We start from the raw sequence: 72,089 nt of genomic DNA on the forward strand, positions 1-72,089 counted from the left end.
GGCGATCTGCTGTGTTTTCATTCCTGTTCGCTGTGTGCCAAGTGCTTCTCCCAGAAGCAAAAGTGATGAAGTAACTGCTTCTAGCAGGAAGGCCTGGTAAGCGGAGACTTGAGTTTTTGAAATGAAGCACAATTTTTAATTTCATAACCTTTAATGATTATAAACCCCAGTGCTTCCCATTAAGTTTTAATGGGGAAAGGACAGAATTCAGAAGGGGACTCTCCATCACTACGTGCCCCTCCCCCCCCCCCATAGCCAGTATCTGGAATGGAACAGGGCTGGGAGGGGTGTGGTTTTGTTTTGTTTTGTTTGTTTGTTTGTTTTTCATTTGCTGCTTCCTCAAGGAGGACTTGCTGTCTTTTTCATACCCAAATTTATATAAATACGCCTGTTATTTTCCAAATTATTAATAATGTTAAAAGTGAGAGTCCATGGAAAAATACGACTGTCCTCAATTTTGCTTCCATAGACTCACATTTCCCACAGGCGATTTGCAGTTGGCTCTTTGTGATGACATGTGGAGACTGGCTAGGCAGTGTAGGGGCAGGAACTCCAAAAGCAACTCCTCCAGGAGCATGCTTCTCTGGTCATGGAGCCAGGCAGGAGCACTGCTCTTTGACTGGCCTTGCCTGTAGGCAACACGTGCACATGGCACTGAAACCCCAGCCATACACAATCCCCCCGGAAAGCAGCTTCAGAACTGGACCCTAGATTTTAGAGTTAAAAATGGGTTCTATCTACTCCCCGATTTCAACCCATCTCCTAAGTGAAATGGAGGGATGACATCATTGTAGCCTTGATCAGGGCTCCGTGGCCACTCATCAAGGGAAAGCTGCTTCTCCGGCCTGGGTAGGGACCAAACATTCCAAGCTCTACAAAACAGAAGGGTTTAAACAGGGCATGCTGACACACACCTTTAACAGGCAGGCAGACCACTGAGAGTTCGAGGCCAGCCTGGTCTACAAAGTGCATCTTAGACAGCCAAAGCTACACAGAAAAAAAAAACCCTGTTTCAAAAAGCAAAAACAAAAACAAACAAAAAACCAACAAACCAAATAAACAAAAACCATAAAGGTTAATCCAGTTGATTCTGGCTAAGACACCATACCTCAAAAAGGACAGTTCACTTTAAGCCATGCAAAAGAGATGGGGAAAGTAATTATTCATTTAAGGAACTAATTTGCATTTCATATCCAGAATCCCAGTCCCTGCCACTTTAAAATTTTTTTCTTTGATTTTTTTTTTTTTGTAATTCATTCAGATTACATCTCAATTGTTATCAACTCATTTGTATCTTCCCATCATTCCCCCCTCCCTCCCTCTTCCACCCTATTCCCCTCCCCTAGGCCTGTGACAGAAGGGGACCTCCTCCCCCACCATATGCCCACAGCCTATCCGTTCTCATCTGGATAGCCTGCTTCCCCTTCCTCTGTGTGCTGCCTGGCCTCCCCACCAAGGGGAAGTGATCAAATTGGGGGTACCAGAGTTCATGTCAGATACAGTTACAGAGACCCAGCTGTGTGCTTGTCAAGCCTGCCTGCTCTTCTGAATTATACAGAAAGGCTAATTTTTCCTTTTTCTTCTTTTTGTCTCTTCCTTTCTTCTCCTTCTCCTTCTCCTTCTCCTTCTCCTTCTCCTTCTCCTTCTTCTTCTTCTTCTTCTCTCCCTCTCTCCCTCTCTTCTCTTCTCTCTCTCTCTCTCTCCCTCTCTCCCTCTCTCCCTCTCTCTCCTTCTCTCTCTCTCTCTCTCTCTCTCTCTCTCTCTCTCTCTCTCTCTCCCCCCCCCTCCTTGGCAGAGTGTGGGCATGCTTTCCTGGACACTCTGGGCTTTCCTTTTCTCTAAAGCTATTCCCTCAACCTTTCCCACACCTGTTACTGACACACGCTATGGTTTGCTCTCTTTTCATCCTCCTCCTCCAGGCACCTGCTGAAATTTACAGATTGCCCACTTCGTTTTTTCTTTTCTTCTTATTTAATTAATTTATTCAGATTACAACTCAATTGCTATCCCATCACTTGATCCTCCCGTTCCTCCCTCCCTCCCACTTTCACCCTATTCCCCTCTCATAGGCCTAAGACCAAGGGGGACCTCCTCCCCCCCTATGTGGTCATAGGCTATCAAGTCTCATCTTGGTAGTCTGCTTATTCTTTCTCTGAGTGCCACCAGGCCTCCCCACCAAGAGGAGATAGCCATATATGGAGCACCAGAGTTCATGTCTGAGTCAGTCCCTGCTCTCCACATCACTTACCAGGAGATTGGGATAGGTGTGAGGACATCCTACTGGGACTCTACATAAGAGAAATATAGGAGATGGGGAAGTAGAAGGACCCAGAGGGTCCTAGAAACCTACAAGAAGAACATCGTGATGAGTGCATCAGGGACCAGGGGTGTGCTCAAACTATTGCACTAACCAAGGACAATACAATAGCAAACATCAAACTCCTTCTCTGATGTAGCCAATGGACAGCACATTCTCCACAGTTATGTGGAAAGCAGGGACTGAATCCGACATGTTTTTTTCTTTTCTAATTTTAATGCTAATAAAATTGTCCTATAGCTTCATTCTGAGTCCATTTTTAAATTATTTTATTAATAAAACTCACAACCTTAAATGGAGACTCAAAAATTTCCCCAATAACATAGGATAGCCCAAATGAACATCTCCAAGTTTCCAGTAACATTTGTAGTTTGGGCCTTATTTAAAATAAAAAAATAGAATTACTTGTTTTAAAGACCAATCATAATTTTAGTGTTTTCCTCTTTTCAGAAGCACATTTAGTGTCTGTGCAAATGCTGAAGGTGACAGACTGCTCATGTCCGTGTTTCATTGAGATAGTGTTGGGACTACTTAAAGAATAATGACTTTATGATGATTAATTAGTAGTTATGATCTGGGTAAAGAAACAGATTATAGGCAGGAAATATATTAAGCAGCAGAGCCTGAATTGCTTTGCCGAGCTACCTCTAAAAAATGTTCATTTCAGGCTCTCAAAGCCTATTAATCACAAGGTGGTCTGTCTTCATTAACTGAGAGTTTAAAATGAATGCTTTTAAAATTTATAGTAGGCTTATGATGCAAATTAGCTTATTATTTCAGCTTAAATATTCTATACTTCCTGCCCATTTTTGAAATATCCAAATTTTAAAATAATACATTTATCTTACTTACAGAAATAACAATACCATTCAGGTTTGTTCTGTAGTCTTTAATAAATCTACATTCATTTTACTGTGTTATAGTTAGTTTTAAAAAAAAGTCTTTCTTCGCATTTCCCATGATTCTATTGCCCTATCCGCATAGATCATGATTTGCCGCATATATGAAAGATTTTCCACATACACATATGTGCATATATATGCATACGCACATACATATACAATGACAGTTAACATTTATTTAAAGAGGCTGTTACGGTTTAGATCTTAAATATCCCCTGATGTCTTAAAGGCCTCATTACGAGCCTGTGACATGATTAGGAGGTCATGCAACCTTCAGGAGGTGGGGGCCCAGAGGACAGAAGCTAGGTCCCTGGGTATGTACCCTTGAAAAGAAGGGTCTTTGCTTTGTGCCCAGTGTGAGGTGACTAGCTGTCCCCCCTTACCTCCTCCTCACGGTGCAGTTCGGCCTCAACTCAGCCAAGACAGTGGTGCCAAGCAACTACAGACAATCACAAGCCAAAATGACCTTTCTGTCCTTTTCCATTGTTTACTCTGGTATTTTGTCACAGAAATGGGGAAACTTAACCCTTGGTTGTATTTATCTTAGTAGCATAACTGATGCATTCATCTCTGTAGTTTGGTCACTATAAAATTGTATTTCTCTGTAATACAGTTTCATGTAATACTATTGTTCTCCAAAACATCCCTTCCTCTGGTGCTAAGTACATGAACTCCTGGGGTGTTTCATGGTTTAAAAGCTCAGTCCATGCCGGATGTGGTGGCATATGCCTTTAATTCCAGCACTCGGGAGGCAGAGGCAGGAGGATTGCTGTGAGTCTGAGGCCAGCCTGGTCTACAAAGCGAGTCAGGACATCTAAGACTACATAGAGAAACCCTGTTTCAAAAAAACAAAACAAAACAAAACAAAAAAGCTCAGACCAAATCAGGCCTAATGGAAAAACCTGAAATCCTGCTTAATCATGAAGCTGAGGCAGAGGAGTCAAGGGCTACTTGAGTGAAAGAGAGTTCAAAGCCAGCCTGGGCAGGTTAGTAAGTAAAAAGAGAACTGGAGCATACTTCAGTGGTAGAAACCTCACATGGCATACACAAGGCCATCAGTTCAATCCCCAGGAGTGAAAAATAAAATTAAAAATGAAAGCGTATAAACCAAATAAGAATATACAAAAAGCCCAGCCTAGCATCCCCTTTAGGAGAACTCTGTGAGTCACCCTTTCAGGTTCTTTGGTCCCAACTGCCTTTGCTCTCAGTACCTTGCAATGCTCCCTCACCCCTGATGCCCAACATATGGGCTCTGCATGAAGCAGCAGTTAGGGAGAGGGAAGGTTTCACCTGACCTTACTATAACATAGATGAAGTCATGGTGAGAATTCTGATGTAGTGTGAGCGAAAATTTGTTCCCAGGTGACTTATCATCTTGCCCACTTAGGCATAGAATGACTGGCCTCAAAATGTTCAAGTTCTGGCTTTAAAATTATTATTCCATGGTCCTACATAATAAGATATGTGGAAAACGGGAGTCTGTTGAAGTCATTAAAGTAACTCTCTTTTCCCTTCTTGCTTGTTAAGGGCTTGCTTAATCTCTTCAGCCTTCTTAAATTCCTTTAATGGGACTCTGAGCCAGGCTATGTAAATGACACTTGCTACCACAAGCCACCATTAATAGAATAGCTCTGTTGTTTTCCCATGAATAGCAAAGAAATTTCCTACTTCCTTCTTCTCTGTGTGGTTTGCCAGCTTTGCTTCGCAATGTAAGACATTCTCTCTCCCTCCCTCCCTCTCTCTCTCTCTCTCTCTCTCTCTCTCTCTCTCTCTCTCTCTCTCTCGTGTGTGTGTGTGTGTGTGTGTGTGTGTGTGTGTCTGTCTGTCTGTCTGTGTGTCTGTCTCTCCCTCCTTCCCTCCCTCCCTCCCCCATCTCTCTTACTAGTCTTGTAAAGTTAGACTCACTCCTTTTATTTTATGAGTGCCTTGCCTATATATCTGCATGTACACCACCTGCATGCTTGATGCCCAGGAAGGTTAGAAGATGGCATTGGATCCCCAGAACTGGAGTTACAGACAGTTGTGAGCTGCCTTGTGGGTGCTGAGAATCAAGCATAGATCCTCAGCAGGAGCAGCCAGTGCCCTTAACTGCTGAGACATCTCTGCAGCCCAGTGAGAAATTCTTACAGTAACTTAGAATGCTATAGGGAAGCCCACAGAAAAATGCCTTGGTAACATTTCTACATGCAATCATCTTATATTTTAATCTTAACTCAAGCAATGTCTAAGCTTTGATATTAGACCTATTGTTTGAATAGATAAGGTTAGATGTGTCTTCTATTTTTCTAATATGGTTACAGAACCCCTAAAGCACAAATTTTACCCCAACTTGGGCTTCATTAGCAGAATAAAACTGTTTGCTAAAGGGGAAGTTTTTCAGTGAAAACATGTTGATCCACTTACAGATCTCTCAGTCTAGGACCCAGTGTCCAGAGTTTCAGATGGACGGTTCACAAAGTTTGGGGGCCAAGGATGCAGCTCATGGTAGAGGCTTACCTAGCATGGACAAGGATGCAGCTCAGGATGATACAGGCTTACCTAGCATCAACAAGGATGCAGCTCATGATACAGGCTTACCTAGTGTGGACAAGACTCTGGGTTTAGTCCCCAGCACCACAAATAAAAAAGAAAAGAAAAGGAAGGAAGGACAGGGTCAGGGCAGGAAAAAAGGAAGGGAAGGAGGGAGGGAGGAATTCATCCATATCTAATAAAAAAAAAAGTCCATTGTGACAGTCAGAAGGGGTTACTAACAAGGTTGCTGGTGATTTTTTAAACACACACACACACACACACACACACACACACACACACACACAATCAAATGATTACATAAAACAAAGCCCCTTTGTATTAATTACTTGTCTGCTGCTGTGATAAAACTCCATGACCAGGGCAATTTATACAAGAAAGGACTTATTTTGGCTTTTGGTCCCAAAGGGTTACAGCCCACAACAGCGGCAGGAGAAGGAAGCAGAGAGCTAACATCTTGAACTGCAAGCTGGAAGCAGAAAGCCAGCTGGACACAAGGCAAAGCTTTCTGCTCTGAGCACCCACTCCAGCAGCACACCTTCCTCCATCAAGGCCACACCTCCGAAGCCCCCCCAGACAGTGCTCCCAACTAGAGGCCAAGCGTTCCCAGGCCTCAGACTGTGAGAAACATATTTCTTATTCAAACCACCACACTCTTGAAACTCAAATTAAATCACAAATGTTATCAGTCATCTGAGGATATTTTTCTTATATCTTAGCTTGGTTTTAATCCTATCCAGCATGCTCAAAACTATTTTTATCCTGAGTTTTGTTGCTTTAAAAAAAAATTTTTTTTCTAGCTGGGTTTGTCGCTCAGTTGCTAACTGCTTGCCCACTATGTGATCCTCAACATCATAAATTGGTAGTGGTACGAGTGCCCATAAACTGTACAGGTAGGGGATCAAAAGTTCAAAGTTGTCAGTTGGACGTGGTGGCGCACCCCTTTAATCCCAGCACTCGGGAGGCAGAGGCAGGCGGATCGCTGTGAGTTCGAGGCCAGCCTGGTCTACAAAGCGAGTCCAGGACAGCTAAGACTACACAGAGAAACCCTGTCTCAAAAAAGAAAAAAAAAAAAGTTCAAGGTTGTCCTTGATACATAGTAGGTTTGATGTAGCCCAGCCTGAGCTACATGGGACCTCATCTCAAATATATATATGAAAAACCAACAACAGAAATTCTTTTCTAATAAGCTCAAACTGATAGAGAAGGAACAAAATTGAAATAAAGATTTTTCCCCCCTGAATCAATGAAGGCAATAAGTAGCCAATATGACTCATCATCCCTAAATAATTAACTATGTATTTTCTATAAATAAGCGTATTACCCTACACAGCACAATGTAACTATAACTATCAAGGCTAGACAGTAGCACTGACAAGCTGTTACTATCTATTCTTCAGGACTCATTGGAATTTTATCAAATGTCCTGCTAACGTCTGCTAAAGGGAAGAGCCCGCTCCATACTTAGTGGTCCTGTCGCTTTTTAACCCTTAGGCTAGAATATGACCTTGGCATTTTTTTTTTTAAGCCTCTCATGACCTTAGCACTTTTGAAAGAGTACAGAACAATTGTTTTTGTAGAACGCTTCAACTTGGGATATGTCTGTTGTTGGTTTTTTGTTTTTGTTTTTCAGAATTAGGCTTAAGATACATGTATTTGACAGGGATTCTGCAGAGACGATGCTGCCCTCTTCTTATAATGGGCTTTTGAGGCTCAACTTCAATTGGTCTCGTCACCAGATTTAAAGGGTACCCATCATGCAATTTCTCTGTAGTCAACAGAGGGTTGACTACTGCTGTGATCAAACGCCATGACGAAAAGCAAGTCTGGGTGGGAAGGGATTATTTCACTCACTGTTCCATATAACTGTCCATCTTCAAAGGCAGTGAGGGCAGGAACTAAGCAGAACAGGAACCTGGAGGTAGGAGCTGATGCAGAGGCCATGGAAGGGCACAGCTTTCTAGCTTATGGGTCTGCTTTCTTACAGAACCCAGGACCACCAGGCCAGGGATGGCTCCACCCACAATGGGCTGGGCCTTCCCCCATCATCACTAATTAAGAAAATGCTCTACAGCCAGATCTTATAGAGGCATTTTCTCAGTTGAGGTTCCCTCCTTTCGGATAACTCTAGCTTGTGTCAAGTTGACGTAAAACTAACCAGCACACCTGCTTTGTAGGAAGGCAAGCTGTAACTTACATAAATGTCTTATTCATCCTGCAACTTTCAATGCACTCATTCACCTTATCAGTTAGGCTCAGAGTGTCATGGCTCAAATAGAAAATGTCCACTACGGGGTTATTCTTTGAGGTGGTGGCCTGATTTGGGGAGGCTATGGAAACCTTAGGAGGTGTGGCCTAATTTGGGGAAGCAGGCCCGTGGGGAATGTTCTACCTAACCACCAGCTTCTGACTCATACTCTACTGATCCGCCAAGAAGTACAGACACCTGTGCTGCACCTTCCGCCCCATGATGATGCTCTGTCCAAACACAGGAGACCAAGGAGTCATAGATCGGGCATCTTCTCTCCCTTACATTATCTCTGCCAGGTTACTTTGTCACGGTGATGAGGGTCTCACATCTCTCTCCTGCTTCTGGTAGCAAGCCTCAGTTTTCACTGTAGCAAAAGAACTTCTTAGTACACACATATGTAGAAATAATTTTTTTTCTGTTACCCATTCTAGCTCCTAAATAATGACACAGAGGCCTATTAGATTTATTAATAAGCCTTAAAGCACTACAGCTGGGCAGATAATGATCTATTCTAACCTGTCTATACTAGCCTGGCTACTTCCCAGCCATGTGCCCCGTGTTACTTTATATCACGTCTCCCCCTGGCCACCCTTGCTCCATCTTTGTCCTCATGGCGACCCCCTATGTTATTTCTACTGAGTTCACAATATCAAGAAAATAGAATCACCCCAGATGTCTATCGACAGATGAATAGGTAATGAAGGTGTGCTACTTATACACAATGGAATTTTTATGCAGTCTTAATGAAAAATGGCATTATGCAATTTGCAGTAAAATAGATGAAACTTGAAAATATTATTTTTTTAAGTGAGTTAATCCCAGCTCGGAAGGACAAGCAGTACATGTTCTCTCTCCTGTGTAGCTCTTGGTTTGAAAATTGTATGGTTTACAGACAGATGCCCCTCCATCCTTACAAAACGCCTCTGGTGTAACTGCCAAACTTCTCGGGTTTGGTCCAACACTGTTTCTATCGTTCAGTGTCAAAACTGTCAATCATCTCTGGCTCGTCCTCCTTCTTCTGCTAGAGCTGAGCCTTACATTTTCAGAGCCAAGCCCGGTGCCCTTCTGCAGATAGGATCCGTATGCAGGGGCATCGCTGGCATGCGTCGTGGCTCCTGCTATCGGATATGGAGAGTGGAGCTGTCCTGTTTGACCAACAGCCCAAGGTTGAGGCGAGCATAGATAGGCCTGGCAGCGCAGTCGCAGTCCGGTTGAGTGAAGCCCTGCTCCCGCCAGCTCTCTGAGAAGATGCGTGTCAGGGTGCGCCCTCACAGCACGGTGCCTCGCAGGCCAAGCAGCCTGCCCAAAGGCACTGGTTTTCCTAAGAGCTGTGTTAGCCTGAGGAGACTGCAGCGTCCGAGGGACCTGGTAGACGCACAGTGCAGAACATCACTCAATAGGTGGACCCCTGAGGCCAGACCACACTGGGCTTCACAGAGGACCTGGCTCTATCGATGATGGTTTCCCACCGTGACCCAGATGTCCCTCTTAGTTTCTGTTTCTGAGATATGTGCTTTATATGGGTGTGGGTATAGGGAGATGGCAGGAAACTAGAGAGGGGCCCATGAGAAGGGAAAATCCTTCAGTGAAAGGGGTGGGGAGATAATAGGACACGTATGATATGACGGTGAAAGGGGGACGCCTGCGGATGACAGGGTTCAAGCAGGTGTGGTGGCATCTCGAGATGAGGAAAGAAGAATCAACAAGAGCCAATATGTGAGAAAATGTTGGTAGAGACCTGCTACTTTGCTTGCAAGCAAACCAGCAACAACAGCTTTGACCATCGTCAAGTTAACATTGCTCCTTTTTCTTCTTCTTCTTCTTCTTCTTCTTCTTCTTCTTCTTCTTCTTCTTCTTCTTCTTCCTCTTATTATCATCATCATCATCATCATCATCATCATCCTCTTCCTCCTCCACCTCCCCCTACTCTTTAATCATTCTATCACTTTTATTCCCTTTTGTTTCTGGCACTTGGGGATTCCTTTTCTGGAAAGATCAGCTAAAGCATTTGTTTGTATGTGTGTGTGTGTGTGTGTGTGTGTGTGTGTGTGTGTGTGTGTGTGTGTGTGTGTCCTTACAGGCTGGATTCAGAAGAAAAAGCAGACATATTTCCCCTTAAATAACTCACATCCCAGAAGACAGCTGGATACAAGCTAGAGTATCCGAGTCAAGGAAACAATGTGGAAATAAGGAAAAATGAGTAAGTAAGCATGGCCATCGGGTCTGAGAGAGTCTCAGTGGAGTCTTACTTAGCAGTTGATTTGGGCTTTGGGAAATGGGCAGGATTCCGACATGAAGAGGGAGAGAGACTGAGTTAGGAAGGTGCGAAGACACCACTTTGTGGAGTGTACGTATTATTGGAGGACGTTTTTGGGGCCTGTGGTTGGAAACACTGCACATCCACACGGATTCTTCAGTGTTTTGTGTGCTGTGCGTGCACATCTGGATGAACAGATGTATGAGACGGAGTATGCCATCTCACTGGCTCTCAATTCCCTCTCCCTAAAGACAAGGTGGTACAATGAATCCATTTTGATAGTGATGCACTGGGCAGCCTAATGAGTTCTGGTTTAGGTAGAGGAAATGTGGTTTTTTGTTGAGGGGCGGCCGGTGAGTTTGGTTGTCTATTTCTCGGGGAGAGCACTGAGCAATAGACTTGAGAATTCTGTTTAATGAATCAGGAGAACAAAGAGGATGAGAGGCTGACCCCATCCAGGGCGCCACTGTCATAACTTGCTCAAAGTAGTTGCTAATCTGGGCTAAAGAGATAGCACTTAGAAGTTCTCTTTGATAGTCCAGGTTTTCTGAGCTTTCTCTATAGTCTTCGGTTTCTAAAAACAGGCAAGTTAGGAAATTTTCTCCTCGGAGGAAGCATTTGTCAAACAAAAACCACAGGGGTTTGAAGGGGAAATTCTTTGTCCAAATAAAGGACTGAAATTTTTTGAGCTTCCTTCAGGGATTTTGTTTGCTTGTTTAATGTTTTTTACCTGTTGAGTTTTCTGAGCATTTCTTAAATTCAAAAAGGAATGAGGAGAGATGGTTCAGTAGTTAAGAGTAGTGTCTGCTCTTCTAGAAGTCTTGAGTTCAATTCCCAGAAACCACATGGTGGCTTGCAACCATCTATACTGGGATCTTATTCCTTCTCCTGGCATGCAGGTGTACATGCAGACAGAACAACTGCATACATAAAAAGTAAATAAATATTGAGAGAGAGAGAGAGAGAGAGAGAGAGAGAGAGAGAGAGAGAGAGAGAGAGAGAGAGAGACTGATTCAAGAATATAGGAGTTTGATTCCCCTGGAAACCACACTGGCCAGAGAAACAGGTAGACTAATTACAAATCTTTACCTCTTCTCTCCTCTTAATTTACCCCCCAAGTCTCACCCCAGCACTGTAGAAGACCACCTGCTGCAGCCTCCCCCTTCCTCCTTCCCCCAGCTCTAGTGGATCACTCAAATCTTCCCCTCCAACCCGCCCCGCTCCCACACACTCATCCCTTTATCCCAGTCCCCAATTCTAGCAGCTTCCCCTCCGCACCCACAGGTGGCGCTGTCCAGGAAACCGGGAGGCTAGCTGGAGATCTTTACCCCTCCCCCTTCTCCTCTGTATCCAGTCCCCCAGTCCCACCCCCAACCCCGTAGCAGACCACCTGCGTCAACCACCCTTCCTCTCTGCCCCCATTTCCTGCTGCTGATGCCAATCTTCTCCGCCAACCTTCCATCCCAACCATCCTGGTATCCCAGCCCCCAGCTCCAGCAGGCGTTCCCAGGGGAACCTGCCAGGCCAAGCCTCCCCGAGAAGCAAGTAGGCCAGCAAAGCAGGGAGTCAAGCCTCAGATCTTCACTCTCTCTCCTTTCCTTCATATCCACCCCCCCAGCTCACCCCAGTTTCATCCCCAGCTTTGTATCAGACTACACCCTGAGGCCTCTCCTCACACCCTGCCTCCATTCCCAGGGGACCAAGCAGACCCTGGTGGGACACAGGCCTTCCCTCCCTCCTGTGGGTCTCCCTCAGGTCCTCCTCCAAGCCCGTCCTCATTCCTGTCAGCTCCCAACACACAGAAACACATTTTATCCCAGTGGCCAAACCTAGCATGACCCCAGAAAAATTCCCTACCAGGAAGCACAGAGCCACCACACCCTCTTAGAAGCCAGAGAGGGCAGTAGAAACCAAGGAACAGAACACCCACCCAACAAAGACAATCAGCACCCAGATTTACAATCTTCCCAAACCTGGATGCTTGGATGCCAGGGAGAAAACACAGTCAATAACAGTCAGGACAATATTTCTCCACTAGAGCCCAGCAGCCCTACCACAGCAGGCCCTGGGAATTACATCATAGCTGAAGCATAGGAAAAAGGCTTTAAAATAACCTCTATGGATATAATAGAAGTCCTTAAAGGGGAAATGAATACGTTCCCTTGAAGAAATCTATGAAAACACAAACAAGAAGTAGAAGGAAATGAACAGAACAGTTCAAGACCTGAAAGTGGAAACAGAATCAATAAAGAAAACCTGACCTGAGGGAAATCTGGAATGCTTGCCAACAGAATACAAGAGATAGAAGAGAGAATCTCAGCCACTGAAGACAAGATAGAAGAAACGCATTAACCCTCCCTCCACCCACCCACCCACCCCCACTGCTCCCATCAAAAAAAAAAAAAAAAAGGTTAAATCTAAAAAAAAAAAAAAAAAAAAAATCATGGCACAAACATCCATAAAAATCTGGGACACTTGAAAAGACCAAATCTAAAGATAATAGGAACAGAGGAAGGAGAAGAAATCCGGGTCAAAGATACAGAAAATTGCTTCAACAAAACCACAGAAGAAAAATTTCCCTAGCCTAAAGAAGGAGATAGCTATTGAGGTACAAGAAGCATTTAGAATACCAAAGTGACTGGACCAGAAAAGAAACTCCCCTGGGCACATAATGATCAAGATACTAAATATGCTGAACAAAGAAACTATCTTAAAAGCTCCAAGGGAAAAAGACCAAGTAGCATATGAAAGCAGACCTATTAGAATAACTCTCAACTTCTCAGTTGAGACTCTAAAATCCAGAAGAGCATGGGTAAATGTTCTACAGACTGTAAGAGACCACAGAAAGCAGCCCGGACTACTCTACCCAGCAAAACTTTCGATCACCATAAATGGAGAAAACAAAAAATTACATGATAAAACCAAATTTAAACAATATTTATCTACAAATCCAGGCCAATAGGTGCTGGAAGGAAAACTTTAACCTAAAGAGATTAACCACACTCAAGAAAACAAAAGGAAAAAATAATTGCAGACCAGCAAATCAGAAGAGAGCACACACACACACACACACACACACACACACACACACACGCGCACACACACACACACACACACACACACGCACCGCTACCACCATCACCACGAGAACAAAACAATAGGAATCAACAAAGACTTCTCATTGATATCTGTCAACATCAATGGTCCCAATTTCCCAATTAAAAAGTCACAGACTAACAGATAAGATGAAAAACAGGATCCATCTTTCTGCCGCATCCTAGAGACTCACTTTAACATCAAGGATAGATATCACCTCAGCATAAAAGGATAGAAAAATATAATGCAAGCAAGTGGACCTTAGAAGCAAGCTGGTGTAGCATTTTAATATGAGACAAGATAGACTTTAAACCAAAGCTAATCAGAAGAGATAAGAAAGAACACTGTATACTCATCAAAGGAAAGATCCACCAAGAGGATATTGCAAATCTTAACATCTGTGCAATAAACACATGGGCACACCAACTTCATAAAAGAAACAGTATTACAGCTTCAGTCACATGTCTGCCCTCCCACACTGACAGTGGGAGGCTTCAATACCCCACTTTCATCAATAGACAGGCCATCCAGACAAAAACTAAACAGAAAAATGATGGAGCCAACTGATCTTTTAAACCAAATGGACCAAACAGATAGCTAAAGAGCATTTTACCCAAACACAAAAGAATATGCTCTCTTCTCAGTACCTCGTGTTCAGAAACAAGCGAGTCTCAACAGACAGAAGAAAGTTGAGCTGACTCCTTGCATCCTGTCTGACCACCACAGATTAAAGCTGGACATCAACAATATCAGAAACAACCAAAAGCTTACAAACTCACAGACACTGGACAACTCCCTACTCAAGGAAAAGTGGTCAAGACAGAAATTAAGAAATTTAAAACTTGATAGAATTGAATGAAAACAAATAAACAACTGCTGGGGGCACAGAGGTCCCGGTACTCACAGAGAAGCACTAAAGGAGATAAAACCAAATACCTGGTTCCACTGGAGAGCTGAGAAAGGATTTGGTTAATGACCTGATGGCCTTTTTGCTGTCTGTGGAGACACAACTACCTCACTGCACCACTTGCTAGAGAGGCAGACCTCACCCAAAGTACCCAGCATGATTTATCCCAGACCCTTCCCTCCCTAGACCATTACCCAGCCTTAGGGGCGATGTCACATGAACTTTATAGCCTGCTGGCCTCTATGCTATCGGTCAGAGACCACATTCTATTTTAGACCTTTTAGCTGTAGAACCCACCCTCATGGTCACATGTATTGTGTAAAAGAAGTTCTGTGAGGTCACACCTTAAGCTTTATTGTGCTCCTGGAATTGGATTGATCGGACTGATTGTTTCCTGGAGATCTTTTCCCAAATTGTACTGGTTTAAATATGCTGACAACGAACCACCTGGCATTAGACTCCCTGAAGTCAATCTGCATGGGGTTTTCAGTCTTAACTCTTCTCGGGGTTGGATTCCCTGTATGATGCCTTCAGGGAGCCCCCCCCCCCAAACACATACACACCATACCCAAACTTATGGGACACAGTGAAGGTAATTCTGAGGGACAAGTTCATAGCATTAAGTGCCTAGCGATATCATACTAGTAATTTAAGAGCACATGAAAGCCTTGGAACAAAACGAAGAAATTGAAATTACACCCAAAAGGAACAGATGGCAAGAAATAATCAAACTTAGGGCTGAAATCAATAAAATAGAAACAAACAAACAAAAGAAAGTAATACAAATACTTAATGAAAAAAAGAGAAAACTATTAAGACAGGCAAACCTTTATCCAAATTAACTAAAAGGCAGAGAGAAAAGAGCCAAACTAACAAAATTAGAGATGAAAAGAGGGACATAACAACAGACACCAAGGATATTCTGAGAATCACAAGGACCTACTTTAAAAACCTATACTCCACCAAATTAAAAATATAAAATAAATCGATAATTTTCTCAATACACATAATTTACTAAAGTTAAATCAAGATCAGATAAGTACGTTAAACAGACCTATAACCCCTGGTGGGATAGAAACAGTAATTAAAAGTCTTCTAACCAAAACAAGCCCAGGGCCAAGTAGCTTTAGCTCACAGCTGTACCAAACTTTCAAAGTAGTAACATCAGTGATCCTCAAATTATTCCACAAAATAGAAACAGAAGGGACACTGCCCAATTTGCTTTATGAGGTCACAGTTACCATGATACCCAAACCACATAAAGACCCAACAAAGAAAGGAAATTATAGACCAATTTTCCTTATGAGCATAGATACAAAAATCTCAATAAAGTGAATGAATCCAAGAACACATCAAAAAGATCAATGACCATGATCAAGTAGGCATCATCCCTTAAATGCAGGGACATTCAACATGTATAAATTGATAAATGTAATCCACCATATAAACAAACTGAAAGGCATAAACCACATAACTATTTCATTAATGCTGAAAAAGCCTTTCACAAAATCTACTACCTCTTCATGATTAAAGTCTTGGAGAAACAAGGAATACAAGGGGGTATAGCTCAACATAAAAAAGCAGTTTACAGCAATCCCATAGCCAACATCAACTTAAATGAGAGAAACTCAAAGCAGTTCCACTACAATCAGGAACAAGACAAGGTGTCCACTCTATCTATAGTTAGTCAATGTAGTAATTACATTTTATCTTAAAGCAATAATACAATTAAAGAAGAACAATGGGATACAAATTGGAAAGGAAAAAGTTAAAGTATATTTGTAAATGATATGATTTTATACATAAGTGACTCTAAAACCTTCACCAGGAAACTCCTACAGCCGGTAAACATTTTCTGCAAAGTAGCTGGGTACAAAATTAACTCACAAAAATTGGTAGCCCTCCTACATAAAAACAGCAAGTGGAGTGAAAAAAAAAATCAATGAAACACCACCTTTCACAATAGCCTCAAATAATATATCTTTGTGACTTCAACCAAGCAAGTGAAAGACTTGTATAAAAACAAAACAAAACAAAAGAAAGAAATTGAATAAGATATCAGAAGATAGGAAGATCTTCCATGCTCATCAATTGGTAGGATTAATATAGAAAAAAATGACCATCCTACAAAAGCAATCTACAGATTCAATGCCACCCCATTAAACTTCTAAAGCAGTTTTCCACAGAAATTGAAAGGACAATCTTCAGCTTCCTATGGAAACACAAAACTCCCAGAGTAGCTAAAACACTCCTGAATAATAAAAGAAATGCAGAAAATCAAAGATCTCTGAATCTCAAATTGTACTACAGAGCTATAGTAATAAAAATAGCATGGTATTGCCACAAAAATTGGCACATTGATCAATGGAATTTAATTGAAGAGTCAGATATAAATCTACATTCCAGCTAGGCATGGTAGCACACGCCTTTAATCTCAGCACTCAGGGAGGCAGAGGCAAGCAGATTGCTGAGAGTTTGAGGCCAGCCAAGGCTACACAGAAAAACTCTGTGTCTCTAAAAAACAAAAATAAATAGATAAATAAGTAAATCTACTCCTACTGATACCTGATTTTTTTTTTTTTTTTAATAAAGAAGCCAGAAATACACACTGGGAAAAAAGACAGCTTCTTCAACAGATGATGCTGGCCTGACTGGATGGCTGCATATAGAAGAATTCAAATAGACCCATACTTACCACCCCGCACAAAACTCAATTCCAAATGGCTCCAATCCCTCAACATAAAACCAGATACAGTGAACCTGATAGAAGGCAAAGTCTTGACACATTGGCACAGGAGACAACACCTGGAATAGAACACTGGTAGCACAGGCTCTTATCAGCAATTAATAAAAGGAACCATATGAAACTGAAAAGGACACCGTCATTCAAAATGGCAGCCTGGGGATCAGGGAAAGATTTTTTTTTTTCCTTAACCAACTATACATCTGATAGAGGGCTAATATCCAAGATATACAAAGAACTTAAAAAAACAAAAACAAAAAACTAGATATCAAGAAAACAAATAACCCAATAAAAAAACAGGATGCCTATCTTAACAGAGAATTCTCAAAAGAGGAAACACAAATGGCTGAGAAATACTTAGTGAAACATTCAATATCCTTTTCAGCAGAGAAATTCAAATCAAAACCACTTTGAGATTCCATCTTATACCTATCAGAATGGCTAAGATCAATGGCTAAGACTGCATGACAACCCATACTGGTGAGGATGTGGAGGGAAAATGAACACTTCTTCATTGATGGTGGGACTGCAAACTTGTACCGCCACTATGGAAATGAGTGTGGTCATTGCTCAGGAGGCAGGGAATTGATCTTACCTCAAGATCCAGCTATAGCACTCTGGGGCATATTCCTAAAGGACTCTTCATCCTACCACAGAGCCACTTGCTTGGCCACGTTTATTGCTGCTGTATTCATAGCAGCTAGAAATTGGAAACAATCTAGATGGCCCTCAATAGAAGAATGGAATGGATCTGGTATAGTTATACAATTAGATATTACTCTGTGGAGAAGAAGAAGAAGAAAAAGAAGAAAAGAAGAAAGAAAGAAAGGGAAGAAGGAAGAGGAGGAGGAGGAAGAAGAAGAAGAAGAAGAAGAAGAACAAGAACAACAAGAAGAAGAACAAGAAGAAGAAGAAGAAGAAGAAGAAGAAGAAGAAGAAGAAGAAGAAGAAGAAGAAGAAAACAACTCACAGGTAAAATGATGGAACCAGGAAAAAAAATCATCCCACGTGAGGTAACCCAGACCTAAAAAGACAGATATGGTATATACTCACTTATATATGGATTTTAACTATTACATCATTGATAACTGCGCTACAATCCATAAAACGATAGGGCCTAGGTATACAGTGAGGGACTGGTGGTAGTGGTGGGGCACTTAGATCTCTCTAGGAAATGGATATAGAATAGATAATTATGGATTGACGAGGGGGTGGAATGGGACGATCAAGTGGGAAAGAGGAGGGAAGTGTAGGACTGAATGAAAACATGAAATAAAAGGAAGACATGACTGCTCCTGAATTTTATTACAAAATATAAGGAAGAACACAGGCATCTGGAATGGTCTGGACTGAATATGACCTGCAGACTGACAGAGGGACGGGAAAGGAGAGAGCCAGAAGCCAGGAGGTCAGGCAACAGCAGCAGCCAAGAGCACCAAGAGACAGAGACAAAGTAGCCAAGATGGCTGGTGTTGTAACCTGTTTAAAGGCTATCACCTCTCCTTTGAGACCTACTTTAGCTCTTAGCATAAGTGTAGCTCTCTACATAACAGGAGCCATTTTGTTTTTAAGTTTCCATTTTGATCACAAGGTGAGGTTCTGAGGTTCTATCTGGTTGGGAGCTTGCATAGCCTTTTACTTACAATTCAATACTTGTTGAGCGTTCTGCTTGAATTACTAATAGGTGTTCTACTTAACCTGCTATGTACCTTTCTCTGGAACAATGGGGAACTGGAATGTCCCCAAGCCTATATCCTAGCCTATCAGCTTAAAATGCTTTGTCTAGCTACCTGGATACAATGTATTTAGAAAAAAAAAATCTATTCTTCTTGTATTTAGCTAGTTAAAATGAGGTAATGCTGCCCTCTGCCTTGCTTCCCACCTGGTTGTTATCTGGTTACAGTTTTTATTAAAGGCCTGCCTTAGAAACAGGCCCAGGGTCAGTTAGGCTCCCAAGTTCTTTCTGTGGCCCTGATTGCAATCAGCCTTGTCTTGCGGGGAGTTCATTCAATAAACCATCACTATCTCACTGAGATTGGTCCTCGAGTGGTTTGTGTGGCAATTCTTGAACTACAATAGCTGCAATGTATAGAGAAGGGCATTTGGCGGAAGGCCAGTGAAGAACCTGGCTGGCAGTGTTTGCTCTGCCATGTTAAACAGGCACCTCAGCCATTTGTCTGGGGGCTTCTTTGAGACCTAACAGGGGCAAGGGAGGGAATATGGGAGAGGCAGCTAAAATTCAGGGCCAGTTGAGGGGTAGAATGAAAACCTAACACAGTAGACAATTCACAGAAATGTACATACATGAAGGCTATATAAATGAAGTCACCAAATAAGAGGGGAGACAGAGCTCCATCTGGATATGTCTTGTCACCAAATGAAGCTGCCAGTACCAGGATTGGCTTATATCTCACTGAGTTGTTGGCCAGCGGGGTCCCATGGGAATCCCCAAACAATTCAGGCTGTTGCCAAGACTTGATGGTTGCTCTTCACAAATAAGCCCCCATTGCTGAAGACAACACCTACATTGAATATGTAGCTATGTACATATTCATGAATATGAATATATATGTATGCCTATGTACAGTCTTCACCCCTGTGTGCTCACTTTAGTATAGGAATATACTTTACACGCTACCAAAGGAGAAATACAAGTATGTAGGCTCAATTTTCTTAACAAATATATTTATTATGAACTTATTACCGAGAGTACCTCACTTATAACCCGACTAACCTAAACAATAGGAAAAGAAGATTACAGAATACAGTAAGGACATCAGTTCCGTGGAATGATTCTCCAGTTATAATCAGCAGTATTTCTTCTGCTGGAACCTGGAGCAACCAGAACCTGGAATCTCAGCCAGAATCCAGAGCCCAAAAGCCTTCCCCGGAGAGGCTCTCTCTAGGAGCATCTCAAAGTGGAGCGATGAACAGCCAAAGCTACCCCAAGTCTCCAAAGGCCCTGCCTCTTGCTTTTGGCTCACATTTATACCTCTTCTCAGAATTTATTCAAGGTTGTTTTTCAGCTGGTTAACAACCAATCTCCCCTACACGGTGGTCCAACTTCTAAGGGGATAAATATCGCCTGCTCTCTCATAAGTCTTTTTCTCATCCCCCACTTGTGACCTAAATTTAAAAAAAACATGTTTATCTCTCCTTCACAAGTACCAACTCAGCCACAAACCCTCCGATCCACAATGGTGTCCTGCCTGCAAGCTATGCTTGTGCAATGGCGGCACAAAGCTTGTGGGAATAACCAATCAGTATCTAATTGACTTAAGGCCCACTCCATGGGATGGAGCCCATACCCAACACGGCTTAGGTAGCCAAGAGTTTGAGACTAGATAGCCCAGGGACTTAGGATAAAAACCTAATACTACTGTTATAAACAAAACAAACTAAAAACAAAAATAGCAATAAAATTACTTCTAATGACATTCTGCTATACTCTTAGATCGATGCCTTGCTCGGCCATCATCAGAGAAGCGTCTTCCTGCAGTAGATGGGATCAAACACACAGAGAGCAACCTAAACAGAACACCTCCATCAAATCTCTCCCCTCAGGGCTCAGAGAACCCTTCCGAAGTGGAGCTAGAAAGAACATAAAAGGCAGTGGGTATATGGAGGACACCAAGGAAACAAGGCCCCCAAATCTACAGGATTAATGCTCACAACAACTCACAGAGACCGAGGCGCCATGCCCAGGGCCTGCACTGGTCTACACCAGATGGACTCCCTCAAATGAAAGGAGAAGCAGACACAGGCCCCATCCCTAAACCAGAAGCTATCTTCAATTGATAACCACTTGAAAATAAAAATTGTCTCCAAGGGAGTCTCACTGGGGGGAGAATTATGCCAAGGGTAGGCTTCTTGCTCACCAGTTGATGGCCAACACAAGAACACAAACTCAAAGGTGTCTTGGAGGTTCCTTGTCTTACAATGTCAAGTCACAGCTATTTGGTTGGTTGGTGGGTTTGTTTTGGGTTGTTTTTTGTTTTTCTGAGACAGGGTTTCTCTGTGTAGCCTTGGCTGTTCTGGAGTCACTTTGTAGACCAGGCTGGCCTTGAACTCACAGTGATCTCCCTGCCTCCCTCTGCCTCCCTGAGTGCTGGGATCAAAGGTGTGTGCCACCACACCCAACTAGGGCTTTTTAAAAAAAATCATATTTTTTTAATTTTATAAAACAGAAATTCTAAGGAAAGATATGGCAGATGAAGGAATTTATGGTCATGAATGGCTGCTTGTTGGAAATGGGGACAGAGAAGGACAGAAAATAAATATGCAGAAGTGGAGCAGAAAGTAGACTATAGCAGTTTGTGTGTGAGGTGAGTGAGCAGAGAGGTGGCTCAGCTGTCAGCGCTCCTGCACAGGAGCTCAGTTTCTATACCTGCATGGGGCAGCTTAATTCCATGTGGGAGCTGTAACTCCAGCTCCAGAGGATTGAATGTCCTCTTCTGGCCTCAGAGGGCACCCACACATGCACACACACACAAATAAATGTAAATAAAAAAATAAAACAAGTCTTTTATAAAGTGAATATGTACCAGACATTGTCCGTGGGCTGAAGTATGACTTAAACAACAGCTTCTGTAGCCATCAACCAACATGGAAACCTTCCTTTTCCTCTGAGTAACAGACGTTCTTCACTTGCGGGTTTTACCTTTATTTTATTATTTCCCTAGGATATTTTCCCCCAGGATAGAATTTGGAAAACTGAAATTTTGATCTCCTAGAATAAACTCCTAGGTTTTGCTATATGTGTATGAAATTTGGGAGGCCAAAGTACAGAGGCAAGAAGTCCCTCTCAGTCACAGACATAGGGGAGGGGAGTAGGGGGAAAGCAGGAGGGAGGGAGAAATGGGAGGATACAAAGGATGGGCTAAGAATTGAGATGTAATATGAATAAATTAATAAAATATTAAAAAAGAAAGAGTCAAAAATAGTTATAAAACAGGAAAAAAGAAAAAATGTTATATTCATAAATGTGTGTATATGCATATATAGTCTTAAACATATCCTGCTCAGTCTGTATAATGTTACTAGCATGCATAACCTAAGAAGCCATGAAATTGAAAGAGAGCAATGGGAGGTATATGAGAAGGTGCAGAAGAAAGGGGGAAATGATATAATTAAATTTTAAAGTAAAAATATTAAAGAAATAATTTTAAAATGAAATCAGCTTCTTGGGACATGCCCCTTGGGCTAGTGTCCAGATATAGGTGGGTATGTACCATTTGACTCTTTCTGCTTCTGGGTTAACTCATTCATTATAATCATTTCTGGTTCAATCCATCTGTCCACAAATTTCAGGAATTCCTTGCCTATAATAGCTGAGTAGTATTCCATAGTGTAAATGTACCACCGTTTCTTTGTCCATTCTTCAACTGAGGGACACTTGGGCTGTTTCCATGATCTGGCCTCCCAAGTCATTTACAGGTAGAATTCTCATGAACGCAGCTTTTGGGCGGGCACTGTTCTTGTTGCTGGAAAAGTCAGACCTGAGGTGCACAGACTCTAAGCCTTTCCCTCCTGTTTGTATTCACATGCGGTGCATAAACAGTGAGCTGCCCAGTTCTGCTGTCCAGGCTTAGGAAAACAGGGAGTGTTTTCATCCCTGCTGAGCAGAGTGTTTCTTCATCTGCTGGTGAGCACCTGTTACTGGCCAGCTGTGAATATTTTTCTAGAGAGAGGAAGTAATTTTCATCTTCTAACAGTTTTCCAATTGGGGGCTGGAGAGATAGCTCAATGGTTAAAAAGCAGATGCTGTTCATGCAGAGGACCTGGGTTCAGTTCCCAGCACCCACATCAGGTGCTCACAACCATCTATAACTCCAGTCCCAGGGAACCCAACACCCTCTCCTGCCTTCCACAAGCGCTGCATGGACGTGGTACACATAAACACATGCCGGCTTACATACATTCATGTGAATAATAAATAACTAAACTGTTCAAAAAAATCTTTCTGGCTGGGCATGATGGCGCCTGCCTTTTAGTCCAGCACTCAGGAGGCAAATGTCTTGTGAGTTCAAAGCCAGTCTGGTCTACATAGTGAGTTCCAGGCCAGCCAGAGCTTGATAGTGAGACTCTCTCTTAGAAACAAAAAAAATAATAACTTTCCAGTATTATGTATAGTAAGTCTCAAGCCTTAGGACAAATGGCTGTGGTGACTATTCAACATATCTAAATGGACCAGGCCTCCAGATTCTCCCAGCATCCCTCAGTCCCTGCCTGTTACAGGGTATGGGTGACATGCCCCATCCTCTACCCTGAACCCTCCAGCCTGCACCTGGCTCCTCTCATCCTCTTTCCCTTCCCTTCTTCCCTCTCCTCACTTGACTGAGGGTCATGTCCACTGTGGACTCTGCCAGCTGCCCCTGCCTCTGACTATGTTCCCCCTTTTATCTACAGTAAACTCTCAAAGGCACCATACCCAGGAGCAGTCATGGCCTTTCTTTTGGTTTTTTTTTTTGTGTGTTTTTTTTTTCCATTCAACATAGAATAACGTGTTGGCATTTGATGGGCACAGGACTTCATACTAGCCTTGGGATTCTGGCAAAGTTTTAGACTTTGCTAAGGTTTGGCTCCCTAAGGTGTCAAATGGGGGGATGTAATATCAGGTAAGTGTGAAGATTAAGTTTATGGAGGCAAAGCACAGGCTCTCCCTGCTGTCTTCTCTGGCTTCATAATGGAGCCATTCTTTGGGCTGGCTTGTGTTCAGCACCATGGTACCTGAGCAGTTGATTCCAAGAGCAGGCGGATACAGAGGCCGATGATGGCCGTACTCTTTGTGTGTGTCTGTAATTACCTCACGCATTCTAAAGGCAACACTTCTTTTACCTAGCTCTTCTTGATAGAATTGTTTTATTTCAGTCTACTTAAGGGTTAAACTGTCTACAATTGCCTGGTCGCAACCCAGGCTCCGCCCCTTGAAGCAGAGGTGACAGGGGTAAACTAATTGACAGAACACTGTAATTACAGCCTTAAGTTGCTGAATCATTTTCATGCAAGCTGAGCTGTATGATTCTCTAACAAAGAAACACCCTCTGCATCTGGGTAGATGGGATCATTGCTCCCCGCTTAGGCTACTTTGAAGTGTCGGTGGGTGGAGGGTGGAGAAAAAGCTTGTCACCACAAAAATCCTGTCACCACAATCTGTGTTCCTGTAGTGAGTGAGAGTTAACCCCCCCCCATCTCAATGGCTACTTTAGAAAAAAAAATGCAGGAAAGTCTTATGTCATTTTAAAAACATCCTCTCATACTTTACTGTGGGCTTTGGGTTCATGCAAAGTGTTGTCGATGTAACAAACCGCAGCTCTCATCTTACAGAACGAAGAAAGTCACAACTCGAGGCACATTTAAAATACATTGGTTGGTACGCCAGAGATGAGGATGCAAGGATGTGGGGCAGGCGAGCCATTTTATAGACTCAAGATACTATCTCACGACATTCTTAGCTCTTGGGTTGGTAGAAGTTAGTGTTCTACTAAGTTAATAGCTTCTAAGAGGTTTTCATTTATCACAAGGTGTTGGTTCAGATATAGAGTTGGGCAAGGCATGACTGTTCCAGAAGTTAAAACTAGCCCAAAATAAAGTAATTAGCCTTTGAACCTACAAAATTCCAATAGGTCCATCAATCTCTGCAGATGCAGGCTCCTTCCATGAGTTGTTTTTGTTTTTGTTTTTAAACTCACAGCCAGGCCAGCTTCTTTTCAGGAATTTTCATTTACAGTGTAGAACCTTCCCCACAAAATCCAAAGATATTTTTTTCTTTTTCAAAACCGGTATTATCCACTCTCCTTATTATTTTGGACATCTTGAATTCTGTTCCACGGTGTGGGACTGGTTAATTATATAGAGTGGTAAAAATGCTTAGCAATTGTTTTGTTTTATTGTCTTGGAAAAAAAATTGTAGGAGGATCCAAGGGTGGGGTTCAGAGAGTAGGTGAGTGATGTCCGCCCTCCTGTTTACTCTTTCTCATACTGAGTGCAGTTTCTTCATTTCAAGTAATAGATAATGACTTTGTTCTGTGATTTAACAGGAAGAAAAACTGGCTGTGTGTTCCAGGAGCTAGCACATAGGAAAAATACTCTGAGGATAACTAGAGTCACTGGAAGAAAGGCGAATCAAGATTGGACTTTATAATATTGGGTTAGAATCAGAGTACAGTCAGGATTGTTGTTGTTGTTGGAAATTTATAATGAAGTATACATAGTTTATTAACATGAAATTGAGGAAGACATCAAAATCTGTATTGTAAGAAAATAAATGTATTTGTACTGGTAATCTTTTCTTTTTTACAAGATGTTAAGGGAATTTTTTTTTTTTTTTTTTGGTTTTTTGAGACAGGGTTTCTCTGTGTAGCCTTGGCCATCCTGGACTCACTTTGTAGACCAGGCTGGCCTCGAACTCACAGCGATCCACCTGTCTCTGCCTCCCGAGTGCTGGGATTAAAGGCGTGTGCCACCACACCCGGCCTGGGAATTTTATTTTTAAAGATTACTGTGGAGAAAATTAAACCAAACTTCATAGTTATGAAATTTTTTATTTCTTTAATTCACCATGATGTATAAACTTAACATTCTTTTTCATAAAGTTATTTATTTATTATAGTCTATTCATCTTACATCCCAATCGTTATCCCCTCACTTGTCCCTTCCCTCCCTCTTCACCCTATTCTCCTCCCGTAGACCTGTGACAGGGGACACTTTCTCCCCCACCTTTTAAACACAGCCTATCAGGTCTCATCTGGATAGCCTGCATCCCCTTCCTCTGTGTGCCCACAAGGCCACCCTGACAAAGGGAAGTGATCAAATCACTGGCAACAGAATTCCTGTCAGAGGCAGTCCTTGTTCCCCCAACAACCTTGGAGAACAAGTCTTGAAATTTTCAGGCAAAATGATAGAACTAGAAAAGATCGTCCTGAGTGAGGTAACCCAGACCCAGAAAGACACATGGTATATACTCGCTTATAAGTGGATATTAGCCCAACATAGATGTCTTCTGAGAGACTCCACCCAGCGGGGGATTGGGACAGATGCTGGGACTCTAAGCTGAACTCTGGGTAGAGCGCTGAGAGTGGGATGGAACAGTTGGGGGATGGAAGGATCCAGAGGGTTCAGGAGGCCCACAAGGAGGCCATCAAGGTTGGCAGATTTGGACCCAGGGGGACCTGCACAAACTGATGCACCAACCAAGGACATCACATGCAGAGAACCTAGACCCGCTCCTGTTTGGACATAGTCAACAAACAGTCAGGGTTTTTGGTTTTGTTTTGTTTTTTGTTTTTTTTTTTTAAGAGAAAGGGGAGGAAGAGGATGAGGAAAGAAGGAAGGAAAAGCTGATTCTAGGGTTGACATAAGGAAAATGCAAGATGTGTTTTGAACAATGTCATGTTCCTGAATGACCAAGCAAACCGAAGTCCTTGGGAAACTGCAGAAACCTTAGGAGAAGGCATAAGGCTGCCTTGAGTTGACTGCTTCTCAAAGAGTCTGGGTTCAATATGGCTTAAGTACGGGGAGGCTGAGCCACAGCATCCCCAAGGCAGGACTTCTACATCTAAATCTGATAAGACTGAAAGAAACTTTTTGATCTTGATGCTCCATGTCCTGAGAGACCAACCCTGTCCCACTCACACCCAGCCCTATGTGTTGGCCACCTTGCCCACACAGACCTGTCCTCAGGTCCCAGGACATCTCTCCAGCCCTGAGAGAAAGAATTTCTATGATTTCTTTAGAAATTTTTAATAGTTCCCTGGAATATTTGTTTTTTTCCTTTAAAATTATTTTAAATCATTACAAATAGAAATACTTAAAAATTAGTATATCATCCCTAATCCTAGTTTATTGGTTCCTTCTTTGCAGTCATAATCTATTGTTTTGTTTTGTTTGGGTTTTTGTTTGTTTGTTTGTTCGTTTGTTTGCTTGGTTTCTGTTTGTTTTGTTTTTGTTTGTTTGTTTGTTTGGTTGGTTTTGTTGTTGTTGTTTTTCAAGACAGAGTTTCTCTGTGTAACCTTGGCTGTCCTGGACTCTCTTTGTAGACCAGCCTGGCCTAGAACTCATAGACATCCACCTGCCTCTGCCTCCTCAGTGCTGGGATGAAAGGCGTGTGCCACGCCCTCCCAGCTATGATTTATAGTCTTACATGAACACAAACTTAACACCTAGCTCTAACATGATTCTAACATGAACTTTGATGGGGGTTTTATTTACATTAATGCTTAAGATGAAGGTGAAGAAGAAAAAAAAAGCATAGGAGAATTTGCTCATTTGTCAATAAAAGGAGTGATTTTTTTTCTGATAGTTTTTCAATGCTAAAAGAATATTATATGGGGGGTCTTTGTGCTGCTTATAATTTAGTGACAGCCCAGCATGGTGGTTTACAGCTGTAATCCCAGCCCTTGAGAGGCAGTGAAAGAAGGATCATATCAGTGTTGAGGCCAGACTGGGCTAGGGGAGGTCTGGGACAGTCTGAGCTAGGTAGAAAATAAGACTTGCCTTCTCTCTCTCTGTTTCTGTCTGTCTGTATGTATGTATGCATGTATGTATTATGTTTGCCGCTCTCTATATATATACACACATATATGTACATATAAAGATATATACATGAGTGTACATACATATGCATACACACAATAATACTTAAGTATAAACTGTCAAAACAAACAAACAAACTACTAGTGCTTAGTAGCACTTCCTTAGCTGTAAATGTTCCCAGCTGTCATGGAGACGTCTTCTAAGGTGGGGTAGAGAGTGGTCGTGACATAGTAGCATATCCACTGATAGAGTGCATATAAAAACGAAGAACACAGCTAATATGGCAGTCAGGAAGTGCGGAGTTAGAGCATTTGTTCTGATAATACAGTCTGCTTGCTTCTTTGTCATCTCTATGCTTAACAGCTGTCATGTGGAGCTCTTGAAGTTTTGGCCACGGGGTCTCATAAAGTACAGCACCCACACTGCACATCTTCACACAGCCCGTGTACATGCTCACGGGCTTAGCATGTGTGCGATCCGTGTTCAACTTTTCCACTTAGTTTTGTTTACTTCTTCCTTTATTGAACTTAATATTCTACATTTGTGACACACTGAAAATGCATTTAAATGCATCTTTTTTGGTTGGGGACTTAGTTTACGTGCAGTTTTAAATAGTCATGAATATTAAACATTTGTAGAACTTTATGCAGGAATATTTACCAAGATGTATTCTTAGCAGTGAGACTATAGACAAGAGATTTTGAGTGTGTGTGTGTGTGTGTGTGTGTGTGTGTGTGTGTGTGTGTGTGTATAGTACCCTAGCAGCAAGGGGGGATACGTGTCTGTTCTAGTAGCAGTGCAGACACAGACCACAGCCATCAGTGTTGCCATATTGAGGCATGACTACAGTGCCATCCAAGTGCTGTTATGTCCTTTCTTCCTGGGAAAATGCTTTGACACATCCTGGGTGAAGAGAGCCTTGTACACATTTGCAGAAACAGGAATTTTCAGTCTCACTGCATCCATAGTCACCAGACCTATACTGCGTAAATGGTGCTGTCTGCCCAGTGTGCAAATGTCTACCAGGCTGTGTATGGGTTCTGACTTCTTGCTCATCCCAGTAGGAATGAACCCTTCCCACAGCATAGGGAGCTTCCATGTACTTGGCCTTGAGCCACCTAACTACAATCATTGCCACAAGATGCACAGTAGCCTGCTCTGCGGGGCTTCTGATCCAGTTGCTCATGGTCCCGTTTTCAGGCATTCCTGAAGCTGGCCTGTCTTATGGATCCCTCTGCACATGATTTGGTCTCTACTTAAACTGTCTGAGAGGACCTCAGGCAAAAGTCACTTTGATGAGACTGACTGCGAGGACTCCAGGTGTTCCTTTATCACCTATTCTTTCATCAAGGTTCTGGGGGAGGTGATCTGGAGAACATATATACATATATATGTATATACACATATACATATATATGCAATATATGCTATAGTATAGTAATCTGCTATTGCTGGATAATTACTCTTATCTTCACTTTTTTTTGATAAGCAAATAAAATGTAGAGGCAATAAAAGCAGTTAAATAACTTGTTGTAGATAACAGAGGGAGTGGGAAAGATGCCATGCCTGAACAACTGGGGGGGAGGGGTGTAGAAAGTAACTCCAGCTGGGTCTGTCACAGATCTCTCAAGAAGTGTGACCAAAGGCCACTGTGCCCTCCATAAGGCTTCGTGTGTAATCTTCATCTCATAGATAGAAGTGAAAAGAGGAAGAAGAAGAGGGAGGGGGATTTGGAGAAGGAGAGCAGGAGAAAAAGGGAAAGGAAGAAAGAGGGGAAGGGAAGAGGGAGAGAGGGAGGGGAGGAAGAGAGGGCAATGGGGAGAGGAGAGGGACAGAGAGGAGGAAAGGGAAGAAGAAACAGAGCGGGGAAGTGAGGGAGGGGAGAGGAGGGGGGCAGAAGAGGAGATGAAGAGAGGAGAGAGAGGGAAAGTGAGAGGAGGGGAAAAGAGTGGTGGGAGAGAGGCATTCGTGGGAGAACTGTGGCAGGTCCTGACTTATGATGGACCTATGATGGGGATGGAGCAGAAGGCGGATGACAGAGCAAGATGCCTCTAATTCTTATTGGTCGACAATGCTTGGAAATGAAGCATGAAATCGTTCCCAGAAGAACCCTGCTAGAAATGGGGCTCTCATGATCTAGTGTTTGTGAGAACCATGAAGAGGCATCTAGGAGGTCATTTGAAATGAATTCCCATCTTATCTTGGGTCCTTGAGGACATTTTAAAAATCTCTTTTCACTGTGTTGTTCCTTCTGCCTATTTCGGGACTCCTCAAAGCCAGCTCCCTCGACACTGACATGCACAGATTCATGTCTTGCTGTTCCTACTCTGGCCTGTCTCTGCTTTCCTACAGTTTTCTCATGTTCTTCATCCTTCACCATAGACATCCACAAACTGGTGAAGGGTGTGAGAAAGAACAGAGAACATTTGAGAGAAAAATGGTCACATCTACCACAGACTTACAATAAATGTTCATATTTATGTGTTTATTGCCTTAACTGATATGAGTTGGATTTCCAGCTGAGAAAGTGATGTGCCCGAGGCAAGAGCTTTCTTGACTTAAAGTTTATTATCGTATTTATATGCCCTGGCTGTGTTTACACAGACTTCTGGCAGGAAACCCGGGTCTAACGATGAGGTCCTTTAAAATGTATTTGGCTTTCTTTGTAACCACTGAGCTCTGTGAGGGCAAGTGTTGTGTTTCTATTCTACACTTCTGTTCTATTCTTGTACCCGATGATATTGTGAATTTGTGAACAACTATTGATGCCAAAATTTTATTTCCCAATGAAAAAAAATATACAAGTGTTAATCCTTAGTCATTTGCTAGTTATGTGTTTACAGGATTTGGGGAGTCTCAGTGGAGTGCTCGCCTAGCGTGAATGTAGCCTTAGACTTGATCCCTAGCACTGAAAAATAAGCAAGCAAACAAACGAATAAAAGATATAAAAGGAAACTGCAATCTAATGTACATTTGTAGCAAATCGTGGCAGAAATGTGTCAAATATAATTACCACCGCTGTTCAATTGAAGGGATGCTGCCTCCAGGAGAGAATATTAAGTCTGTGGTATTTTTCATTGCTGGGCCTGCCCCGCCTCCCCTCCCCCACTCCTTCTGTTTATATCTCAAGGGAACGTTTTTCAATTAACTGTGATTTCTGTTGAAAGCCTTTTTTTTCCCCCTCAAAGAGGGTAATCAGTTTTATCTTCATGCTAAGGCTTCTGTGTTACACGTTCACCTAAAAGGGAGGGAAGCGAATTCTGTCCATGGGAAACAGCTCTGGTTACAATGCACAGGCCTACAAAAATGAGGGACGGGGCAAAGGGTCAATGAACCGATCTTTCGAGCCATGTTCTCCACATGTATTGGCGTGCACCTCATGATGACTATGAGTCATAACTGGCCTGATTGAAAAGCTGCTGAGTGTGCTACTCTGCGGTTCTGGGATCCTGACAAACCTGGGCTTCCGTGTCAGTGCTGGAACAGCTGCTTAGCCTTGATATTCTCTGCCCTGCGAAGTTCAAGGGACCTGTAGTGTCTCTGTTTTCAACTGAAAGTGTTTTTTGTTTGTTTTGTTGTTGTTGTTTTGGTTTGGTTTTTTGTTTGTTTGTTTGTTTTCCTTCCCTTGTCTTCACATCCCGGCCCATAGTCTATCAGAAGCCCTATTGTTCTACCCAAGGCCAAGCAGGTACCCAGGACCCCAGGCAGGATCCCACCCAGGGCCCCAGGCAGGATCCCACCCAGGGCCCCCCAGGCAGGATCCCACCCAGGACCCCAGGCAGGATCCCGCCCAGGACCCCAGGCAGGATCCCACCCAGGGCCCCCCAGGCAGGATCCCACCCAGGGCCCCCGAGGCAGGATCCCGCCCAGGGCCCCCCAGGCAGGATCCCACCCAGGGCCCCCCAGGCAGGATCCCACCCAGGACCCCCCAGGCAGGATCCCGCCCAGGGCCCCCCAGGCAGGATCCCGCCCAGGGCCCCCCAGGCAGGATCCCACCCAGGACCCCCCAGGCAGGATCCCGCCCAGGGCCCCCCAGGCAGGATCCCGCCCAGGGCCCCCCAGGCAGGATCCCACCCAGGGCCCCCCAGGCAGGATCCCGCCCAGGGCCCCAGGCAGGATCCCGCCCAGGACCCCAGGCAGGATCCCGCCCAGGGCCCCAGGCAGGATCCCGCCCAGGGCCTGCCCATTCTCCTTAGAGCCTGCCCAGCTTCTCCAACAGCTCCTCCCCCACTCATCTTCATAACCTGACCCACAACTCCAGCAGAAGCCTCCCACTCTACCCAAAGCCATGGAGGTATCCAGGACTCCAGAGACCACATCTGTGCCCAGAAACCCAGAAACGCAGAAACCCCCTGCTCTACCAGAGGTTATGCCTATACCCAGAACCCCAGAGGCCACACAAGCTGCCAAAACCCCAGCAGAGACAGCCTACCGGGCCTGAGGACTTGCTGGTAACCAGAACTATAAACCACTCAGGCTGGAAGAGCAGAAAGGAAACAAAAACCAAAGGAAAAAAACCCCACCCATCCAACAAAGATAAACTCAGAAATCAGCACCCAGCTCTATAATTATGCCAAGCCCAGATGACTAGAGGCCAGCGTAAGAACCCATCAGCAACCCGGGCACTACGCACCACCAGGGCCCAGACAACCCAGATACAGCAAGCCCTGGATATTCCAACACAGCTGATACAAAAGAAAATGATCTTAAAACCAATTTTATGATGATAGAGGTCCTTAAGAGATGAATAAATGCTTTAAAGAAATCCAGGAAAACACTAAAAAAAAAAAAAATTAGAGGAAACGAATAAACCCCTTAAAGAAAGCCAAGGAAAACCAAACAGGTGAAGAAAATGTTCAAGACCTGAAAGTGGAAATAGAAGCAATACAGAAAACACATATGGAGGAGGGAATCCAAGAGATGGAAAATACAGGTAAGGGACAGGAACTACAGATGCAAGCATCACCAACAGAACACAAAAGATGGAAGACAGGCCCTCAGGTACGGAAGATACAATAGGCAAAATTGGTAAATAGGTTATAGAAAATGTTAAATCCAAAAAATTCCTGACACAAAACACACAGGAATTACAAGACACTATGAAAAACAAACCTAAGAATAATATGAATAGAAGGGGAAGAATCCTAGCTCAAAGGCCCAGAAAATACTTTTAACAAAATCATAGGAGAAATTTTTCCTAACCTTAAAAAGAACACGCCTATAAAGGTATAAGAAGCTTACAGAACATCAAAAATATTGGACCAGAAGAGAAAGGCTCCCGTGCTGCCACATAATAATCAAAATACTAAACATATAGAACAAAGGAAAAATATTAAAAGCTGCAAGGGGGAAAGACCAAATAACATAAAGGCAGACCAATTAGAATTATACCTGACTTCTCAACAGAAACTCTAAAAAGCTAGAAGGGCTGGGACAAACATACAGACCCCGAGAGACCACAGATGTCAGTGCTATACCCAGCAAAACTTTCAATTACCATAGGTAGAGAAAACAGTATCCTTGTTTCATCTTCATCTTCATAACCTGACCCACAACTCCAGCAGAAGCCTCCCACTCTACCCAAAGCCATGGAGGTATCCAGAACTCCAGAGACCACACCTGTGCCCAGAAACCCAGAAACCCAGAAATCCCCTGCTCTACTAGAGGTTATGCCTATACCCAGAACCCCAGACGCCACACAAGCTGCCAAAACCCCAAGGTCAAATTTAAACAATATCTATACACATATCCAGCCCTACAGAGGTACTAGAAGGAAAACTCTATCCCAAGGAGGCTTACTACATCCATGAAAACACAGGAGATAAATAAATAATCTCACACCAGCAAAACCGAAAGAAGAGAAGCCCACACACAACCACCACCAACAACAACAAAATAACATGGATTGGCGATCTTTGGTGATTAATATCTCTGAAGATCAGCAGACTCTAATAAAAAGACACATGCTACTCTCCACAGTTAAGTGGAGACTGGGAACTGACTTTCACGTGAACTCTGGTACCCAATATTTGACCACGTCCCCTTGATGGGGAGGCCCGATGGCACTCGGAGGAAGGGTAGTAGGCTACCAAAAAGAGACTTGATACCCTATGAGCATATACAGGGGGTAGAGGTCCCCCTCAGTCACAGTCATAGGGGAGGGGAATGGGGTGAAAGCGGGAGGGGGGGAGGAATGGAAGGATGCATGCGATGGGATAGAAAATGAGATGTAATATGAATGATTTCATTTTTCAATTAAAAAAATTAAAAAATAAAAATAGTATAAAGTTAAGATTAAAAAAAAAGACACATGCTAACAGAATGGATGCAAAATAGGAATCATCCCTCTGCTGCATACAAGAAACACACCTCAGCATCAAATATAGACATTACCTCAAGTAAACGGTGAGGGGAAACCAGTCAGGATGTGATACATGAGAGAAGGACTTTTAAAAATTGTTTTTTCATATAATATATTCTGATTACAGTTCCCCTCCCTCATCTCCTCCCCACATCCTTGCCCTTCTAACTCCACACCTTTTTTTCTCTCTCTCTTTAGAAAAAAATAATAGCAAGAAGAAAACAATCAGAGTTTTAAAAAAGCATGAGAAACATACACACACCCCATAAAAACAAAAAAATTGCAAACTATGATATGCAAATAAAAGACCAGTATAGTTTTTTTAATGCCCAAACAAAGCAATATGATACAAAAAAAAAAAAAAAAAAGAAAGAAAGAAATCTCCAAAAATACCATTGAGATAGTTTTATGTTGCCCATCTACATCAGGCCTGCCCTTAAGTGTAGTTAATATACTCAGTAAGGCTCCATTGGATAAAACTAATTTTCCCTTTGCAAGTGGTTGCTGTTTGGAGATAGCTTCTTGCTTAGGGATTGGGGCTTGTGTCGCTTACCTCTCATCACTGGGACCCTCATCTATAAACCTGTATTGGTCCTGTGCATGCTGCCACAATCTCTGTGAGTGCATATGTGCATCGCTGCCCTTGCGTCTGGAAGACACTGGTTTCCTTGCTACCATGCATTCCCAGTGGCTCTTACAACCTTTCTGCACAGTTCCCTGTGCCCTGAGGGGAAAGAGTTTGATGGAGACATCCCATTTAGGACTGAGTGTTTCGAGATCTCTCACTCTCTGCATCATCACTGTCCACTTGTGGGTCTTTGTATTATCCATCTGTTGCAGGAGGAAGCTTCTCTGATGGGTGGGACACTGGTCCATAGGTATAGCAGAATGTCATTAGGGATCATTTTATAGTTTCCCTTTAGCAAAACAATAATATTTGGTTTTACCCTAGACTCATGGCTCATCTCGTCTCAGGTTCTTGGATACCTGACCTGTCAGGCACGGGTTTCTTCTTGTGGAGTAGGCTTTAAGTCACATCAGATATTGGTTGGTTACTTTCACAACTTTTGTGCCACTATTACACCAGGGCGTCATGCAGGTAGGCAACCACTGTAGGTCACAGGTTCGTAGCTAGGTTGGCGGTTACATCTCTTCTCTGCTAGTATGCTGAGTAACTTACAACACCATAACATTAGTCAGTAGGGGTAAGCACCAGCTCAACTTCTCCGTGTTCAATGAGACGTTAGCAATAGGGCCTCCCCATCAGTTTGTGGAAAGCAAGCAATAGCTTTGATAATAGCCTGGTGGGTGTGTGTGTGTGTGTCGGGGGGGGGGGGGTGAGGGGAGTGGTGTGGTCCAAGGGGCCTCTTTGGACCAGCATTTCAATTAGATGAACCCAATCCTGGTACTGGAGGTTTCACTCGCTGGCAAGAGATGTCTAGTTGGGGTTTTGTCTCCCCTGGTATATGGTGACTCCACTTAGAATATGTATGTATGTATTAGGTTTCCATGTGCCCCTCAAATGTTCCTGTTAGCTGCCCCTCTATGCCTTCCCTCTTTTAGCCCCCTCTGCCCTCTCCCTCTCCATTTATTCCTCCCATTTCAGTCTCCTCTTGTCTCTTCACAACTTTATTACCCCTTCCTTGGGGTGTTCCCCCCCCTCCACCTAGCCCTTTACTCTGTACTTAACTTCTGTGCCTGAAAGATTATAGTTATGTCTGTTAAAGGTTTGACAGCTAATATCCACATATAAAAGAATTTAAGCCATATTTGTCTTTTTTTGGGGTCTGGGTTACCTCACTTAGAATGATTCTTTCTAACTCCATCCTTTTTCTGTGAATCTTATGATTTTTTTTAAAACAGCTGAATAATATCATACTGTGCAAATGTACCACATTTCATCACCCATTTATCTGTTGAGGACATCCAGGCTGTATCAGTTTCAGCTATGATGAATAGAGCATCAGTGAACATGGATGAGCAAGTATCTCTATGATAGGATGAAGCAAACTTTGGGTAAATGCTCAAGGGTGGTATAGCTGGATCTTGAGGTAGATCAATTTCCAGCTTCTCGAGGAACTACCACACTGATTCCTATAGTGGTTGCAAAAGTTTGCACTTCCACCGGCAATGGGTGAGTGCTCCCATTACCCCACATCTTTAAATGAGCATAAGCCACTACCTGTTTGGTTGATCTTGGCCATTCTGACTCATATAAGATGAAATATCAAATTTGTTTTGATTTGGATTTCTCTGACGACTAAGCATGTTGAATATTTCTTTGACTGTTTTGTTTGTTTGTTTGTTTTTGCCATTTGTGTTTCATCTTTGGAGAACTGTCGATTTAGTTTTGTATCCTATTTCTTAATAGGGTTATTTGTTTTCTCAATGTCCAGTTTTCTTAGTCCTTTGTATATTTTAGATATTGGTCCTCTATTGGATGTGTAGTTGGTAAAGATCTTTCCCTATTCTGCAGCTGCTGCTGTATTCAAATGATGGTGTCCTTTGACTTTCATGAGCTTTTCAGTTTTATGAGGTCCCTCTTATTAATTATTGATCTTAGTGTCTGTGCTAATGGTGTTCTGTTCAGGAAGTCTTCTCCTGGGCCAATGAGTTCAAGAACATTCCCCACTTTCTCCTCTAAAAGGTTCAGTAGATTTCATGTTGAGGTCTTTGATCCACTTGGACTTGAGTTTTGTGCTGGGTGATAGATATGAATCTATTGCATTCTTCTACACACAGACATCCTGTTTGACCTGCACCATTTGTTGAAGATGCCATCTTTTTTTCCAGTATGTATGTCTGGCTTCTTTGTCAAAAATCAGGTCACTATAGGTATGTGACCTTATGCCTGGGTCTTCAGTTCAATTCCATAGATTAGCATGTCTGCTTTTATGACAATAAGGTGCTGGGTTTTATTACTGTAGCTCTGTATGACAATTTGATATCCAGGAATGGTGAGACCTCCAATAGTTATTTTATTATTCAGGATTATTTTCGCTATCCATTTTATATGTGTGTTTACATATGATGCTAAAAAATTGTCCTTTCAATGTCTGTGAGGAACTGTGTTAGAATTTTGATGGGGATTACACTGAATATCTAGACTACTTTTGGTAGAATGGCCATTTGTTATTATAGTAAGCCTTCTAATCCGTGAACATGGAAATCTTTCTTTCTTCTGGTAGCATGGTCCATTTCTTTCTTTAACATATTAAAGTGTTTGAAAATGATTTATTTATTTTTATTTTATGTGCATTTATGTTTTGTCTGCATGTATGTGTGTATGAGGGTGTTGGATGGCCTAGAACTGGAGTTATAGAAAGTTATGAGCCACTAAGTGGGAGCTGGAAATAAAGTGGGTCTTCTGGAGGAGCAGATGGCTCCTGAGCCGTCTCTCCAGTCCTTATCTTTTTTTTTTTTTTAATGGGAAAGCACAAAACTTTATTTTTTTTCTCCTTTATTAATTTATTCTTGTTACATCTCAATGGTTATCCCATCCCTTGTATCCTCCCATTCTTCCCTCCCTCCCATTTTCCCCTTATTCCCCTCCCCTATGACTGTTCCTGAGGGGGATTACCTCGCCCTGTATATGTTCATAGGGTATCAAGTCTCTTCTTGGTAACCTGCTGTCCTTCCTCTGAGTACCACCAGGTCTCCCCCTCCAGGGGACATGGTCAAAGGTGAGGCACCAGAGTATGTGAGAAAGTAATATCCCACTCTCCACTCTACTGTGGAGAGTGTTCTGTCCATTGGCTAGATCTGGGTAGGGGTTTAAGGTTTACCGCCTGTATTGTCCTTGGCTGGTGCCTTAGTTTGAGAGGGACCCCTGTGCCCAAATCTGCCTATCATAATGTTCTACTTGTAGGCTTCTAGGACCCTCTGGATCCTTCTACTTTGCCATTCTCCCATGCTTCTCTCATCTAGAGTTCCACTAGAATGTCCTCCCCTCTGTCTCAGTTTCCTGTCGTGGGACATGTCTCTTGGGCTAAGCGACACCACATGCTGGCGAGGATGTGGGGAGAGAGGAACACTCCTTCATTGCTGGTGGGAATGCAAACTAGTACAACCACTTTGGAAATCTATCTGGTGCTATCTCAGAAAAATGGGAATAGGGCTTCTTCAAGACCCAGCTATTCCACTCCTTGGAATATACCCAGAAGATGCTCCAGCACACAACAAGAAAATTTGCTCAACCATGTTCATAGCAGCCTTATTCATAATAGCCAGAACATGGAAACAGCCTAAGTGTCCCTCAACAGAAGAATGGATAAAGAAACTGTGGTACATATACACTATGGAATACTATTCAGCTATTAAAAACAAGGAATTCCCGAAATTTGTGGATAAATGGATTGAGCTAGAAATGATCATAATGAGTGAGTTAACCCAGAAGCAGAAAGATTCAAATGGTATATACTCACTTATATCTGCATATTAGTCCAGTCGCTATCTTAAAGGGTTTTGGTTTGGTTTGGTTTTCTGTTTTGTTTTATTAAGTCTTTCAGTTGCTTGGTTAGAGTTACTTCATGATGTTTTACTTGCTTGTTTGTTTCTTTATTGTTTTATGTATAGACTATTGTAAAAGGTATTGTTTTCCTGTATTGTAAAAGGTATTGTATTCCCTTCAGTCTGTCATTTTTATTTAGGGATGCTACTGATTTTTTGTGTGTTAATTTTGTATCCTACCACTTGCTGAAAATATTTATCAGACGTAGGAGTTCCCTGGTGTGTTTTCAGGGTCACTTGTGTACTCTATCATATGATCTAGAAATGAAGGTATTGCTACTTCTTCCTTTCCTATTTGTATCCCCCTGATCGTCTTCAGTGGCCTTACAGCCCCAGCTAAGACTTCATGTACTATATTGAAAAAGTACAGAGAGAGCAGACAACTTGGCTTTAGTGACACTGCTTTGCATTTCTCTCTTTTTAGGTTTTTGGCTGTGACCTTGCTGTAAATCATCGTCATTATGTTGAAGAATGTCCTCCGTATGATTTTTATCATTCTGGGGTGTTGGATTCTGTCAAAGGCCTTTCCATGAGATGATCATGTGGGTTTTTCCTTCAGACTGCTCATGTGGTAGACTACCTTTATTGAGTTACATATGCTGAGCCACCCCTGCACATCTGGAAAGAAGCCCACTTGATCATGATGGATGATTTTTTTAACCTGTTCTTTGTATTTTCCTGAGAATTTTTGCATCTATGTTCATAAAGGGAAATTGGTCTAATTATCTTTCTTTGTTGGGTCTTTGTATGGTTTAGGAATCAAGGTAACATGTGACTGTAGCCTCATAAAAAGAGTTAGGTAATGTTCTTTCAGTGCCTATTTTGTGAAATTTGAGGAGTATTGACATTGCCTCCTTGAAAGTCTAGTAAAGTTCTGTGCTGAATGCATCTGGCCCCAGGCTTTTTGACTGGGCAACTTTTTATTACTGCTTTTATTTCTCTAGGGGTTATGAGTCTATTTAAATTGCTTATCTGATTGTTACTCAACTTTGACAAATGGTATAATTGAGGCAATTGTCCATTTCTTTTAGATTTTCCTAGTTTGTGGAGCAGAGGTTTTCAAAGTATGTCCTTATGGTTCTTTGGATTGTCCTTGGTGTCTGTTGTTAGGTTCCCATTTTCATCTCAAATTTTATTAATTTGGATTTTCTCTATTGTTTTTTAGTCATTTTGGCTAAAGGTTTGGCAGCACTAACAACACTAACTTGTCCATAACCCTTAACCCTAACCTTAGCCTAACACTTTGTCCAACCAAACCATATACCTGAATCCAACCCTTTGACTAATATTAACCCTTAAGCAGTTCTGATACTTTAAACATAATCCTAACCCTAACCTCAAATCTTAGTCTTATCCTAACCCTAAAAAGTTACAAACGTTAAAACCTCCACAGAATAAGCTATAGACACAAGGACTTAGAGGCTTGTTTGAATATTGGAAGCAGCACATACCCTATCTACAGCTAGTACTCCAACCCAGAGAGGCACAGGAGTAGGAGGCCCCTTACAACAAGAGGCACCGACACTATTTTAGTATACACAACAGACTATAAAACACCCATACATGCAGACACAACCTTACCTGGCATCGCAGGCATGATTTATATTAAGGGATATGATAATTGGATATCATGGCAAAAATAGGACGAAACCTGAAACCTATTGGATTTTAATTGTAAACGTTTTACATACTCTGATAGTGAAAATTTGGAAAAAAAATTTAGACCTTGTTTGAGGCATTAAAAGTCTAAACCTGCAGCTACTAGGCCAATCCATAGAGCAATATATGTTGCTAGATATCACTGCTTCCTTGAGTCAGAACGACTGGAGAAACGTTCTACATAGAGCACATAGAAATGGTCCATCCAGCCAAGGGAACGTGACAGGATGGTGAAAAACCCAACCTGACTGAGGAACTTGCAGCCATTAGAGGTCTCCCCACCAGAGGTGGAGGCTATGGAGGATCACCCAACCTCTACAGGGTCTTGGGGGACCCCCTACAGATCAGATCTAAGAATGCCTGGATCACAGATGGCTCTACCTTGGTAACAAATAATGTGATGGCCTGGAACTCAGCCACTTTCAGTCCCCAAGATGGTGAAAGCATCACAGAGGATGGCCAGTCCAAGTCTACACAGCATGCAGATGCCCAAGCAGCAAGGAGGGCTATACAGCAACCCTTCTACAAAAGCCACAGATTGTATACTTACTTACAGTCTCTTGTGCCTTAGCCAACAGTATTGCAGCCTGGCCTAAAACTCGGAAAAAGTCAAATTTACAGTCCATGGAAAAGGACTTTGGCTTAAAGAGGCCTAGTCTTTGATAGCAAACTTGGGGAAGCAGAAGCAGGCCGATCTCTGTGAATTAGAGACCAGCAGGGTCTACAAAGCCAGTCCAGGACAGCCAAGGCTACACAGAGAAACCTTTGTCTTGAAAAAGCAAGTATATAGTGTACACTCCAGCCAAGGTACGGAAGCTGCAAGACATAACAATACTACTGAGCAACTCGCCAAGATTAAACAGGAACAAGCACCTAGAACTAGACTCAAAAGGGAAGACGACACATGGGAACAAGTACCACCTACCATTAAGATAAAGAAGGTCACCTCCTGTCAGAACACGGTCCAAGAGTGCAGTGTGTGATGAGATTTCTGGGTGCTGGTGAGAAAAACGCCAAGAAAGCAAGAGAAGAGTCTTGTGGCCTCAGTTTCTTCAAAAACATGGAACTGTTCTAGGCTTCTACTTCCATGCCCCTCCTAGGTATAGCAGATAGGAGTGAGTTTACTTTAGATTGTTTATTATAACTGGTTATTGTTATTTGTTTATATGCCTCTGTGGAGGGGATCCTTCAGGTGCGGCTTATCTGTCACATGTGGCTTGCCCGTGTGATGGGACACTTTACTCGTGTGACTCCTCTTCGCCCTCAGAGTATGTCTGATGCCCTGAATAAAATTTGTTAGGATGACCCACGCATATTGCATGGCTATGAAGAAGTGTGTCCTTGTGTTTTCAATTCTTAATTGGAGTGGGATTTGTGCACATCACTTCCTCGCCTGCCTTTAAAAGAAAGGCTAGCCACACACATCCCCAAAAGCTGCTGATTGAGTGAGGAATGTGGTTTTTTTTGTTTGTTTGTTTTTTGTTTGTTTGTTTGTTTGTTTTCATAATAAAGAGTTTAGACAGAGGCAGAAAGACCCAGATAGAGGAAGGAAAGAGAAGACAAGGGAGGAAGGCTGTGATGTAATGGCCGAGAAGTAGGATAAAGTTAGAGGCTAGCTAAGAGATTGCCCCAGCAAAAGGCCAACAGCCTCGAACTATGTAGAAGTCTCTGTGGCTTAATTAAGCCTCAAACAGGATCTGAGAATGCACCACAATAAAAAAGTGGCTATTGCATGAGAATTTAGTCTGCCTCATTTATTAGTTCCCTTCTCGTAGGTTCCACCACTTCTAGAATGGTAAACAACTTAATGAGTAGCCATGCTGGTATTATCAAAAAATAGGAAATCCAGGGACACATGAACTAAAATAGTGGGTATATAAATGCAATATTCAGGCACCCAGGCATGTTACTAAGAATACTAGCAACAGATAGGGAAAATCACCTACAGAAGCCAACTAGATACCACCACATTGGCAAGGCCACACATTATGAGGTAGATGTATTTAACCCTATAATACAAATAGACTTTATAGGACTATTGACAAAAATCTAGGAATAAATGCACATGTCCAGTGGTGGCCACCTTTCAGGACCAGGCAGAGCAATAGCACACACTAACCCCTCACAGCAAGCCATCACACACGTTCTTTGGTTCTGGTGAAGGACTTTTCCAAAGTCTATGATAACAGATTCTGACCAAGGCACACACCTCCCAGGGAGAAATGACCCAAGAGTTGGCTAAAGAATTAGATATCCAGTGGTATTTTCACACCCCAACCTAGAACATCAGAAAATAAAGAGATGTGGTAGCATGCTCAAAGAACACCTGTTCTTTGACCTGTAGTTGGCTGTTTACAATAAATATTCCAGCAGAAAGCTCTTGGATTAAAGGTGTGTACTAGGGCTGAGCCACACCACAACTAGAAACAGGTTTTCCCAGTAAACAGCACAATCCCAGGGTTCATATTGTAAACACTGTGTCACTTAATAATCCTGTAACACCTGACATTTTTTATCTTCTTAATTGTAGTCCCGCTAGCCTCTCTTTCGGATTGGCTCTGTATCAGACACTACGAATAACTGCATCCTGGTGCCACAATCTTACTGTGATACCACACAGAGACCTGAGGTGAACCAACTCCCTCCCTGGACTGATGATACACACAGGGCCCTTTTCTGAAGATACTACCACAGCTGTTGCTGCAGCCCACTACATCCTTTCCCTGAGACCTCCCCAATCATTAAGAAAGATTCAATGGACTTTGTACAACAACCATATTTAATAACACCAACAGCCTTCAACTGGAATGCTAGGGAATGGACACATAACGTCTGTTGGAGCACACACGAGGAGCATACATGCAAACGAGTGGGTAAAACTTAGTGCATTATAACCAGTGGGTTAAAGGTTTATCAACCCAGGCAAATGCAACAACCCTACCAAAACCTCCACCAATCCAAATTGTTGCAAATTTCTGGAAAGATACAATATGCTAAAGCAGTTTATGCAGATCATGGGCTAAACTTAGGCTAACATTCAAACTTGTTGGTCGCCCTCTGTCATCAATACCGTCTCTACAAGTCGAGCCTCCAACTGTTCAAGAAGCTGGGCTAAACTTAGGCTAACATTCGAACTTGTCGGTCGCCCTACGCCATCAGTACTGTCTCTACAAGTCGAGCCTCCAGCTGTTCAAGAAGCTGTTAGCTGCGATGTAACTTTTGCATGGAGCAAAGCTGTGGAAGTCAGCTTTAAACCCGAGTGGCACCGGTTCTGGTCCAACCCAAGATGGAAGCAGACAAGGGCTGTGGATTAGAAACTGATGGATCCAACAATAAAGATGACACAGCAACAATAACAACCAAACCACCCTTTTCCCAGAGTGCATTTTAACCCACATAATGATAGTATATGCCCCCGTTTGGAATAGAGAAAGAAACAGAACAAAACGGATAATGAACACACACACATACTTCCCTAATCTTCCATACTTTGAGCATCTTGGCCTATCCACCAGTAAAGTGTAGGATTGTTCACAAATCCTATCTTGGGATTGGTCAATTTCTAATATTTCTCAACTAGACACCCCATCATTACAAATTCAAATCTTTTGGAATGTATTGGAACACACAGCAATACCCACTTGTGTTTACTGAACCCGAATATCAGTCCTTTGTTATAAGCTGACAACAAAGAAGTTTAAAACAAACCCAAGTACTTTCAATTCTCAGGATTTCACATTATTGCAAACCAGACTTTGAGGAAACATATAAATTTAATTCCACCACAGTCCCAAACTACATCACTCTATATCGCCTAACTTTAAATTGATTTGGGTATGCTTAGAAGTAAAACAAAATTTTCAACATTTGCGGTCACAATTTAACAATACATGGGGCAATCAACCTGTAGGAAACTGGTTAGTTTATGCAGAAAACTCCAGTTCTAAAATCATGCCCCACATAAATGAAATGTATCTGGAGTGGGTGCACCCCCTAGTGGTGTGAGGTGGTATTACAACAATATGAGCAAATTCGCTCAACTACTCTGCCTGATGGATATAATATAACAACAATGAAGATATTATCAAAATCATCTAGCATGATGCATTGGGCATGTAAAGTATACAATGATTCTGGGATTTCCAGCAGTGAATCAAGAGCTCAAAGAATAGGACTTCACATACACAATCTAATTGATAAACTAGTTGTCTTGAAAGGTACCAGATATGTTTGGATTTAGGTTCTGGAATTCTGGACAGTATAATCTCAAGAATGTACCAGTAATAATTGGGTTATATACCTATTATAACTACGCCCAAAGGGCCCCACTGTAAGACTACATAGTAAATGGACTCACGATGACTCTCTCACTATGGAAAATAAAGGTTACAAACCTACCAATAAAGGTAGAGAGCCTTGCCTAAAAGCTTACACACCAGGTGTGTGGCTCCATCTATGCCTGGGGTTCTCCAATTCAGTGCCGTTAGGTGGTCAAACTGAACAAGCTAACACCAAGCGACTCTGACTACACTGTCATAGAGGGATATCTCAGGAACTACTCCAAGTCGCTGGACTGGATTTGCTTTAGTGCCATTCTACAGACAACCCTACAAGAACTTATAAACAAAGATCTAGTGGTGTGCTTAATAAAAAGAAAATGTCTTGGTGGAAATCCTTTGGACAGGAATTTAGCTATAATAATTTAATTCCTGAAATGATAACTGCATTTTGCATGGCTGGTAGATTGGACTTTAGGGGACAACAGACATACATTAACCTATGTATATACTGCAATTTTTTTTTTTTACCTAGAGCTACTATAGATGAGCAGTGTGTTGTAGATACTGGTAGTCAGGCTACTGTCATTAAAACAGATCATGAAGATTCCAAGGAAATAACAGGAATAGAAGGTATAAGTCAAGATTGACAATAGATACAAGCAGCTTACATACATATCAAATTGTGGGATAGAGAACCCATTGCCATTGGGGCATTACTCTCACGAGATATTTCATAACCAGTAACAGGGCTGGGGTTAATACTATTCATTTTGGACCTATGGCTCACAAAAAAAAATATATAAAAAAGCAACAGTATCTTATAAGGCACTCTCATGACAACGTTAACAATTATAAGCAGTGCAATTACACACTGCTCTTCAGGCTTTACCAAGCAACACACTCTAAAGGGAGCACAGAAGGAAATAACGGAAAAGATAAAATGAATTACTAAGGGAAAGCAAAATAAAAGACCAGCTAATTATAACTCACCAATCTGGCTAGTCATGAAGCCATCAGGAGATGACAGGTACAGTGGACTTTGGAACAATCAATGAAATCTCTTCCATGATACCCGGAGCATTACCCAATTCTGAGGAACGCATAACTAAAAAATCAGCTGCAAATGCCAAATGTTTTGTAACCATAAATATGGACAATGTGTTCTTCACCATGCTGACTCATAATCCATTAAGATGGTCTGTAAACTCTAAGATGTCTGTGTAAGCCTTAAAGTAGGTTTTCAAAATGACAATTTAAACTTTACTTACCAGGAAAGTGGGTCAGAGGAGAGGACATCCTATTGAGACTTTAGGTGAGAGTAGCATGGAAGAATGGGGAAATAGTAGGATCCACAGGGTCCTGGAAACCTACAAGAAGAACTTTATGACAGGCAGATCTGGGTCCTGGGGTCCTCCTCAAACTAAGGCACCAGCCAAGGAGAATATAGGCAAGTAAACTTCGAACCCCTACCAAGACCTAGCCGACAAACATGATATTCTCCACTGCTGAGTGGAGAGTGAGACCTGACTCTCACACGAACTCTGGTGCCCCTTTTCTGACCATGTCCCCTGGATGGGGAGGCCTGGCGGCACTCAGAGGAAGGATAGCAAGTTACCAAGAAGAGACTCGATACTCTAAGAGCACATATAGGGGGAGGAGGTCTCCCTCAATCACAGACATAGGGGAGGGGAGAAGGGGGGAAGTGGGAGGGAGGGAGGAATAGGAGGAAACAAGGGAAGGGCTAACAATCGAGATGTAATATGAATAAATTAATTTTTAAAAATGACAATTTAAAAATAGTTGAGGTTTTCCTTTGCATAGGCCTGGATAAAATAAGATTCTTGAAAAAGCCTGCTTGTTTACTTACTTGTTTGTTTGTTTGTTTGTTTTAAAGAAGCAGTAATGTGGTTTTTGTCTTTCTAAAGGTCCTTAAAATGACCACATGTGGTGGCACACACCTTTAAGTCCAGCACTTGGGAGGCAGAGGCAGGTGGATCTCTGAGTTTGAAGCTCACCTGGTCTACAAATAGAATTCCAGGACATGTATGTATGTATGTATGTATGTATGTATGTATGTATGTATGTATGTATGAGATTTATATATAAAATCACAGAAAAAAATTACCCTCTTAGTCTATGGAATAAAGAGTTTATTATCTCAAGGGAATACCACTGCCAATAGGAAAAACATGTCCATTTCTTAAAGTTAATTTAAACCTTCAAGTAATTGGGACCATGTTGTAAACCACACTTGGGATAAAGTTGAGGAAGGTGGTATCTCGCTCGGAACTGTAGGATTACGTCTAGTCTTATGTTGTGCTGGGGATTAAACCTGTGCCTCCCTGTTACTGTTGAGTGGCCCCTAGCTGCTGGTCTGCTTCTAGAAACTGCATTCTCCATATGGTCCAGATAACCTGGACCATAAAAGCAAGTCTGAAAGCAACACAAATTCCTTAAGGGTCTCATTAAAAAAAAAAAAAAAAGGCAGAAGCCCAAGCTTGCATATGGCTCTTACTACTTTATTCTCAAAATATCACTGAAAATAAAATAGTTTGTGTGCACGTGTGTATGTCTGTGTATGTGTGTGGAGGCCAGAGGATCACTTTGTGTGCTGTCTCCTAGGTACTCTCATTGTTTTTCTTTAATTTTGTGAGGCAGGGTCTCTAACTGGGCTTACTTACCAAGTAGGCTGGGCCAGCTGGCTGAATAGTGATTCCCAGGGACCCACTGTTTCTACCTATCCAGAGCTGTGATTACAAGTGTCCAATGAGCCTGGTGCGTTCTCTATCTCTCTCTCTTTCTCTCTCTCTCTCTCTCTCTCCTCCCTCCCTCCCCTTTCTCTTTCCATATGTGTTTAACTGAAAATAAATATTTTCATACAATCTATTCTGATTACAGCTCCTCCCAAATCCTCCCTACTTCCCCATCCATCCAAATTCAAACCCTTTCTCTCTCTCTCATTAGAATAAAAACATGCATTTGAAAAATTAATAAGATAAAATAAAAACAAACACATTAGAATAAGACAAAAACAAATAGACAAACAGAAGAAGAGCTAAAGAAAAAGCAAGAACACATACAGACATAAAGACACATACATTCATACACACAGGAATCCCATAAAAACACAAAACAGGAAGACATAATACATATGCAAAGGTATCTGAAAAGATGAATACTTGTCAAAGCCCCAAGGAAGCGTTCTGAGATATAAATCTTCAAAAAAATATCACTGACTTCAATTTATGTTAAACCATCCCTGAATTTCTGGCATGGAACCTGGTTGATCATGATAGACTATCTTTTTTTATGTGTTCTTGGATTTGGTTTGCAAGACTGTTACACAGAGCTCTGGCTGTCCTAGACTCACTTTGTAGACCAGGCTGGCCTCAAACTCACTGAGATCCGCCTGCCTCTGCCTCTCGAGTGCTGAGATTACAGGCATGCACCACCAATGCCCAGCCTGGGAAAACAGTTTATAATTCTTTATTTCTTGGGTCTTTGTATGATTTAGGTATGAGGGTAACTATGACCTTTTAAAAGGAATTAGGCAGTATAGTCTCCGTTTCTGTTTTTATTTTGCGGAATAATTTGAAGAGAACTGGTATTAACTCTTCTTTGAAGATGTGGTAGAATTCTGTGATGAATGCAGCTGGTCCTGCACTTTTAGGCTAGGAGACTTGTAATTACTGTTCCTGTCTCACTAGGGTTATAGGTCTGCTTCGACTGCTGATCTGATCTGGATGTCACTTTGGTGAGTGGTATATGTTAAGAAAATTATCCATTTCTTTTGGATTTCCCAGTTTGGTCGAGTACAAGTTTTTAAAGTTTGTCTTTATGATCCTCTGGATTTCCTTGGTGTCTGTTGTTAACCTCCCCCTTTCCCCGTGTTAGTTAATTTGGACAGGAGCCTGTCAATATATTGATTTTACTCTAAGAGCCAGCTTTTTGCTTCATTGATTTTCTTGTATTTTTGTTTGTTTGCTTGTATTTCATTGACTTCAGCTATTTCTTTTGAGAATGGTTTCCTCTTTTTATTCTAGGGCTTCCAGGTGTGTTGTTATTAGTATGAGATCTCCCCAATTTTTTTTTTTTAATTTAGGCATTTAGTGCTATGAACTTGTCTCTTAGAAGCTCCTTCATTGTGTTTCGTATGTTTGGATATATTGTGTTTTCATGTTCATTCAATTCTACAAAGGTTTTTTTTTTTAACTTAATTCTTAATCCTGTCTCTGCTTTTCTTTACATGGAGAGCTGCCCAGTTGTAAGCTTTCTGTTGTTGCTGGTCTTCAGCGTTAATCTGCCATGGGTCAGCCAAGTTACAGGATGCTACTTCAGTCACATCAGCTGAGTCTTGCTTTGTAGCCAAGTACGTGGTCAATTCTGGGGGAAATTCCATGGGCTGCTGACAAGGAGGTATTTGCTTTTGCTTTTGGTTGAAATGTTCTGTAGATGTCTGTTAGGTCCACGGGTAATGGTATCATTTAAGTCCAGTGTTTCTGTTTAGCTTTTGTCGGGATTGAGCTGTGTATTGGTGAGCCTGTGGTACTGAAGAGACTGTGCAAGAGTCAGCATGTGAGGCTAGCTGTAGCAGAGTTTCTTTTATGAACTCAGCTGCCCTTGTGTTTGGTGCATAAATGCTTAGAACTGCAATGCCCTGTGGACCCTCCTGTCAGGTGTGGCTACTGGGAACCCTTTGTAGGATAGGCTAGAAGGGCAGGTGGCTGGGAGGGTCCACAGGAGGGAGGAAAGCTGGGTCTGCAGACGATCTGCGGAGTCCCCAGGGAATGGAGGAAGAGAGGGATGACAGGCCCCTGTAGGTGCTCTGCTCCAGGTCTTGGAATGAATTAGGGAATTTGCAAGGGAGGACAAGGAGAGTGAATATTGCCTACCTGATTCCCAGGGAGAGGGTTTCTCTAGTGCTGGAGGCTGAGACAAAGGTTCAGGGTGAGGAAGGAAGGCTAGGGGTGAAGGTCTGCGCAGTCCCCAGATGATGGGGCCAGAAATCTTTGTGTTTCTTGTGACAGGGTCTCACTCTGTAGCTCTGGCTGGCCTAGAAATCACTCTGTAGACTAGGCTGGTTTTGAACCAACAGAGACACACCTGCCCCTCTACAGGGATTAAAAGTGTGTACCACCACACCCAGCCATGTCTGCTTTTGGGTTTTTGTTTTTTTGTTTTTGTTTTTTTTTTTAAGTTCTGGGAATCATACTCAGGCTGCAGGTACTTTATCAACTGAACAATTGCTCCTTAAAAGGGCTTTTTAAGGCTGAACACATTTCTTTCATTGTATAAAATACCATCATAATGTAAGTGTACCATAACTTCCCAAGTGGCCCCAAACAAGGAGCAAGGAATCTTACAGACCCACTGAAGGGGTTAACAATATGGCCCTCTAGAATGTTCTGTCATTTGAAACTCTTGTGGCCCACAGTTCAGGAGCAGTTAGAAACACTCAATAGATGGATATGACCAGGGTATATGTGGCTGAATCAGTTCAGTGGGGGAAATAGTCTGGAAGATACGGTAACAGTCATCCTGAGAACTCCAGAACAACAGTGACTCTTTGGACAATCTGACATTGTTCCTGCACCTTAACGAAATCCCCTTGAGCAGAGCTGGACAGCGCCAGACTGTGAGAGGAGCTATAACCTCTCCACTGTGAGAGGAGCTATAACCATAGGCCCTATAGAGACGCGTATGAAATGATATGGTGGTTAAAATCAGGTGCTGGACAGCGAGAAACTCCAACATATGCGCCTGCATCACCTCTACTTTTCTTTACAATATAAAACTAAAATAAAAAAAAACAACTTATAATGTTCATTAATACTTAAAAAAAACTATTTGCTATTACTACATTAATTGAAACTTGGAAATACGTTCATAAATAATACTTACCATTTATGGGAACATAGTATCCTCCTTCTTAGTCTAAGAAGAAATAACATAAAAATGAAATAATTTTATTAGTTTATAAATATTTTATAAGGCAAATTTATTTTTCACCTTGCAAAATATACAGAAAAACCTTGGTACTTATTAACATTTAGAGTAAACAATTAGCCTACAATTTAATTATGATGCTGAGCGGGTATGTTCAGAAAGTTATTCATGGAAAGTTTCAAGTTCTTACACGCAGATCTCCAAACTACCCTCCTGTGTACACTTTATTCGGAAGGAAGGGAAACCACAGGGGCTGACATCCTCCCTCCACCCTTAAAGGGCCAATTCTCCCGCTACCGGTGTTTAGACTTACATGTTCATTTGGCTTTTAGCTTTAAGGACGCTGTTTGATTCTGAAATTCTTCCTCTTTCCCCTGACACATGGGGCACCTCAGGAAGGCAGTTTATCTACTGATGCTGCCCCAGAAAAAGACTGGCATTTTAAAGGCCGTTCACTGGATATACAGTTAGGATAAAAGAGTTATATTTTAATTTTTTAAAATATTTCTTTTATGTTGTATATGGTGTTTTACCTAGGTGCGTATCTGCACACCATGTGTGTGCTAAAGTCTTCACAGGTCAGAAGAGGCACCAGAGCCCCAGGAACTGGAGTCTCAGATGGCTGGGAACTGAAAAGCAGCCAGTGCCCTTAACCACTGAGCCATCAATTCAGCCCCAACAGGTAGGTTTTAAAAATCTTATTTTAGAAAAAAAAAAAGTTGAAATTTTTTTCCTGATCAACCCTTACCCTTTATGTTGATTTCTTTCTTTGTTTCTTTCTTTTTCTTTTTTTATTTTTTATTATTATAATTTATTCACAGTACATCACCACTGTAATCCCCTCACTATTATCTTCCTGTTCCCACCCTCCCTCCCTTGTCTGCTCTATCCCCCTCCTTTGGGTTCCTCCTCCCCCACCTTCTGACCACAGTCCCCCATCCTCTTCCACTGTGTTCCCACAGGGCCTCTCCACCAAGGGCAGCGGTCAAATCATAGGTACCAGAGTTCATGTCAGAGGCAGTTCCCAGTTCTTCCTACCCACTTCCCCATGTGGAGAATGAATTGAATTTCTTTATAAAAATGCTGGCCGCTCTTACACTCAATTCTTCTGCACAAAAATGCGTGAGAATTAAAACAAACAAAAAAACCCCACAAAATACTGGAAAAACCCAAGTTATAATTACTAAATGGGCACACCAAATTTATCATAACACAGGGGAAACAAAAGCCCAAAGCCTAGAGCAGTGTGGGGGGATGGAGCGGGTACCAAACATTAAATCCTTGCTAAGTGTTCTCCTCCTTTAGGAGAACATCACCGCCCTGAGAGCTGCCCTGATCACTTGAAATGCAAATGGATCCTAAGCCTCTTGCCTCTGCCAACCCCACAGACCAGAAGACAGCGGGGATCAGCTCCTCCTCCCAGCTTTCCCACAAAACACCTTGAATTGTTGTGTAGACAAGAACAAACGGACGCCAAAGATAGCAAAATCTTTAAAACCGACTGCTTGAGACGGTCCCTGTAAAAAACTAGGGACTCAGATAAATTGCTCAGGATAAAGTAGGAACGAAGATGCTCAACGAGATGGCAGCGACCTTACCACCAGACAGCAGATGGCCTGAGCAGAGGCGCCCTAGCAACTACAGATGCCTAGTTTGCAGCGTGCTAGCACATGCTCCAGGGGTATTTGGTGTATTTGGTGTATGTACACTCTATAATGGTAGCAGCTTATCCCCTAGACTAGTCAGAATTGTGATATTGTTAAACTAATACTGAAGGCAGACTTTAAAAGTTAATACAAACTAAGCCTGGAGGCACATGCCCCTTGTCGAAACATGTGAAAGGCTGAGACAGGGATCCTGAACTCAAGACTCGTTTGTACAAGACAGCAAGACACTGTCTCAAGAAACAAACAGGCACGACAAAAAAATTTAATACAAAAACTTAAGAATGGGGCCAGGTGTGGTGACAGGCATCTTTAATCCCAGCAATTAAGAGGTAGAGGCAGGTGGATCTCTATAAATTCAGGCCAGCCTTGTCTACATGAGGAGTTCCAGGACAGCCAGGCCAACCCATTAAGATCCTACAAAAACAGAATAAAACACATTTAAGAATAGAACAATGTGAAATTTAACTGGCTAAGTCCAAGACACTCAAAAGACAAAGCTTGGTATCACCTGCTACAGGGGATCTTTAATGGTTTATTGTTAATACACAATGACACAATCAAGGAAGTAGACTGAGAACGAAAAACAGAGCAGAGAGAGTCCTGCCTGTGGTCTTTGGTTGGCACTGGTAACTTGACCAGTAAGCTGTTCCTTCCACTGAAAAGCAACCTCCCCTAACTGATAAGGCCAGCTCCCGGGGCCTCCATAGTTTGTACAAGGCTGATGCCACTCCTCAGCTTTCCTTCTCGGAACCTAAAGTACAGACACGTGCCATAAAAAAGATAACTGCATGCCCGAACCTGGTACAAAACCTTGGTGTGAGTCTCTAACAGCTTTCTAAGACGTGTGTCTGATGATGCGATCTCACCAACGGGGATGCTGTACACTCTGAGTGACACCTTTTGGGAGGGATACATATGATGTTTTAAATACTCATTGTAAAATTTTAAGATGATTTTAGACTTAAAGAAGTGTTACATAGGTAGCAGAGTTCACGGACACTCTTCACTCAGCTCCCACATACTATACCCTTTTCAAATACTTTTTCATTTTGAAATTATATGATACATCATTTTCTCCTTCCCTTTTTTCCCTCCAAACACTCTGATGTACCCACTCTTGTTTTCTTTTGAATTCACAGCCTCTTTTTCTTTAATTGTTGTTCCCTTCGCCCCTCTGTGTGTGTATGTAAGTGTGTGTGTATGTGTGTGTGAGTGTGCATATGTGTGTGTGTTCCTAACTGTATAAATATAACCTCCTCAGTCTGCATAATGTTACTTGTGTGTATGGTCTCAGGGCTGACTATTTGGTGTTGGATAACCAATTGGTGGGCTCTTCCCTGGGAAAGACTATTTCTCCTGCTCTCAGCATTCCTTGCTTGACTGTAGTTCTTTGTCTTGTGAAGTTTAGAAAACCAAAAACGTAGAAGTATCAGCCTGCCACTGATAGCTCCCAGAAGTTACCCCGGTCAATGCCAACCCATATCCTTTTCCTCCACTGCTGTGAACTAAAATCCCCACCCCCATCTTCTTCTCCCATTATCCCTTTCTTTCTGCCCGGAAGTTCTGCCTTCTGCTTCCTGCCCAGATATTGGCCATCAATTCTTTATTACAGCTAATAGGTAAGTGAAGTGAAAAAGGATAAGTGTTTACAAAACATAAGACCAGTGACAGACTATAGAAATAACGATACAAAATCCAGCTAGTTCCTCTCTGCCAGTTTAGCAATCAACAACTGACTATACAGAGACACACCTTCACACAATGGACCCCAACACTAGACTGTCTACATATGAGGTCTAACAAGACCTTTCTGTGAGAAGAGCCAGTTTTCTGTAGTAATATTCCTTGTTCTCTTTCCTTTATCTGAGAAGCACATTTGGCCCCAGCCATCGAGTCTCCCACTTACAACAGAAGGAAAATAAGCATTCAACAATCTGGTTTATTGAACGGAAATGATGAAATTTATAAAGAGAAGTGTTATGCGTTTTTATGGGATATCATATACTGCAATATTCAGCAGCACATGAAGATTGATTAAATTAGTGTCCAGCAGCTACTTCTGGTGGTTCTATCTGAAATAATTTTAAAAAGATTATTAGCTGATTACAAAGTGTCTTCCATTTTTTTCATGTCGTCCTAGATACGGACTTGCTTCAGCTTTACTGTCTTACAAATTTTTCCCTTTAGAGGCCAAAGCTACTAAGAAATTCCAGACTGTCTTATGTGTATACTATTTATGCTTATTGTCTATTCCTGCACGTCTTCCACCACACAGCTTGTTTCTCTTAGAATGAAGGCTAAAGAAAGCAATCTTAAAAGTAGAGATTACATCACTGAAGACAAGGTACATTTACAGCTCTGGTGACTGCAATAAGTCTTAGTTTTAGGTGAATCACATCACAGATGTGAAAAGTATCTTCCAGCAACTTAAAAGATACAAATCTGAGTCATTCAGTTACTTTCTACACTGGATTCACAAGCTAGTAACACAGCTTCCAGGATGTAAGGAGCAAGGAGCCTCATTCTTATGTTCCAACCAGAGGACTGCCTGGTGAGGCAGCAGATAAGTGCTCTTGTTACCAATGTAACTGACATCCAGAGTTAAAATTAATGTCACATATGTTTTTTCTTAAGAGCCAAGCATGGCGGTGCACACCTTTAATCCCAGCACTTTGAGAGGCAGAGGCAGAGGCAGGCAGATCTTGGTGAGTTCTTAGGGCCAGCCTGGTCTACAAAGTGAGTCCAGGACAGCCAATACTACACAGAGAAACCCTGTCTCAAACACAAGCATGCACACACACACACACACACACACACACACACACACACACACACACACACACAAATTAAGGCTACAAAGCATTTTATGAATTAAATGGATTTAAGTTTAACCTATTATCACATGGATTCTAGACCCATCCTATACCTAGTAATGACTATACACAGACTTCATTTTCATGTTTCAATTCATGTATCTATTGGATGAGCACTACAAGCACATATGTCAGTAGTTAGCTATGATTGCATGTGCATCAGCCCTCCATTCAGACCCTGAATTAGAACTCAATTCAGTGAGGGAACTTCGGCTCTGGGAGGTTAGCGATTTGACCAGAGGTCCACACTTGAGTAGAAGCAGAATCTTTAAATGTGAGCCTCAAAACTCCAAGCGTGTGCCCTCACCCCTGAGCTACTCCATGTCCTGTTTCAGAGCTTAGCAGGCTTTCCTTATCTTTCTTAAGCTCTCATACGTGTCCACATTGTATGTTGAACACAGTGCCTCTCAATACCCAGGTAGCAGTTCCTGGTTTTCTAAAGTTGGACAAGGCAGAGAATGAACATTGGAGCATGAGTATGTACTCGTTGTATGAACGTAACTAATAAGAGCAGGTGAAAATAAATAAATATGTTTTGCCTTATGGTTTAAGAACATAATATAAACTTCATTTCCTTAAAAAGAAGTTGTAGTTATTCTAGCTGGAGAAAAACTGTTAAAGTATATTGAGAATGTAACCACATCAAATAACCTGTAACATAGACTACTATGTTATCATAGAATATCATGTTATCATAGAATACTATGTTATCATTTTGCATATTTCAAAATGTAAGTTCCGGAAATGGGTAGAAATGATACAACACTGTGAATATGTGTAATCCGTTGAATTATAACCTAGATGGTCAAATGTTCATTTCTGTTATATACAGTTTATCAAAATTATTGAAAAACACAAAAAACTTTGAGGAATCTACTTAAGATTACCAGACTTTTCGGTGGAAACTAGGAATTATGTACAGAACTGTCATAGATACCATACAAACCAAAGTCACAGTTGAGGCAGCTGAAATCACAACATGACAGAAGGGACAGACAAATTCAGATCTGACCTGGACAATACAAAAAGCAAGGTCAGACTTGTAGTAAATTATATATCATGTACATTTCTATTCATTTTTAGCTCGTGTTATAATCTGAACAAATAGGACAAAGATCTCCAGAGTAAGTCATTACTTCCTAAGCAACCACCTAGCATTTTTAATTCTTTAACACTTGTTTTTCCTGGGGGGCTGGAGAGACGGCTCAGAGGTTAAGAGCACTGCCTGCTCTTCCAGAGGTCTTGAGTTCAATTCCCAGCAACCACATGGTGGCTCACAACCATCTATAATGAGATGTGGCGCCTGTTCTGGCCTGCAGGCTCACATAGGCAGAATATAAAATAATGTATTTTATATTACATAAATAATAAATAAATACATCTTTAAAAATTGTTTTCCCTAAAATTACCATTTTCTTTCAACCACATAAATAGTCAAAAGTCAAGGAAGAAACGTCTTGAAATCAAGATCAGGTGCCCAACACTGTCAGAGTCTAGCCTTACCTTAATAACATGCACGTAACACATGAGAGCCCTCTACACAAAGGCAGCAGACATACCTGAAGAGCACCTCTGAGATGCTTTATTTAGAAGCACCTCTGTCCATTCGGGGGTAGGGGGGAGCCACTTTTGATTGATTTGCTTTTTAAGATAGAACACTGCAAATAAAAACTAAAAAAAACAAAAACCCAGATGGAGTTCAGCTGCATAAGTTGTTTCATAAGAGCAGCTGAACAGTGAAGAGATACGCTTACTTTCAACTGGAAGGCAGCAGGGTAACATTTACTTTATCCCGAGTATATTTTAGTTGCAATAAATACAACTTCTAATTTACAGTCCAGGTTTTCAATAACTTTTGAAACATAGAGGATGGGGAAAAGTAAAATAGTGACTCTAGTGAAATTTTTTTTGTGTGTGGGTATGAGACGAGAAAGCGTGCTAGAACACACAGGGGATAGTTAATTGTCATTGCCACTTTGCCTGGACTTGCCTGGGAGGTGCACCTGTGAAGGCGTTCCCAGAAGTTTAACTGAGGAGCGAAGACCCACCCTGAATGTAGACAGCACCGTTCCAGGAGCCGAGGACCTGGGAAGAAACAAAAAGGAAAAAGAATAAGTGAGCTGAGGGCCAGCATTCCTCTCTCTCTACCTCCGGACTGCAGGTCTGCTGTGACTGGCTTCCTCACACTCCTGCTGCCAAAGCTTCTCCCTGGGATGGACTACCGCCGCCTCAAGCCGCAGCCCCCAAATAAATCTTTCCTATCGTAAATGTTATTTCTTACTGGTTGTTTGGTCACCAATACACAGTACAGTGTTTATGTACTCATCTTGTCTCTTTTTAAAGAGTTGTTATTTCAAAACGCAGTAGCTAGCTAATCAAGTCTGGAGAATTTGGGGGAGGTGGTCTGCAAACCTCTAAAAGTATATCAAAAAGTTTACATGTTTTTGACTAGGAAGGACATTCATAACTTTTATTATACCTTTTAAAAAATCATCTATTATTTGTTGTGGTTAATTTACCAGTATGGCCTAGTAATGATTATTATCAGTCCTATAATTATTATTACAACAATATTTTCTAACCTGCTAGCAATCAATCAAGACATAGGCACCTGTTATATTTTAAAATAGCCTTAGTTAACCGAGGGCAGGGCAGATATAATCCCTTAAACTACTTCCCATACTGGGGCAGGTATCCCATACCCTGCCCCAATCCCATGCCATCTGCTTCTAATAATTTCTATCAAGCTACCTCCCATCCATAATCCCAAATACTTGCTGATTATCATCATCTGGGCAAATCCTCCATCCACACTGGCCACGTGCTTCTCCTCCACCTAACCCCTGGCGGCCTTCTTTCTTCCTCTCCTCTCCTCTGGTCTCTCTTCTTCCCAAGATTCTCTGTCTCCCCCAGCCCAGGAACCTTAGCCACGCCTATTTTATTTGTCCTGCCCAGGTGTGCCTGCTGGCCTTTTATTAATTAGCATCAAAATACATCAGATGAGCAATTATTCCTGAGTCTTCCACTCTATTTCTAAATAGCATATTTCTAAAAGAGATCTTATGGTGAGGTGGGTCACTTGATGCCAAGCCCGATGACCTTAGTTTGACCCCTTCCTTGTAGTGGAAGAATGGATCTGATTCCCCTGTGTTGTGCTCTGTCCTCCAAACTCATGCTGTGGCATTCAAGTTCTGCCTTCACTTGCCAACAAAACGAATAAATAATTCTTTTTTAAATTAAAGAGACATATTCTCAGATTTTAAAACAAAATAAAACAAGTCACATTCTTGAACTAAGTCTGGGTTACTGACTTTGTATAGGACCTTTGACACAATCCTTCCCTAACCAGTAATCTCAGTTTCTAAACCAGCGTCAGCATCAGCCTGTCTCATAGAAACAGAATCAGCATCAGCATGTCTTTTACAATCAGCATCAGCATCAGCCTGTCTCTTAGGACCAGTGTCAGCATCAGCCTGTCTCTTAGGACCAGTGTCATCATCAGCCTCTTTCTTAGGACCAATATCAGCATCAGCCTGTCTCTTAGGACCAGTGTTGGCATCTGCCTGTCTCTTAGGACCAGCATCAGCATCAGCCTGTCTTTTAGGACCAGTGTTGGCATCTGCCTGTCTCTTAGGACCAGCATCAGCATCAGCCTGTCTCTTAGGACCAGCATCAGCATCAGCCTGTCTCTTAGGACCACACTCACTATTTCCCCTACCTTAATCCACTTTAAGAGACTAGATGAATAAAAGGGAAAACAATGTAAACAGGGTACCAGGATTCATCTCTCTCTGCTCCCTGACTTTGAAGCCACAAAGAACCACTTACTGTCCCTATAACACATATATCCCCTTGTTAAAATCTGTTTTCACACACTCCTATCCTGGCAGAGTCCCACACAGAGTAGGACTAGAAATGTGCTGATAAAACTGCATAAAATGCCAACCCTTGAACACCAACACACCCACAAAAACTTCAACATAAAACCTACCCTTCCTATGTATATATGCAAGCATAAAGACAAATCAGAGATTGGGGGTATATCCAAGCCCAACCTGAGACCCATGGGAGAGAGCCAACTCCTGACACTATTAATGATACTCTGCTATGCATAGCTGTCCCTGAGAGTCTCCACCTAGCAGCAGACCAAAACAGATGCTGAAATTCAAAGCCAAACATTAGGCAGAGTGCAAGGGAGTCTTGTGGAAGAGTGGTCTGTGGCGGGGGGGAATATAAGAACCTAAAGGAGACAAAACCTCTACAAAAAGACCAATAGAGTCAAATAATCTGGACCCAGGAAGCTTATGGAGACTGAAGCACCAGCCAAGGACCATGCAAAAACTGAACCTAGGCCACCTACACAGATGTAGCCAATGGGCAGCTTAGTCTTCATGTGGGTTCCCTAGTAAGGGGAACAGGTGCTGTCTCTGACATGGCCTCTGTGGCCTGCTTTTTGATCACAAGCCCCTGGCAGGGCTGCCTTGCCAGGCCTCAGTGGAAGAGAATGTGCTCAGTCCGGAGCTACTTGATGTGCTGGGGTGGGCTGGTGGTGGTGGGGGGCTCCCCTTTTCTTAGGAGTAGGGAGGGAGGGAGGGAGAGGGGCAGGGGGAAACTGGGCTTTGACATGGGCTTTTCAAACCTCATAGCTCATGCCCAGTGACATACCTTCTCCAACAAGGCCACGCCTCCTAATCCTCCCAGTCCTTCTCAAACAGTTCCCCTCCCTGATGACTAAGCATTCCAATGTATGGGCCCTATAGGGGCCATTCTCATTGAAACCATCACACCCCTGTACACACCCTCAAGAGTCAGTTCAAAGGTTACCTCTACTAGGAACCCTTCTCTTTTATCCCTTGTATGATGTGTGTACTCTAACTCCTGACCCTAGCAAGTATTTCTAGAATAAAGCATTAAATTAGAGCCAAGCATGGCGGTGCATACCTGTAATGCCAGCACTCTAGAGAAAAAGGATGAGGCAGAAGGATTACGAATTCAAGGACAGTTTAGGCCTGGACACGTCAAACTAGTTGATGTAGCTTGATGACGCAGCCCTATGCTTAGCATGAAGGATGCACCTTCATTTTGGTTATGTGTTTTAGAAGGGCTGGAGGTTTTCATGCCTGAGTGGCCTGCTTCTCGATGATCAGCCACTGAAGGCCAGAGTTAGTCTCCTCCTTGGCTTTCTCTCTAGCACAGCTAGAGGGGCCCATACTGGCCTGGAATTTGTATTCTCTGTTTTACCTTCCCTAGTCCTGGAAGTCCAGTCATGTGCCAGGACACCAGGCTAAGGGATCCAGTTGTCCTGGGCCTTTAGAGGCTGGAAAGTGGCTCCATAATTCTTCCCTGTTGTCCGGATGTGTAGTGCTCGGCATAGACTGGTCCTATCCTGGTACCTTAGCACTCTTTATCTCCCACTGCATCTCAGGGAAGCAGAAAGAGGCAGGGAGACCTTGCTCATACTGACCATACCTAAACCCTCTGTGTAAAGATCACTCCACACATAACTCACCAGTGGCTTAGCCTGGGAAATTAAAAGAAGCCTAGTCCTTGATCAGCGTCTCATACTGCACCATGACAATCAGGTCACCGTCAGATCCAAATGCCGGCGTTTAGATAAAAGGTGGCGTTCATCAGGGACCAGGGATGTGTGAAGCCAGTTCCGCTCTGCCCGAGGAACCATCTCCTTACCACTGGCGAAAGGTTCAGACGGGTGTCTGTGATACCTGTCAGTACAGCGAAGTGCATGCTGGCCTCCAGGCTCCCTCCGTATCACAAGCACCCGGAACACAGTTCAGGGTCCATGCCGGCACCCTGGCTATTCTCAGCCACCCCTTATGACAAACTTCCGTGGCCCCAGCTTCTCACTTCTCCTTATAACCCTGCTGCTTTGGCCACACATGCTCTCTTTGGCCTGCACCGTCCTTTCTCTCCCCTGCTTCTTCCTCTCTCACTCTACTCTGCCCCTGCTTCTCTCCCAGTCATGTTCAGTCTACAACCTTCTCTCCCTGTTCTGGATTCTTCCAGGTGCCTCTGACTATCCCCTTCCTCATATCTACAATGAGAGCCTTCTGCTTAGCTATCCCTCCGCGGGGCCACACCACCAGTTTATATACATCTGGCACTGAAACTCTCAGCTTACACATCTTCAAGTTTGCCTCAGTTGTGACCCTATCGCCAATGGCAATAGGGGCAATGCTTTATTGCTTCGCCTTTGTATAGTGTTGTCTTTCTACTTCCCCCTCTCAACAGTACGACTGTGATTTGAATGTCATTTGATTGTAAATATTATCTATTAAAATATTAAACGTGAACAAGCACCACACTTTCATCATGTGCCAGATACTGCTTTGAGCTCTACACGTAAGAGTTTACTTAACCTCAAAACAGTCCTCACTCGTTGGCTGGGTAGTTATCCTTGCTTTACAGAAAACAGAACTGGAGCCCAGAAGGACGTAGCTTGTTCTCTCTTTCTACCCATCCATCTGACCCAGAAGAGACTTGAAGGGCCCCTGGAGGTATTGTGTTAATGAGACATGGTGACTCACAGTATTTTTTTTTTTAAATAAATGGCCAGGTTTAGACGTTTATTCATTTAATTACATTAAAGACATAGGTAGCAGTCCTAGTGCTCAGGATGGAAATTCTACTGGAAACAACTGCTTCGGTTTTATTTCCATGCCTAAAATAACACATCTTAATGAAAGTGAAAGCACTGCTCCCTGCTCCTGACTTTGGGTGTAGTATGACCAGTTCCACGTTCCTGCTGCGTCTCTGCTATCATGGACTAAACTTCAAGCCAAGTAAATCCTACACCGTAATTGAGACTAAGAGCAATGTCACCATGAACTCAGGGCTGGCTGCTAAATAAAGAAACCGTTCAGCAGGACATTGAGACTGTTTGCTTGTCCTTACTACCCTGTTCTGAAATGGAATTTTCCAAATGAACATGGCAGAGCTACAAACCCTCGAAGATGTAGGCAGGCTAGAGGGGGGAAAAGACGTTTAAACATGTCACCATGTGGTTGCTTGAATTCTGAGGCTCAGCTGGGCAAAAAGGAGTAAATACAGGAGACGGCATTTACATATGTCCTTTATGTAACTTGAAATGCACAGATAAAGTAGCATCTCACCCATACATGCTGCACCATGGGCACACATTGATAAATGTTTCTAGCATGACTTTAGCAATAAAACTCTCACCTCTTACTGAGAGACCTGAGCAAAGGGATGACGCTTTAATAGGTTTACTTACCGGAGCCTCTGATTCTGCCTTTTAAATTCTTCTGCAGTCCCTTGCTCCTCACTATAGCAGCTTCTGCTTAAATATAAAATTGATATCATCAAGTGTCAGCGAATCATTACCTCCCTGTGAATACTTGGCTCACCCTGCCACTATAGCAAGCCTTTTAGGTACTTATCAGAGTAACAGATGTCAACATATTTTGGTAAGTTCTGTTGGGAATTTGATAAACTTATCAGATGAGTTCGTATGTGTGGAGTGCTTAAAATAAAACCTAGCGATGATGAGATGTTTGTAAGCTCCTCTTAAATTTCATATCACCCCTGAGGACACAACATGCTTCATCTGTTTATTTTTTTAGCAAAATGTGTAGCTTATTTTTAGTTCTATAATTTGGCTTATTGTTGTTGTTCCTCAGTAGGGTCCTGCTATGTTGCCCATGCTGTCCGCAACTCTTGGAGTCAAGCAATCCTCCTGCCTCAGCTCCCCCCTTCCCCCGCCTTCATGTACAGAAACTCTTGGTCTAGAATCTAACACTGATGCCCTTGAAAAACTGAACCAAGTGGCTAAACTAAAGTTTATTTACTCATATTGCTTTGTGCCTTTCACATTTGCTTTCTTAGACCCCAGAATTGAGGGGTTAAAAAGAACAGCCATATTTCATTAGCGTGAATCTTAATGTCCCTCGTGCAAAAAAAAATTGTGTGAAAAGTCCATTAATTATCGTTTATGCATCTATTTAATACATGAGATATAATTAAAGCTGGTGCTTGTCTCTTGTTCTTACCAGACTTTCAGAAAGTCAGGACTATTGAGACCAAGAGTGCAAAAGCTATATAAGGGGAAATCTGTGTATTTCCTTCTCAAATACTGGAATGGAGTCAACATGCATTAAAAAAGAATCCTCCATGGGCCAGACACATGTGTGTGTTCACCGTGGTACAAGCCACAGTTTTCATACCTAACAGTTTGGATCAAACAGTTCTTCTCCTTGGCAGGCTCATCCAAGAGAAGACATATATATTACGCACATGTTGACAAGTGAAAAAGAAAAGAAAAGAAACAGTGGTCTGTTGTACCATCATTTAAAGAAAAACAAAATATACACTGCTTCTTATGTGGCCCAAAGGTAACCACTAAATATACAAGCTCTGTTACAATTTAGGAACATCCCTTCTTAATTAAGGTTTATTTTATTTCAAATTGTGTGCATATGTGGAGAGGGATGGTGGTGTCTGTGCTCTTGCATGTTGGTGATCTTGAAAGCAGGAGGGCCTGTGGTTTCCCTGGAACAGGAATTATGGTCCGAGCAGCCTGAATTAGAAGGTAGGAACCTCACTCCAGCCCTCTGCAGGGCCAGCATGTGCTCTAAGCCACTGAGCCATCTCTCCAGACCCTCCTAAATGTACCTGCACTGTCTTTTGAAGAGAAGCATCTATTACAGCAAGAAAAAAAACCAAAAGTTATAAATATGAGTTTTAAATTTCATTTAATTTAAAATGGGCAGAAAAATGTCTATTAAATACAAGATTCTGAGACTGTAAATAACTATTTTAGATAAAATTACAAAAATAGTACCTCTTCTACTTTCTAGTCACTTGTTCCTAAGGGTAAAATCAAGAATGAACTTGTTTCCTGGAAACATTAAAAATAGAAAAATTGCCATGTGGTCCCAGCACTCAGGAGGCAGAGGCAGGCGGATCTCTATGAATTCCAGGCCATCTTGGTCTACAGAGTGAGCTCCAGGACAGCCAGAGCTACACGGAGAAACCCTGTCTCAAAAAGCAAAAACCAAGAAAAATAAACACAACAAAATAGCTAATGTTAAGTGATATGGTAAAATTTTAAATTACCACTTGCCTCCTTATTATAATTTTTCAAATGGGCAGTTAAAAAAAAAACACTCCATGAGTCCTCTATTTGTTTTTTGTTTAAAAGAAAAAAAAAAATAGAGAGAGAACACTAGATACCACCATGTTACTAGGAGGCACTGGCACATGCTTGAGATTTATGAAGACGATGGTTTGTCCATAAATAAAGCGAAGACTAATGGCTTAGTTATCGCATATCTATGCACGGCTAAAGCTGTAGAAATTTTACATAGTTTTAAGATGATTTTGAAAAAGAATCAATAGGCAGCATATTTTTTATGCTGTATAAAATATATGAGGATATATTTTAAAATGTTGATTTACAAATAAATTATGGCCAGCCTGGTTTACAAAGTGAGTCCAGGACAGTCAAGGCTACACAGAGAAACCCTGTCTCAAAAACAAAAAAACAAACAAACAAATTATGGGCTATTCTGAATTTTGAAGACAAACATGCCACTTTGTTTTATTTAAAAGATGTCACTTTGTTAAATATCAAACATATTTCCATGAGCATTATAAAAACTTATAAGGAAAGAATAATGTAGTCAACAGACAACAGCTTAAAGTTAGCTATGCTAGGATAATAGGAAACTCTCAACCCACAGGTGAGCTCTCTTCCGTTCCTCAGCAAGTCTGTGGCTGTCAGTTCCCTCACAGCAGTAACGTCCACACATTGATTTAATGCTTCTGCCGCCACTCCGGAGCCCTGGGATCACAAGCTTGTACCACTATGTCCAGACTTAACAAGGAACTTGTAAATTCTGTAGCAGTCGCCTAAGTTAAACAAGTTAGAAAAGGAAGTGTGCTCCAAAACACTTAGCTAAATCAAATGAACTGTCAATTTTCAAAGTTTTTTTTTAATAAGATGTATATTGCGTATTACATTAACGTTGTATACTTTCTTTTATATCACAAATAACTGTTAATCTCACTGAGTGAAAGTAAAGACCATTACCTAAGTTCTTTGGTCAAATTATGCAAGTTGTATTTTCTGTGAAAGAGGGCTAGCTCCCTAAAGCAGAACTTGAGAAAATAGCATTGAACATAGGAGAGAGTGGGGTTTATATGGCTCCCCAAAACCTGTCAGACTATGGGGTTTTCAAAGGTAAGGGGTTCCCAGGGGAATTTGGTTATGGAGAAACTTGACTGAGCATTTCAAAATTATTAGGCAGAACAACTTATTTTAGAGGGCAGGGTAGAGGGTTTAGAACATGTCAAATTCCAGAGGAGGAGCCAAGATACGGTCCAATCCAAGAAAACGAAAATGAACTTATCTTGAACTTGTAATAAAATGGCTTAAGATGGGATCAAGCTCGGTCGGGCGTGGTGGCGCACGCCTTTAATCCCAGCACTCGGGAGACAGAGGCAGGTGGATCGCTGTGAGTTCGAGGCCAGCCTGGTCTACAAAGGGAGTCCAGGACAGCCAAGGCTACACAGAGAAACCCTGTCTCGAAAAAACAAAAAACAAACAAACAAACAAAAAAACAAACAAAAAAAGATGGGATCAAGCTGGCCCATCAACAACACCTTGTAATTTTTTTTTAAACACCAACCCTTTGCTATGCTATAATCTCAGAAGATCTTTCAATAAAGTATCAGTTCTGGGCTTCAATATTTCTAATATTTCAGCAAATTTTAGTCTACAGGAGCAATAGTTTTTATAAAACTATCATATAAGTGGTTTTAAATGAAATGAGCTAGTGTTTAATAGCATTTTCAGTTGCTCTTGGATTTCTAATATGTAAAACCACTGCTCCTTCCCCCCATTTGCATATGTGCTGGCTGGCGCTCATTAAGACAGAGCTTCTAAGGACCTTGTGTCCTGGCAACACTATAAAGTTGTTTCTCCTCCAGGGAAAATTGCTGCTTAAGAAAAAATTCACGAGGTCATCTATTACATGCTGTAAACTAAAAGAACAAAAGGAGAGAGCCATGTAGAAACTTTCTATTTGAAGGGGTGTGTGTGTGTGTGTGTGTGTGTGTGTGTGTGTGTGTGTGTTAAACCACAACCACAGCAATGCCATTAACAAAAGCACAGAAAACACAGAAAAGCTCATGTGCACAGTACCATCTCCCGAGCAGACAGGCCCTATTTGTGGAAGTCTGTAAGATTTTTTTTTAAAGTGCTTTTAAACAAAGCATATTGAAAAAATAAAATAGTAGTTAACTCATACATGTTCCCTGATTTTAAATGTATGTATGTTTTAGGAAACAATTTTTTCCTTTATCTCTTCTAATAAAATACTTTAGAATTGCTTTTCCAGCGATATCTCAGTGGCAATCAAATCAAAACATATGAGAGAGAAACACTACTTAATTTAAGCTCATATTTATTTTATACGCCTTCCTGTGCTATGCCATCAAATCCAAAGCACCATTTCATCGACCGCTCTATTACAAGTAAAAAATAATAATAATAATAAAGTTTAGCTGTGAAAAGTTTTTAAATTAACATTTAATAAAGCGTTGAAATAAAGAATATTCCATATAGCTAAAGAAATGTCCTACTTATTTGCCAATCAAGTCAGACCAACAACGCACTCACACTGTCTCTGAAAATCCACTGAAAACACCTGCTTCAAGAAACAGAGAGATATGGATTAATTACCACAAGAAAACATCAGTTTTCTTTGATGTTACCTTTTTTTTTTCAACTTTGACTGTCCTCAACCTTCAATCCCGAGTGCTGGGATTAAAGGTATGTGCCACCCGGTCTAATTGGATTTTGACCTATGCACCCCACATGGTAGAAAGAGGGACCCTACTCCTGCAGGTTATCTTTTGACCTCTGCAAGGGTTCTGTAGGGTACACACACACACACACAGAGAGAGAGAGAGAGAGAGAGACAGAGAGAGACAGAGAGAGAGAGAGAGAGAGAGAGAGAGAGAGAGAGAGAGAGAGGTTAAAAAACAGGAAGGCCTCTCATTTAAGAAGAAAAAAAAAAGCCGGGTGGTGGCGGCGGCGCATGCTTTTAATCCCAGCACTCAGGAGGCAGAGGCAGGTAGATCCCTGTGTGTTCGAGGCCAGCTTGGTCTACAGTGCGAGTCTAGGACAGCCAAGGCTACACAGAGAAACCCTGTCTTGAAAAACCAAACAACCAAACAACAACAAGAAAAAGAAAAAGGAAAGAAAGAAAGAAAGAAAAAACTATCTAACATACCTATACAAAAATTACTGCATATTTGATTATAAGACTACATGTAAGAGCTAACTCTTAAAATCTTTAGGAAAATACAAATATGCTCCTAAACCTGATGGATGCGACACCAAAAGCACGACCTTGATAAAAAATTAAAATACTTCAGCTCTTCCAAAGCCACTGTTCAAAGAATGAAAAGACAAGCTAAAACTTGTAGAAAGTGTCTGCAAATCACATACCTGACAAATAACCCGTGTTATGCAAATCTAAGATTCAGTTATTTCTACTGCAATGTCTCTGGTGGGGTGAGCACCAGTGGAGGACAGGAAGTGATGAAGGGCTACACGAGGTGACAGGGGAAACATCAAAGGGAGGGACAGTAAGATACACGGAATATGAAAACACAAGCAGGGAACACTAAGGGAGCTGTTTAAAGGGGTTCCAGGTAGGTGGGCAGAAGAAAAGTGGGAGAGGTAGATGAACTAAAACCAGACGGAAAAAAGATAACTGTTCTGATTTCCTATCTGCTGCTGTGAGAAGACGCCCTGACCAAAAGCAATTTAGGGAAAGAGAAGAGTTTATTTCGCCTTACATGTTACACAGTCCATCATTGAGATTGAGGGATGTCGGGGCAGGACCTCAAGCCGCATCTTGAAGCAGAAATCGTGGAGGAGCGCTTCTCACTGGCTTGCTCGATCTCACACTTGGCTAGCGTTCTTAGACAGCCCAGGACCACCCACTCAGAGAATTGTGCCACCTAGTGTTGGCTGGGCCCTCCTGTATCAATCAACGAAGACAGGCCATTCTGATTTGGGTAATCCCCAAATGGAGAACACCTTCTGAGATGATGTGATGGCTAATCTTGGTTGTCGACTTGACTACGTCTAGGATAAACTGAAACCCAAGCATCTGGCACACCTGTGAGGGGTTTTCCAGATCGGATCACTTGAAGGAGGAAGGCCCACTCTAAATATGGAACATATCTGCTGGCTGTTACTCGTGAGTGTCCTAGTTAAGGTTTCTATTGCTGCAGCAAAACACCATGACCCAAAAGCAAATTGCAGAGGAGAGAATTTATTTGGCTTACACTTCTGTATCGCTGTTCGAAGGAATCAGGACAGGAACTCAAACAGGACAGGAACCTGGAGGCAGGAGCTGGTGCAGAGGTCATGGAAGGGCTCTGCTTACTGGCTTACTCTTCATGGCTTACTCAGCCTGCTTTCTTATAGAACTCAAGACTGCCAGTTCTGGGACGCAGCACCCACAATGGGATGCCTCCCCCCATCAATTGCTAATTAAGAAAATGTTCTACAGGCTTGCATACAGTCTGAACCTATAGAGACTTTCTTTCTTTCTTTCTTTCTTTCTTTCTTTCTTTCTTTCTTTTTCTTCCTTCCTTCCTTCTTTTCTTTCTTACTTTTTGTATTTTGAGACAGGGCTTCTCTGTGTAACAGTTCTGGCAGTCCTGGAGCTCACTCTGTAGACCAGGCTGGCCTCAAATTCACAGAGATGCACCCGATGGAGACATTTTCTCAACTGAGATGTCCTCCTCTCAGATGACTTGTGTCATTTTGACATAAAACTATCCAGCACACTGGCAAAACCATCCACCCTGTTTCTGAGGCTTTTTTTCCCTCATATTAGAACTGCTTTTTTTGGGGGGATTCCAAGGTAGATTAAAGACCAGCAGTTCTCTAGGAGTCCTCTGGGGCTCCCGCACCTGATAGGAACTGTGCACCCCGTTAATGCCAGCATGTGGGGGGCAGAGGCAGGCAGATCTTTGAGTTCAAGGCCAGCCTGGTCTATAGAATGAGTTCTAGGTCAGCCAGAGCTACACAAAGACACAGTCTTAAAAACAAACAAACAAACAAACAAACACACCAAAAAAAATCAAAAACCAAAAAGGAAAAAAAAAAGCTAACCAGTACATACTATTTTATAATCTAAGAGAAAATAGCTCTTCCCTACCTGGGTAGGTAATACTGTTTCTAGAGTTCATAGGTTATTTATTAATCCAAAATCTCAGCACCAGTTATAAATACCTTCTAAATGAGTTTTTAGCCACAGAGGTCCCAACTTCAGACAATACAGGACATTGCTACTTCTTTTCCTACCAGATGTCGGCGGGAAGACCCTATTGCTGAAGACAATGCACACTTCCGATACAGGACAAAGCAAGCAAGGTAGAACTGAGCTGGAGTCTTCTGCCCAACTATGCATAGTCTGGACGGTGCTCTTCAAACTGCTGGAAGTGTATATGTCTGAGCCAGTGGCGGACCCTGTCTGCGACAATACTGGCATGCTACACAAAATGTGCACATGGACCTACTAAAGCCATAACTGGTCTAGGAATAACCAATTGTTCTCCTGGTTGGATCTGAAGCTCAACCTATGGTAGGGAATGCAGATTCTAGTGCTGTAAACCTGTCAAAAGCTGGTGGCTAGAGAGGTCATAAACCATATGAAAGAATTTGCTCTTGATGTTTTGCTTTCTAAATGTGTACCTTATACATATAGGCTACTGCAGCTCTTGGCCTTTGTCAGGAAAAACCTCACGGCAGTGGGTGATGGGCAAAGCAGAGAGTCACAACTGTCCAAGTACAGAGAATAAATGGACCACATAGTGATCAGCTCCAAATAAGACATCTACATCACCCACTCTGATGCTGGGGGGGGGTGCAGGGGGGGTGCGACATGGCAATCCAGGGAGCAGGAAGACAGAGCGACTCAGAGAGTGGAGAAGAGTACCACAAAGTGTTGTCTTTTGAGCATCCCATGGCTGTTCCAGTCAGGACGCACAGCTGCTTGGGGCCTCCTACGAAGACATGGAAGCCGGAGATGAGCTGCCAGGAAGAAGGAGGCCAGCAGGAGCCTTCAGTGCCTCAGCTGAGATAGCAGGTGTGAAGTGAGACTAGATCAGACCAACTTTCTGCCCGTTTATCCTTTTCTTCACACTTGTTCAGCGTTGGCATTCTAACCCTCCTGTGGCCTGAAACTTTTACTCAGTCCACATATTTTCCCAAAGCAGAATAGGAAGAAAACTTAGGGAGCGTGGGAAGGGAAAGCCATTCTTTACCCTGCATCTAGTTTGCACTTTTTGCTCGCTGACAGTTAAGAAACAGCATAAGCACTTCCCAGGAGATTGGGATAGGTGTGGGGACCTCGTACTGGGACTCTAGGCGAGAGAAGTATGGGAGAATAGGGAAATAGAAAGATCCAGAGGGTCCTAGAAACTTACAAGAAAAACATCATGATGGTCGGACCTGGACCCAAGGGTTCTGCTCAAGCTACTGCACCAACCAAGGACAACACATGCAGTAAATATTGAACTCCTACTCAGATCTAGCCAAGGGACAAGACATTCTCCACAATCATGTAGAGAGCAGGGACTGACTCTGACATGAACTCTGGTGCCTCATATTTGACCACTTCCCCTTGGTGGGGAGGCCTGATAGCACTCAGAGAAAGAACAGGCAGGCTACCAGGATGAGACTTGTTAGGCTGTGAGCATATGGTGGGGGAGGAGGTCCCCTTCTGTCACAGACCTAGGGGATGGGTACAGGGTGAAAGAGGGAGGGAGGGAGGAATGGGAGGAGACAAGAAAGGGGATAAAAATTTAGATGTATTCTGAATAAATTAAGGAAAAAAGAAAAGAAACAGAGTGATCGCTAAGGCTGAAACTCCCTATAGAGATCGTGCCTAAATCTCTAAGCATATCTCAAGCAACAGTATTGAAAAACAACAAATTGTGCTTACTTAGGGCCATAATGCTTGTAACCCTGAGATTTCCTGTAATATTTTTCTCTCATCCCTAAGTGTTTAATAATGTACCTCAAAAAAAAAAAAACCCTTACAATTTCATTTAAGAGAAACACAAGCCAGCTGATATTTTAATTCTGTTTTAAACTTTTGAGTTTTCTAACTTATATACAGTGTATTGGGGTCACATTTCCCCTTTACCCAATGCCTTCTATCACAGTCTCATTATTGCTGAGCATTAGAGACTCAGAGTAGGTTACACAGAGATTCACGTAGGCAACCAAGCGGGTACATGCATCAAGAGGGCCCAGTAGGAAGTAAATCCCACGAGTTAAATAGAGGAAGTTTAAGGGAATGTTTAAGTCATAGTAAATAAATACATATTGGTAATAGGAAATTCCACATGAGCCCACGTCGCTAAGAAGAAAATTCAATAAAGAACAACATAGAAAAATGGACTCTTACCCCCTAAGGCCAGGCTGAAGGTTTCATTGGAAAGGCTATTGGTAGCTTCCTGGAATTGTAGGTTTCTGTTTTGTCATTGTCGGAACTGGACTGTAGCCAACAGATGACCTGAAATCACCCCTGTGGGCCTCAGGCAGTGATGTCACGGGGACTTTAGTAGACCCCTGCAGGCAGCAGTACACATTCTACTGTCAGGCCAACATTTAACCCTTTCACTGCTGGCTCTCACCTTAAGGGGCCATGGAATGCTAATTGCCAGGGTCTTAGGTATTATACAGTGTTTGACTTTACCACTCAGGACAACAGGGGCTTGGGAAAGGTTACAAAGAAAATTCCAAGAGTCCTTAGGAAAACTACAAGCGTGCAGCAAGCCTAGAGTTACGTGAAGTAGCCATCTATGGGGTGGTCTCTGTCACCTCTGCTCCACTGCCTTGCAGTACCTGACGCTGTAAAAGGCATTCCCCTCAGGCTGCCTCCCTTCAGGGTGACACAGCGGAAAAGCTTAAAGCCGTGATGTTGTTCAGGGAGTTCCTTGTATCAGGGGAATTCTCAATTGTAGACACCCTTCAGAAACTGTATCAACATACTGAAATTCACAGATGGAAACCTTAACCTATGTTTAAAATTCTGTAAGGCTGGTTGCCCAGTTGAAGAACTTCTATGCTTATGCAGAGATGGACTGCTACAAGTTGGGAGCCGAGTTATCTTGGGGTATCTTTAGTCCCATCAGTAGCAATTTACGATCTACCTCTGTGTGTGTGTGAGCTAACATCATTTAGCC

At 42.3% G+C, this 72,089-nt stretch overlaps 1 long non-coding RNA gene across 1 annotated transcript; it reads right to left on the reverse strand.

The window, feature by feature from the left end:
* Window positions 1-2,064: 2,064 nt before the first annotated feature.
* On the reverse strand, window positions 2,065-57,041 carry LOC311590315. The gene is made up of 4 exons (XR_014776827.1): window positions 56,821-57,041; window positions 55,777-55,842; window positions 50,246-50,278; window positions 2,065-2,346 (listed from the first exon to the last, which is right to left on the reverse strand). It is a non-coding gene; the product is annotated as an uncharacterized lncRNA (long non-coding RNA).
* Between the last annotated feature and the right edge of the window lie 15,048 nt (window positions 57,042-72,089).

This window comes from Acomys minous (assembly GCF_964271855.1).
Source record: "Acomys minous genome assembly, chromosome: 19".
NCBI classification, from domain to species: domain Eukaryota; kingdom Metazoa; phylum Chordata; class Mammalia; order Rodentia; family Muridae; genus Acomys; species Acomys minous.